General features: G+C 44.8%; 1 protein-coding gene across 1 annotated transcript; it reads left to right on the top strand.

Moving 5' to 3' along the window:
• Nucleotides 1-22770: 22770 nt before the first annotated feature.
• LOC143925724 (vomeronasal type-2 receptor 26-like) lies at nt 22771-34085 on the top strand. The gene is made up of 4 exons (XM_077450179.1): nt 22771-22953; nt 26724-26927; nt 32394-32517; nt 33132-34085. The coding sequence occupies exons 1-4, from the start codon at nt 22771-22773 to the stop codon at nt 34037-34039; spliced, it is 1419 nt and encodes a 472-aa protein (XP_077306305.1). The 3' UTR covers nt 34040-34085.
• Nucleotides 34086-72089: the final 38004 nt, after the last annotated feature.

Here is a 72089-nt window from a genome sequence, read left to right on the forward strand (position 1 = left end):
TTTACTTTCTGCTATAGAACATATCCAATAAAAATATGTTAAAAATTGAATTTCTTCATCAGTTTAAGCTGAAATGTATTCTGCTATATGTTTTTAGTAAAAACAAAAACAATAAGCGTATATTGATTGGTTTGCACAAAGTTATCGCATCTACAAACTATGGGATATATAAAATGTAGAGGTTCCCTCGTGGGGTTTTTTTAGCAGCCAAAAAATTGTTCAAAGATTTGTAATTAAAATATTTTATTGTATCAAAAAGCTATTTGACAGTTACATAAGAGTTGTAAAAAATTGTGTTGACAAAAAAACTGCCGATCAAGATGAAAAACAGAAAATTGTACCATACTTACCGTAATTTTCTTTTCCTGGTGCCTATCCATGGCAGCATACCTGTGACAAGCTCCGCCTTGGCTCCTCCCTCAGGACTAGTGAATATTATAAAAGAAAAGGTTAGTACAACCCCCGCATTCTCGTTAATATAGAATACCGAGGGTGGGAATGTATGCTGCCATGGATAGGCACCAGGAAAAGAAAATTACGGTAAGTATGGTACAATTTTCTGTTTTCCTGGTGCCTCCATGGCAGCATACCTGTGACAAATAACTAGCTGAGACGGGTGGGATAATGCTTAGAGGTTTATTTAAAGAATTTATTATTTAGAAGAGGCGAAGGCCGAAGTGACTGCCTGTCTGCCAAACTCCACTGAGGAGAGAGCTCCTGGGTCCACCCTGTAATGTTTCAGGAATGTGTGTTGGGACGACCAGGTCGCTGCCCGACAAATAGTTTCGATCGACACATTCGCTCTTGCCGCTCAAGAGGCAGAAACCGCTCTTGTGGAGTGCGCCCTGACCGCTGAAGGGGTCTCTAGTCCCTTTGTCCTGTACACCTTGTGGATGAGTTTGACGATCCATGAGGCGATCGTTCTAGCTGATGCCTCCTTTCCTTTGTATTTTCCCCAGGGAATTATGAACAGTCTGATGGAGGCCCGGAATGAAGCTGTGGCTTGCAGATAGCATTTCAGAGTGGAGGCGATGTCTAATTCATGAAGAGCGACAGAGTCCTGTTCAGAAAATGTTGGGAGTGCCCAAGGTTCTGACATGCTCAAGGATGAAGCGACCTTGGGAATGAACCCTCGTACTGTTCTGAGTTCCACTCTATCTGGGTAAAATATAATGTGATCCTAATCTGCTCCCAAAGCTTGGAGCTCTGACACCCGTCTGCCAGAGGTTATGGCTATCAGAAAGGCTAATTTTAAGGTTAGATTCCAGAGCGATGCTGAGTTCGAAGGGGCAAAGGGTGGATTGGCTAAGGACTCCAGGATGACCGTAAGGTCCCAAGTGGGAAAAGATTGTTTGGTTGGTGGTCTGATCTTCCTGACGGCCTTAAAGAATTGGATTAACAATGGATCCTCCGCCCATCTTTTACTGGTTGTTGCTGAGATCGCTGATACCTGTACCTTCAATGTACCTAACGCAAGACCTAGGTCCAGGCCTGCCTGCAAGAACTCAAGAATTTGAGATGACGAAGGGGAACCTGGGTCACAGTTTCTGTCAAGCATGAAGGCCCTGAACTTGTTCCATACTTTATCGTATATGTTGTTCGTGGATGGTTTTCTCGCTTTGAGCAGGGTTGCGATCACTTTGTCGGAGCACCCCAGGGATTGGAACCTTTTCCTTTCAGTTGCCAGATGTGAAGATCCAGCCTGCGGGGATCTGGGTGGGTGTGAGATCCTTGCGACAGGAGGAGGGGTACTATTGGAACCTTGACTGGAGGACTGGTGCTCAGATCCATTGCCGTAGGGAACCAAGGCCTTCTTGGCCAGTATGGTAGAATCGCTATCACCGTCGATGTCTCCCTCACAAGTCTTGACAGGAACCTCGGTATGAGGGGCCGCGGAGGAAAAGCGTAGGCCCGATCGCATGCCCAAGGGGCTAAGAGGGCATCTGTTGCCTCCGCCTGGGGGTGCGGAAACCTCGAGATAAACATTCGAAGTTTGGTGTTGGATGCTGTCGTAAAGAGGTCTAGCTCGAGGGGCCCCCACTGGATCACTATCCAGTTGAAGATTTCCGGGTGTAAGGACCACTCGTTGGTATCTGCGAACCTGCGGGAAAGGCCGCCTGCCCTTGAGTTGAGATGGCCGGGCAGATAGACTGCCCTCAGGTCCTTCAGATTCCTTTCGGCCCAGAGGAATATGGGCTCCACCTCGTTCAGGAGAGATCTGCTGCGTGTTCCCCCTTGTCGGTGCACATAGGATACCGCGGCCCTGTTGTCCATCCTGAGGAGAACTGGTTTGCCCGAAATCTCGAACTCCAGGGCTAGCAGTGCAAGATAGGCCACTCTGAGCTCCAGGACATTGGACACCATGCCGGCTGCATTGAAGGACCATCTTCCTTGTACTGAGGTCTGGTTGGAATGTGCTCCCCAACCAGCTGCGCTGGCATCGGTAGTAATTATGATCCAGTCGACATGCCCTAGCGGGCGAGACTTCAGAAGCGTCTGTCTCTTCATCCACCAATGTAGACTCCTGAGCATCCGGGTCGTCAGGTGTATGGGTTGGGATAGATATCGTCTGTTCCACAGTCTTAAGAACTCCAGCTGAAAATGTCTCAAATGCCAGTGGGCCCAGGGGACCATAGGGATGCATGATGACATCCGACCTATCAGGCTCAAACAATTTGAGGCTGTCAGGTAGGATCTCGAGCTCACCTTCTTCATTTGTTGGACAATGGAAGATACCTTCTGAGGTGGGAGAGACACCGTTCCGTTCATTGTATTGAACAGGGCTCCCAGATAGACCATCTCTTGAGTCGGAGAGAGGAGACTTTTCTCGTGGTTTATCTTCCATCCAAAATCCACTAGTGTTGTCAACAGGATATTCCTGTGTTCCAATAACTGGGTTGGGTCCTTCGCCAGGAGTAGAAGGTCGTCCAGATAGTGATACACCCGGAGCCCCAATTCTCTCAGAGGTGCTATGATGGCAATCAGGGTCTTTGTAAAGACTCTTGGTGACGTGCAGAGGCCAAATGGAAGGCTCTGAAATTGGAGATGTACTTGCCCCACCGCGAATCTCAGGTATTTCTGGAACGTAGGGAGTATGGGTATGTGTAAGTAAGCGTCTTGCAGGTCTATTGACAACATCCAATCCCCTGGTTGGACTACACGAATAATTGTCTGTAGAGACTCCATCTTGAATTTTTCCAGAAAGATATAGCAATTTAGCCTCTTTAGGTCTATCACGGGTCTCCACCCTCCGTTTCTCTTGGGGACTAGAAACAGGGTGGAATAGAAACCTAAAAATCTCTCGGATGGAGGCACTGGAACTACTGCTCGTTGCTCCTGTAGGGAAAGAAGAAATTGCTTTAGAGCTTCCGCTTTTTGAGGAGATCTTGATACCCTTGTCGGGGAAAAAAAGTCCTTGGGAGGTTTGTCTAGAAAAGACCAGAAATGACCGTGTTTGACTGTTGCGACTACCCAAGGATCCCTGCATTTTTGAGAAACGTAGACTGTGTGCTTTTCCAGTTGTGCCTGAAGCCTTTCCCTTGTCTGGATTGTCGGTAGTCCCTATTTTTGGAGTATTGGAACCTTGGTGCGGATGATCTGAAACGTCTGGATCGCCTGTCTTGGGGAAGTAGGCCTGACTTTCCGCCAGTGACCCGAGAGATGGCCTTGTCAAGTTTTTCCCCGAACAAGGCTTTACCGTCAAAAGGTATCTTGCACCAATTTTGCTTCGAGGCAACGTCCGCTGCCCATGGTTTTAGCCACAGTGCCCTTTTGGCCATTACTGTGTGAAGCATTGCCCTTGCGGAGCAACGAATCGAGTCGATGGCGGCCTCCCCAATGAAGTCTGCTGAGAGCTTCAGCTCATCCAATGCCTTGATTATATCTTCTTTAGGGATATCCTGTTGGATTGCCGACTCTATATTATCTGTCCAGATGCGTAATGCGTTGGACACTGATGTCAGGGCTATTGCAGGTTTACAGGCATTTCCTGCCATCTGATAGGCCTTCTTAAGGTCGAGGTCCATCCTCCTGTCCAGAGGGTCCTTGAAGGAAGTTGAATCTTCTAGGGGCAAAGTGACATTCTTGGCCAGCCTTACCACTGCGGCATCTACCACCGGAGGGCCCTCCAGCATTTTGGAATCTGCCTCAGAGAGAGGGTATAATTTTCCCAATCGATTGGTGGAAAGTCTTTTGTCTGTCCTCCCCCATTCTTCCTCGATCACTTCCCTGATTTCCTCCATAAGAGGGAAGAAGGAGATCTGGCGCTTAAGGAAGGGGAAGTATGATTTGGACTTCCTGACCTCCATGTTGGAATCCTCCCAACCGATTGCTTGTTTGACAGCCTGCACATAAGGCTGGACCATGGCGAAGGCAAAGCCAGAGGCATCTGCATCATCTGAAGAATCCTCTGAAATGGCCATTTCGTCCTGATGCTTAGAGGAGGAGGGAGGGAATGGACGACCACTTCCACTCGTGGATGGTCCGGGAATGGAGGCCTCAGCCATCTGTTCCTGAGGAGGGGATGCCGGTTGTTGCATCGGCATTGTGGCGACCAATTCCGCAAGGGAGTCTTTTACTGCCTTTTTAAGGAGATCTGCCACTTGTAGGCCCTCAGACTCTCTGTCCGCTGCATAGTCTCTAAGGCAATCTCGACAAATCAGTTTATCCGGAAGCGGAGTGCCTCCGCAGGCCTGACATCTAGTAGGTCTAGGTCTCGGGGAGCGCAAATGACGGCGCCTCTTGGCTGAAGCTTTCCTGCCACTTCTGTAATGCCCATGTCTGGGCGACCTGTCCCTGCTGTGACAGGAATCATCATCATCATCTTCATATCGCCTTGAGGTCTTCTTAGACGTCTTCTGGCGTACAGGACTGAAATACAAAAAGTACCGTCCTCAGTGCACTCTTTTTTTTTTTTTTTTTAAACTTACCTGGGCGTAGGTCCTTACCTTGGGAGTAGAGTAGGATCTTGAGCGGGCGGCGAAAGGCTCATGTTAGGCGGCTTAGCAGAGGTAACGGCTAGGAAAGAGTCAGAGGAAAAGGCGTCAACCGGTCGTGCGCTGATTCACGAAGAAAAAAAGGGAATTTGCCTGCATAAGTAATGACTTCCCCCCCTTGTTACTGTGTGCTGTGGGTTTTTTTTTTTTTTTTTACACATACATTTTTTTTTTTTGGAGGCTCCGATGAATTTTTTTTAAAAATAATTTAATAAATTTATAAATCAATAAATTAATAAATTAATAAATTAATACACTTTTAATGAATAAGTTATTCCTTCAGAGCTATATATATATATATATATATTCGCATGCTCACATGTATAAGAAAACAAATGCATTAAGACATGCCTTACCTTAACAGGGGTGGGTATAGCCTGGAACTCTAGAGTGTAATTCTCTTGTTGACCACAGGCATTTCACTTGTGCTGCTGGGGAAATAAATAGGAGGAGGGAGAGTGATGGCACGCTTGAGCTCCTCCCCTGATGCTCTGATGGCAAAAAGAACCATTCGCCCTCAGTAAAAATGGCCGCCGAATCCTCCGACGCTACCGCGAATGCGCCGAACGTCGAGACTGGCCGTCGAAACATACGACCCGCCGGCGCATGCGCAGACGACGGCAGGAACGCTGATCTATAATAAAATAACACAGACTCGCCGCGCGCGGCCCCTAGTGAGTCTGAGGATGACAAACGCAAGTGGGAAGGGAAGGGGGACCTCCGAAAACTATGGGAGCCAGGGGAACCAGAGCGCAAGAGAGAGAGAGAGAAAAGACAGGTGAGACTGGAGAGGAAAAACAAATCTCAGGAACAGAGCAAAGCTGCCACCTCTGCTGCCATAGACTGGAGCCTGAACGCCCATACTGCAGGTAAAGCTCTTACTTAAGAGACAAACTGCTTGTCCCAAAAGATCCTACAGAAGGGACTTCCAACCTTATAAGCGCATTTAGCTGCCCAAGAGAAGGAACTGCGTCCGGGAGAGGCTTGAACCCGGACGGACGCTGCCGAATGCAGAAGGTAAGGACACCGACCAGGATTCACTGCCATGAGGTATGAGGAAAAAAAGGAGAATGCGGGGGTTGTACTAACCTTTTCTTTTATAATATTCACTAGTCCTGAGGGAGGAGCCAAGGCGGAGCTTGTCACAGGTATGCTGCCATGGAGGCACCAGGAAATATATTTATATGAAATTTTAGTAAAATTGCATTTTATTGCCAAAGAATAATCTTCCACATAGAACTCTTACGCGTTTGAACCCTTCTAATTGTGGTCTTCTTCAAGGGGGCATTTTATTCTATGCAGAAAAAAAATAATTATTTTATATTTTGATAATCATTTGATTTATTTTCCCATAGATTAAATTGCACAAAAAAAATGTATTTACCAATCAAGATGATGAAAAAGAGAAAAACATGTACTATATCCCAGAGATCTATTTTAAAAGCAGCTTATTCCAGCAATCCCAAAGACATGGGATATATTTAGGAACTTTTTTTTCACTTTTTGGGGATCAGTGACACCAATACAGTGATCAGTGCTAAAAAAAAGTCCTCGGGTGGACCAGTGCATTGGTTCCCACTGTGATTGGACATCGGCGGCGGGCGTGGGTCGTCGTCGGCACGCATGGATCAGCAGCAGCACGCGTTTCAGACCAGGAAGTGCAAATAACATACAGGTACATTGTTTTGCACAGAAGCAGTATATGTTCTGTGGGCGGTCCGGAAGTATTTAAAGTAGCACAGTGCCATATACCTTTCGGGGCTGAAGTGGTTAATGACAGTTCTGATCCCCAGCCTGCTTATGTTTCTAAACAATGTTTGTTAAAAAAAAAATAAAAAAAAATAAAAAAAACTTGTTCCACTATACTAATTATTATTATTATTATTATTATTCAAGATTTATATAGCACCAACAGTTTGCGCAGCGCTTTACAATATGAGGGCAGACAGTACACTTACAATACAAATCAATACAGGAGGGATCAGAGGGCCCTGCTCGTTAGAGCTTACAATCTAGAAGTCTAATGTCACCCCTGCTATCCAGTGATATAAACCCTTGGCCAATTACAATAAATGGCGACTATGCTCCACAATGACCAGAGTTGCCAACCATAAGTAAATTCACAGACAATTTGTAAAAATCCATGATTTTTACATCTGTCTCTGAATTTCCATTATGGACATGAAGTCCGCATTTCTGTAAAGAGCATTCATGGACAGATGTAAAAATCACGGAATTAACTGATGGTTGGCAACCCTGATGATGACAAACTCTACAATGATCCTCTCCCACCAATTGCAAATGATAGTTCTCTGGCCAGCTGCTGGATTTCAACAACCCAGGAATGCTGGCTGATATCACTGGCCACATATGGCCATCATCATATGTGGCCAATGACGTTACCAGAGATGCCTGCCAGCTTGTTTATAGTTTGAAACCAGCCAGCTGGCAACAGGAAGCTGTCATTATTTACTGGCAGCTGTAATACCACCTCTAAAATAATGAATTCTGGCTGCAGAACCTGGAGGTTGAGGCTGGCCGGCAAACTGGTCAAACCTAGACCCTTAGTTCCCCCATTCAGTAAACTTCAAACAGCTTGGGTTTGGGGTAAACTCATAGCTGACCTGAAGTTCATTCCAACTGGTAATCCAGTTTATGTGTTATTGACAAATACTATAAAGATTTCTAACTTTGCTTGAATTTCAATTTGAAAGTGTGAAATGTGATCTGGTTGGTATGAGATTGCTTCATTTCCATTTTATTAATAAACTGCAAGGTGTTAGAAAGCTAATGGCCTCTTGTATCCAATTTATTAATCTATTATATTAACAGACCCTTGCATCATTACTACAAGAATCTTCAAATGTTCCTTTTTGCCATTGACCAAATTAATAAAAATCCAACAATCCTGCCTAATGTGACCCTAGGATATCATCTTTATGACTCGTGTTCTGATCCCAGAAAAGCCATAAAAAGTGTTTTACAGATTTTATCCGGACCGGGAGAGACTATCCCAAATTATTCCTGCCGAGACCACCAGGAATTAGCTGGTTTTATTGGAGACCAGAGTTCAACCACAACCCTCCCTATAGCCCAGATATTATCTGTGTATAACCACGTGCAAGTAAGTATAATAACATGAATTATGTCTCAGGTCTGTCGTGTGTGAGGCTGTTCTGTCAGTCTGTCTTTATTTGAGTCTCATCTGTTCTGTGTCATCTGTTTTCTTTTTTGTTTCAATATTTCTTTATTGAGATTAGAATGTTGCCAGATCACCTCCTGCTCTCACTGTGGGGGGCCATGCCTGGTGATCCTGGGCTCCCTGGAAGAGCGCAAGAACCTATCAACCACCACATGTGCCCAAGGCTGCTGATAAAATGAAGGAAGATGTAGTGATACATTGTTATGCCCCCATACACACGGTCGGAAATTCAGACGGAAAAAGTCAGATTGGGTTATGTTGTTGGAAAATCCGATCGTGTGTGGGCTCTATCTGACTTTTTCTGTCGTAATTTTTGACGGAAAAAATTTGAGAGCTGGATCTAAAATTTTCCGACAACAAAATCTGATCTGACTTTTTCTGATCATGTGTAGAGAATTCCGACGCACAAAGTGCCACGCATGCTCAGAAAATTTTTGGAGACGAAAGCTATTGGCTACTGACCTCTAGGTAGTCCCTTCGTACATTTTGTACGTCACCTCGTTCCGAAAGATTGGATTTTCCAACAATTTTGTGTGACCGTGTGTATGCAAGACAAGTTTTGGTCAAAATCTGTCAGAAAAAATCAGACGAATTTTGTGGTCGGAATATCCGACCGTGTGTATGGGACATTAGACATATCAATTCCAGTAACAGGTAGTAAAAAACCATAACATATAATTGAGTATGAAGGGAAATATATTGATTGTAAGTGGCCTAGAGAAGGCCTTGGGGGGAGGAAAGAGAAGGAACAGAGGAGAGGGGAGGGGGAGTAGGGGATGAGAGGTTGGTATGATTTCTCTTAAAGCAGAGTTCCACCCATTTTCCAAACTTTGGCTGTGCTGCATGCCCTCAGCATATACTTTTCACAATGGCCGTTTTTTTTTTATGCTTGTAAATACCTTATTATTAGTTTATTCTCCACGACTTCCGCCTCTAATTGCCTAGGCAATTACTTCACTAGGCGATTCACAAGGGTTCCTGGGATAGCGTTGTCATGTATCCCAGGAGTCCTTGTGAATCGCCTATTGCCAAAATCTCGGGTTGTTTCCAGGCCGTTGCTACGGCAACGTGTCAGGAGGATGGAGTGCCGTGTGGGGACATTACTGGCATGCTGGGAATCCAGCACCTCCCAAAAATAGAAACCAGGGGGCTTCAGATGCCCACAGTGGACATGGCCCCTGCCAGCTTCCGAGATCAAGGTAGTCTCTTTATTTTAAGCTGAAATTAACCGGAATACACAATAGGCACTAGCTAAATGTGGCAGGTAAAGTTTAACAAATGACAGCTGCACTTAAAAAAAAATTATTAATTGGGGGACTGGAACTCCGCTTTAAGTGGGGTACAGAAACTACTTTGCCTACATAGTATGTTGCATATAGAGTAAGTATTATAGTATGTCAGATCATGTTAACGGGTTGGGGACATAATGAAATTGACTTTTTAAGTGCCATTTCTCAGTAGGAACCTCTAGGCTTAGGCATGATTAGCTCCAGGTGTGGTTCTGGGCCGATCATCATAGTAAGGTTTATCCAATTAGGTTTGGATGGAGCAGTTAGGATCTCCAAGCCATGGAGTCCAGTAGCGTTTCAATTTGGATATTAGTAGGTGAGCTCTAGAGAAGGATTTCTCATAGAAAGCATCTACGTTGAGAGTTAGAATAAGGGAAGTATAGTCGGGATTGGGTATCAAATTTTTCCAGCTGCAGGCGATAGTTAATCAGGCTGCTATGAAGATGTGTGTGATTATGGGTGGGGAGCTGGTTGGCCAGGAGTTCATGTCTAAGCCCAGTAAAACAGATTTAGGGTTAGATGAGCTCTGGTTCCCTGTAATAACAGTAATTAGCGAGAATACTCTGGACCAAAATTCTTGAATGATAGGGCAGTGCCCCCAGATATGGGTTCATGTACCTGGCTCCAGCATAGAGGAGAATGTTCTGGGTATATCTTTGCTAGTTTGGAGGGTGTGAAATACCAGTCATGCAGGAGTTTCTGAGAAGATTCCCAATGTGAAATGCAATGGGAGTATTTTAAAATTAATAGAGATGCTAGGAATGAGGAAGATGTAAAGGAGAGAGCACATTCCCAAGTACATAATGTGGTGTTTTTGGGTTTTGAAGAACCCGACGGTCAACGGCCAGTGCTGCATCTCTTTTATCTGTATTCGGCATTACATCTTCTATGTGAGACTTTGTTTGGAACCTTCTGCATCGTGTGTCCTCCTAATCTTACCTGTATTGGCTTTGCTTCTATTGTATTGGCTGTGCCTGTTTATGCATGGATTGCAGAAAGCCATGATATGGTATGAATGGGTCTTAAAGGAAGACAAACATGTAAATACATTTTTTACTTTTTTTAAAATATCTGATTGATGGATCACCTGAAGGTAGCAGCAATTATCTTCAGGCTGAAGGCTTTATTTTAGGAATAAATCCTTCAGCCTGCATATGATCACCCGTGTCCCAGTTGGTTACCAATTGTCCATTGGGACCCGTGCTGTCAGCGACATTGAAAGCTAGCAGCCCCACTAATGGTCCACTAGTGGCCCAGAAAGGTGGGGGGGTATTAATGCATACCCAGAATTATGTTTAAAATAATGGAGAGAGACCAGGGGACATCCCCTCCAGTAAATGAAGACAGACGTGACATTTATTACGTCCCCTCAGGGTTCAGCTGTCAATTTCCCTCGCCTCTGTGGCCAGGAAGGAAGCTGATGGACCACAATCTGTGCTCCATTCAACTCAGTGGAAGGAAGGGAAGAATTAATCAGGGGTCTAACAGATAGACATGTGCACTGCCAAAAAAGTAGTTCATTTTCATTTTCGTCTTATTGGTTTTTGTTTCTCTTTTGTTTTTTTGGGTCACTCGTTATGATCGAAATTTATTTTTCGAATAAATTTGTAAATTTGAAAATGCAAAAATTTGTGAATTTGAAAGCCAAAAATTCAGAAATTGGGATATTCTGAAAATGTTAACATTTGGAAATTTGAAATCTGAAAATTCGGAAATTTGAAAATTCAGAAATTTGAAAATTCAGAAATTTGAAAATTCAGAAATTTGAAAAATTGGAAATTCGTAAATAAGAAATAAAATCTGAAAATTTTAAACAATGAATATCCGAATATAAGAATGAAAATCTAAAAATCTGGCAATCTGGACATTCGTTATGATCGAAATTCATTCTTTTGAAAACATTCGTAAATTCGAAAATGCAAAAATTCGGGAATACGAAAATTCTGAAATTCAAAAATGTGGAATCCTGTGTTGTGGGGGCACTCGGTAGGAGGGAGGGGCCAGGAGAGCCAAAGAGGGACACAAGAAGAGGAGGATCGTGGTTGCTCTGTGCAAAACCATTACACGGAGCAGGTAAGTATTACATGTTTATTATTTTTAGACAAAAAAAAATGAGACTTTAGTATCTCTTTAAGTAATACCGTTTGGGATTCAGTGATGAATATGCAGTGAATGTTTGGTGTATATGTAGTACATGTGGCGTTTACCACTTAATACACAGGCCCTTAGAATCTCATGAAATTTCTTGGCTCAATGTTGAAACACCTCTCCCTGTGTTTTAGGTCAGTTACGGGGCAACAGATAATTCTTTGAATGACAGAGCTGCTTTTCCCAATTTTTACCGCACAGTCCAAGATGACTTTATGATTTATTGTTATGTATCAGAACTTATGAGACATTTTGGATGGACTTGGGTCGGAATAATATCATCTGGCGATGAGAGTGGGGAGAAAGAGTCAACTTGGTTATTACGATTTCTGTCACGTCTACAAATTTGTGTGGCCTTTCTAATAAGAACTGGTATCAATGTATTTACTGAAAGTCGTGATTTGGAAAGTGTGTATAGCACCGTTGAGAAATCATCGGTAAAGGTGATCATACTCTGTGGAACATATCATGATGCCATGTTTCAATCCTCAATGAGAAGATTATTCAGGGAAGTAACATTCATCCTTCCACCCAATTGGGCCTCACATATTGCTCTTATAGAAAAGTATCCAGAAATTTTAAATTGTAGCTTATCCTTGAATTTTTGGTCTGAAGCTGATAGGAATTTTAAGAATTTTGTTGATGGTGGTTTCCATCCAATGATCCGCCCAAAAGACAAGTTACTTGAAAATCTGTGGCTGACAACTCTTTTCTGCTTGTCAGGGAACAAAAAAAAAGATACTTTATATAAAAATATTTATCATATTTCTCTTCACAATTGTACCGGTCTGGAATATTTACCAGACTCTGGAGATTATTCATCGGACAGAAACTCAGACCCCGTATACCGTGCGGTGGAACTCATAGTCTATGCTCAGCATGCTCTGCACTCATCTCAAAATAATTTTTGTCTTACAGGTGATGATGACACATGCAAACACAAGGTGAGTCAAATGCATTGGAAGAGGGTTATTCATTTACATGGGGGAGGGGCAGTATCTGGGGGCCCCTTATTTTTAAAGGGGGCTTCCAAATTCCAATATGCTCCCTGCCCTCAGACCCCCATTACCTCAATGCCAGGGTTGTGAGGAAGGGGCCATTGTCCCTATAAACATGAGGACACGGTGCTTTGCCAGGGAGTACCCCCATATTGAAAGCACATGGTCTGGAATGGTTGAGGGAGGGGGGCTCCACACTCCCCCACCTTTTCCTGGCCACAAACGTGGCCAAATATATAGTATAGACCTTTATTAGAATCTGTAAGGGACATTTAACAATGAGTCTTCCAGATTCCAAGGTGCTTTGCCACACGGTACCCCTATGTTGAGGGCACATGCTGTGGAATGGTTCAGGGAGGGCAACACTCCTCCTCCCCCTTTTCCAAATATATAGATTAGACTTTTATTAGAATCTGTGACATGTAACAATGAGTCTTCCAGATTCCAATAACACCCCTGCCCTCAGACCCTCACTGCCATCAAGCCAGGGGTGTAAGGAAGAAGCCCTTATCCTTATCAACATGAGGACAAGGTTCTTTGCCAGGGGGTACCCCTATGTTAAGGGTGCATGGTGTGGAATGGTTCAGGGAGGGGGGCGCCACACTCCTCCCCCCTTTTCCAAATATATAGATTAGTCTTTTATTAGAATTAGTAAGTAACATGTAACAATGAGTCTTCCAGATTCCAATAACGCCCCCACCCTCAGACCCCCACTATCACCAAGCCAGGGTTATGGAGAAGAGGCTCGTGCCCTCATCAACATGTGGACAAGGTGCTTTGCTAGGAGGAATCCCCATTTTCAACTCTCTTTTCCTGGCCACAGATGTGGGCAAAAATATATATTAGAATCTTGGAATACCCCTAGAGGTGGACTTTTAAGGCACTTTGAATCAATATCAGATTTTTGAAAATACAAAAGTTTTTTTATTGAAAAGATTAAAAAATTATTACATAAAACAAAGAGTACATAAATAGATCTCCTTCTTCAGGGAGTATATGCATTGATAATGAATAATCTATTGAAATGGAAAGTTACATATATGTTAGAGAGAAATTCCCATATTTAAGAGTGCATATATGTAGTGTATTTACTGATACTTTACTTACATGTTTATAACAGTGTGTTAGGTACACATTCCATCAGAATATATGATTAAAAACACGGCAGGAGGCCAGGAAAACTATTATTTCTGATGGATGTCTTGCCCCCCTGAAGCCTTTAGATGTGATCACTCCGACAATAGAGGCCAAAATAGCCAGCAAGATGTTATAATAGGACCAGGTACCCTGTATGTAGGCCGGTAAGAGCTAAAAAAGCTCCCAACCCGAGAGATACACTGGGGCAAAGCAACGAGTCCTAAATAAGAAAAAAATAATAAAAAAAATAAAAAGTAAAAAATAGATAATAGCCAAAGTATTTTTTTTTTAATTTTTCCCATCATGTGGGGAAAAAAAAAAGGATTATATATAAATAAATTAAACAATTAATATTTTAATCAAAAGTCCTCATACCTGGGAGCCAATGAATACTTTCGAAGGTGATATTACCGCATAAAGAGAGCACCTAAAAGGGTTTGCAATATCCAAGTTAAAAAGTATATATTTCTTTTTTTCAGTAAATATCATGTAAGAGTATATGACTGATTCCATAATAAGGCATCAGCAATACATTCAAACTGATATATTTTTGGTGTGTGGATATTCTATTGTGTCTCGAACCAAACGGTACTACTGAAGGGGCCCGCTATAATCTAATAAAATACATTAGAGCAACGGGAACAAATAGAGATTGTATTAATAAAGTTTCAAAGTCCCCAATAATTATAAGTATATTATGTTTTATTCCTAAATATCATTAATGTTTAAATTTAATTTTATATATGGAATTTAAATGAAATTCTGAGTACCCCCAGTTAAATAAATGTATTTTGTTTATTTTTAAATTTAAATAGGTTGAGATTGACCAAATATTTAACATAATCAGAGCAAGTACTTCTTATAATATTGGGAAAAAAAACAAAAAAAAAAAAACACCAAAGTCTAAAACTTACTTTAATGCAATGCAAGTATACGTCCGTCCGCCACAGAATCCAGCAACAAACTGTGAAGGATGCCGAGCGAACGGAGGTTCTAGTGCTCTTGTAGTACTCCCTGCCCTATCAGCTGGTGCATGCGCAGGCACGTCGGAATGAGGGCCACGCCCACTTCACCCACCAACACGAGAGGCTTCTCCCGCCAGACTACGCATGTCCAGCGGGAGTACCTAAGGGGAAACAGTCACTGATGATGTATGTGATTGTGTTTCCCTACATTGCCACCACAGGCTAGATAGCCTGGGTGCCTTAGTGTGCCGGGCGCTGCCTCGAGAGACCCAACCCACTAGAACACAAGGGTCATAATCAGCGGGCAAAGGCACAGATGGAATATTGTATCAAAATATATATTAGGCTTTTATTAGAATCCTTAAGCTACATGTAATAATGAGTCTCCACACTATAGAAGTCATCTGGGCTTTTTTCTCAAACAATAGGTGCTGGAACTCAACCACGACCCCTCAAAACCCCTCCACCCACTCACACCCTCCAAATGACATGAAATAGTGGGTGTGGTCAGTCAAATTTCACGAACAGTAGGAGGGTCTTAAAGGGGCATTAAATACCAGGATTGCATTACATGCAGAATGCAAAGTTCAGGGGGTTACACACAGAGAGCAGAGCTGTCGCTTGTAAACACAGAAACTGGACTTCTGTGTTAACAAGTGCTTGTGTGAGCAGCCCCCCTAAGTCAGCCCTGGAATGTTCTACTGGCAGGTAATCTAGGTAAGGAGCTTTGTAACTTTGCAATAGATTCACAAAAATAAAAATGCGTTGAGCCTGGCTCTTTGTATACTTTAGCAGCAGGACCCAAAGATTTCATTAAGATGATCCTCATCCTCTGTTTTACTATAGGGCAATCAAGTAAACAACGCTAAAGTAAACGATAAAGTATGGACACTTTTGAATAAGTATTGTTCTTTGCGCTACTGTGATTGTGTAGAATGACACTATATTGATTTTCAACTCTTGTTTAATTGATGAATTGTACATACCACACAAAACCACAAGTAATTAACGAGTGACCCTAGATGTAAAAAACCTTCAGGGCCAGCGAGACCCATCAAAAAAAAAAAAAAAACAATTACATACTAATAAGAAAAGTGCAACAGCATGCTGAAAGATTCAGGAAAAAGTGCATCATGAAAAATGGACAAAAATGGCAAAATGGACATAGATAGTTACCCTGGACACATGCAGACCAAAGGCAATCTAGAGTGATACAGCCGGATCTAACCACATAGGAAGGTGACTGGATATGGGGTGCACCTGGCTATATAGCCCAAGTGAGGGTCAAATCCCGGCCCCTCCAATGTCACAATGATGGGACACTGCCAAGGGGCTCACGCTGAAAAAATGGCGGTGGACAAACGAAGGCCTGAATAATAGCATGGCTGAGGGAACAAGAAGCACATGGGCTGGGGCACCCATGATGAGTCACAATGCTGCACCTGCCCGCGGAGGGCAGAAAAAAAATCTAACATTGTCTCTGAATAATATAAATACCACGTCTTGTACTCATATCATGTGATATGATGAGCAATACTAACAGACAAAATAGCAAACCACAATCAAAAAATATATACATTATACAGGTAAAAAGAGCTTAAATGAGGTGGCTTCATTCAAACTCGGGGCAGCTGTTGCCCTGAGCTAATGTATTCACCTCAATTCTCTTTGCAGGATACATCGATCCCACTCCCTCCCCTCATGGGTTATGTGGAATGTGTTCCAGGGTCAAAAATTGTACCTTAAAGGGACAATAAGAATGGGCAACATTCCTCCCTATGGGGGAATAAAGATCACCAACTTCCGGGTCAAGCTCTCAGTGTCTCCGGCTGGCTTAGCCAGGACAAGATGTTTTGAAATGCGATGTGCATTGCAAAACATTGCAAGGAGCTATTGTGGGTCTTTTAGACCCTGCATGTCTCATTAAAGCAAAGCTGTCACCTAAAAAACAGATGCAAGCAGCCTCTTTGGGGCAGTGCGGGAGCGGTGTATACACCACTCCCAAAACTCCCTACCCATTGAAATGAATGGGCAGCCCTGCCAAAGTGCCACAACATGGATGCTTTTAACCCTTTCTTTGGCCACTGTCGGGGGTTAAAAGCGCCCAACTAGTGGCCAAAAAGTGGCGCTATAACAGCAGTAAAGCGCCACTAAAACTAGCGGCGCTTTACCGCTAACACACCCCCGTCCCAGTGTGAAAGGGGTCTTAGTGCAGTCACCCAATGAATAGCTATGAAAAGTGTATGAATCAGTGTATGAATCAATCTCTGACACGGAATGGGAACATCTGGAATAGAGGTAAAAAAGAGACACATCTACACTATGCTATGGAAGATGATGTGGCTTCATGTTGCCAAATAGGCTTAAGATATTTCCAAATCCAGAAAATATGGAAAAAGGAGCCTGAGTCTGGAAAGTCATTAAAGCACTGGGGAGATACTATAGGGTAGATGATGTGGAGCTTAGCAGGTGTCAAGTACCATCTGGTGTGAAGCCTTATTGCGGTTTCACAAATGGACAGTGATCTTGTGTTTTTGTGCATATTCTCCAACATTCTCTCCCATTTGACCATTGGTTTAGTTTTCTGAGCAAGAGAAAGTTCATTGAGTTGCCTATAAATATGTGAAATTATACACTTATCTCTAGACATACATTCTCATATATGTTCAAACTGAGTGCTATGTAAACAGGACATTAGTGTACCTCTGCTGTGGAAGAAATGTCGGATTTGAAGATATCTGAAGTGCTCAGAGGAGGGTAAATTATGCTCTACTTGAGGCTGGGAGAAGGTTTTAAAATGTGAAACGGATTTAAGAGTTGTATAGAGACCAAAGATAGAGAGTTTAACAATTTATACTATTACGGGGGAGCTATGTGACTTGGTCGCATGGATCTGGGAGAGCGATAATTATAACACAAGGCTTTTCAAGCATCGCCTATAGAAAATATAGGGAGCTGAAGTATTTCACTGAAAGGAAGGTATTCTGGATGACCACCCTTCTTATAGGTACACCAACAGGGCCCTCAAATATCTAGAGACACCAAATGAAACGAGAGGCATTCATAAATGTTTACCTTTATTGGGTGTGTATACAGCTTATATATGGTTCAAATTGTCAATAGAAAGAGGGAAGGGGGGAGTGGTTAGTAAATGATGTATTGGAATAAAATATATGGTTATAGAAGTCAGCAACCCCTAAAATATATCTATATGGATACACAAAACTCAATTCGCCTACTTAGTGTATCATCACCGCGCTGTAATTCCCCACCCTAAATCTTAGCTGCTACTTAAATGAACAATTACAAAACAAATTATAGGTGCATCAGAATTTGTTACTAGTGATAATCAAATAAATAATACCCCGTAGCGCTAATACTGTGTGAATATTAATTCACCCAATCTATCTCTAATAAAAGAAAAATGTTGTGCTTTGTACATAAACCAGTATCCTAAATAAACTCCACAAAAATCGCATCAATTTAAGGTATCAACTCCTCAAAGTGAATATAAGCATAATATATATAATTATTTATACATAAAATATAGTGAACAAAATAATACAAATGCAATCATCCACGAAAAATATATATACATATATAAATATAGTCCGTCACCAAGGGGTGATTAAAAATCCTCCAACAATAGTCCCTCTATCAGTGTGAAAGGCTATTCAGTGTCCAAAATACTTTCTTAAATCCTTCACCACACCATCCGTGATTGTGACCCCCCTCGTAGGAGCACTCACCAGCTGATGAGCCTCGCACTCTCGTGCTAGGCTAATAAGGCACTAAATCTCTCAAGAGATGATATCAGATATTCAATCACCAATCTCTGGATATTCTCCCCTTGAAAGGCTCTTGTAAGTGTGCCTCAAAAGAAATCACATAAAAGACCTCCAATAGTGTAATACTGTAAACACACTTTAATTTAAAATAATCCACTGTTTATGCACTCACATGAACAACTTGAAAGAAAGCACTCCAAAAAAACATCAAATCACTCCACTCTTCAGTTCCAACAAAAGTTACTCCAGGGCATTGGTGGTCACAGCGGACCCTTTTTTTGGCCGGTAGTGTAATTGCTTTCTCTCACCCTTCCTTGCGTGTCCCGCCTGATCCCACACAGCAGGTGTGCAGTTTGAATAGGGCGCCTCAGCTTGCTAATATCGTCCCTTACGTCCAGCACCTCCTTCCGCCTCTGTATGTAAGCTTAATGTCTCAATGTTAGTTGCCAGATAGCCACGCCCTTGACATGTTTCGTCATACCAGACTTAATCATGGGAACCCCTAAAATACATTTATCATGAGGTTATAAGAGTCAACAGACCATCTGGTTATTAGTCATAAGTCATGCATCCTGTCCCATGGCCTACAGAACAGGGAACAAGAAAGGACAAACCAAACCACAATAATATGGGGGACGTGTCCGGACGTGATCCTGAGCGGACGTTTTGAGACAGAGCTCCTCACCGCCACACAAAATCAACCGCCATCCGCAACTCAGGGCTCCTAAATACACCCTCTTATCGGGCCAGGATGGGTGCAGACCACCACGGGAGGCGATTGGGGTGGAAATTGTGTTTTTTCCCCGCGCACTCTGCAACCGCTCGGCTTGGGCCTGCAACGTGGCCTCCCGGCGCCATCTTGCAGCCTACCTGCCCCAGACGCTTCTCTGCACAGTTCCGCGGCGATCCGGAGGACAGATCGGAGCCGGGGCAAGCCTGGAGGCCCCCCGCGGGGAGCCACTCTTTACGCCTGGTCCTGCCTTGTCCCCCCCCCAGCAGGCCACGGAAGACGATGACCATCTTGAGCAGGCCTTGGAGGCCCAACATCCTGGTGAGAGCTGGGGGAGACTGGCGGTCTTGCACAGACGCCCCTTAGGAGACTATCATAGTGGTGGCTGTCAATGAGGCCACCACTACTGCTACTGAGGAGGTCAGCTGGGAATCTGTGGCCCACTCTGCCTGAGGCCTGGTCGGCTGGCCAGGGCCTGTTAGCGGAGCTGGGCAGTCCCCGTGTTGCTCCTGACACCCCCTGCTCCCCAATGTCAACGCCTCTGGAGTCACCCCCTGGCTGACGGACCCAGGTCCCCCGGGACCAGCTATATGTTAATCACAAGCACCATTTAGGAACACCAGGGATCTGTGCGTTCTTTGTTTATAACATAGTGCAGGGAGAGACTTCCTCAGAATTATCACATATACTGACTCCTCAGAGCTCCCCACGTCAGCTGCTTGTGACTACTGCAACCCACACATGGTACTAATTAAATGTAAGTGATCCTGAGCCCCGTCCAGCGTTCAGCTTTACAGCCACAATTATGCCAACAAAGACACCTAGATCCCGCTCCACAACTGACAAGAGATCTGGGAAGGCAACAGCGCTAACCCAATCCGGCTCCGGTCCAATACAGCACTATCTTGCCGCTGGAAGATCGGTACCGGGCGTGCGAGGCAGCCAGGCCAGAACCCCCAAATGCAGCACCTCTCTCTCCTCTCTAGCCGCCTCCATTAGGGAAAGCTCTCCCGCTTCATCTGACCTTATGGATGATCCCGGCTCCCCGGTGGGCTCCGACATGTCAACCCTGGTGAGCGGTCTTAAAATAGAGTTAGCTGGGATGTTTCATGGACTCCATAAAAAAGGAGATTACCGTAGTTAGAGCGGATATGGAGCACATTCTGGATAGAGTGGAGGAAACAGAGCTCAGACAGGAATCGCAGGCTACCGCCATAAGAGAATTACAAGGGACGGTTACACAATTAGCGTTTGCTCAGCGGGCCTCATCATATAAACTCGAAGATCTCGAGAACAGAAACCGCAGAAACGACCTGCGTGTGCAGGGACTCCAAGAGACCACTGGTGACAACGACCTCGAACCATCGGTCCGTGGCATTTTCAACACAATTTTAGGAAACCCGGTTACTGAGCCGCTACGGTTCGATCGGGGGCATCGGGCCCTCCGCCCCCGATATTTCTCCTCCGATCAGCAGAGGGACGTTATATATGCTGACTGCATTACTTTACAGATAAAAACGCTATAATGATCAAAATGCAGAGCACGCCCACCATGGACTTTGATGGGGCCACCATCAGCATTTTCCCAGACCTGTCTAAGGACACGCTGTACCGTCGAAGAGCTCTTAAACCTCTTTTGGATCTTCTCCGCACAGACGGGATCACGTACAGATGGGGATGGGGCCACCAAAAACGGACGTTCCCACACCTTACGGTTCCCAGAGGATTTGCCTTCATTTCTGAAGGCGCTCAACCTGCCACAAGTAGACCTCCCGGGTTGGCAGAACCAGATCCCCCAGTTCTCCTCTGCTTCAGATCCTCAATGGCGGAGAACCCCGTTGAAAAAGAGGCGCACATCCAACCCAGGTTCCGGACAAAAGAATGGATGAACAGTGCTTTCTGGTGTTCTCACTCTTTTTTCTTTTTTCTACTTGCTCCAAATTACTTTTTCATCACTTCTGGACGCTTAAGGCCCATGTTTAGAGTGGGTGCATCCAATTTCTAAAAACAGGATTGCAACTCTTGGCAGTGAAATTGCCTTACGCTACATAAGTGGACTCGGGGTGCCACCCCTATCATGGGGCTTTCTTCAGACCGATGGAGCAGTCTTGTAAGTATTAATGTCTGATCACTTGGAAATTGTTTGTTCAGTTCAATTGTTCTCAAGAGTTGCTCGGTTTCTCAGTTACTGATATCCAGTATGTTTCATCCTTATATCTGTGTGTTATTTTTCATTCTAGCGCTTAGCTGAATGCTGGTGGGGCACATTGCTCCCATGTGCCTCTCGCTCAGTATACCCCCTACCCCCCCTCCTTTTGGGGTTGGTGGGAGTGGATGGCATCCGTGCTGTGACTCCCGATCTCTTGTTGGAGGTTGAGCCTGCCACCCGCTCTCCCCCTCCCCACAGGGATCACGGCATATTTCTGCGTGATATGTCAATGGTTCCTAATGGTAACTTTTCAGATGTGATTGATAGATACTTATGCTTGTCTCTTCTATCTCAACTTCTCTTCCTTCCCTCTACTTTTCTCCCCCCTTTTTCTCCTCCCCTTAGTTGGCTTGCGTGGAAATTTGAGCTAAAGGGTTACACTCTGTTGAAGATATGGCCACACTAACAATTATGTCATATAACGTAAGGGGTCTGAATGTTTCCACAAAACGACACCAAGTTTCCTGTGAATTGAAAAAAGCTGCATGTTCCATTGGCTTTCTTCAAGAAACGCACTTGACCCATTCAATGCCGGCCAAATTGACCTCCCCCAATTCCTGCAATGGTACTATAGCCTGTCTGATACTAACAAAGCGAAGGGTGTGGCCATCGGTTTCAACAGTAGTGTACCCTTCCATCTTGTTGATATGTTGGCGGATGATCATGGTCGGTATCTTTTTTTGAAGGGCTTTCTGGGTAACACACGCTGCACCCTGGCAAACATCTATTGCCCCAATTGACACCAGCCAGCCTTCTTCTCCCTGATCCCCTCTAAATTGGCACAATTCACCGAAGGAATAACTATCCTCACGGGTGACATTAATATGCCTTTAGACCCTGTCTTAGACACCTCACAGGGCCGTTCAAATATCCCATTTAAAAGACTATCCTCAGTCAAACGCAGACTCCTTGATCTAAAACTGATCGATGTCTGGTGGATGCTTCACCCCAGAGACAGGGATTTTTCTCATTTTTCTAAAACGCACCAGTCATACTCGCGCATCGACAATATCTTACTAGATCATCATCATCTCCAGCTTTTATGGTCAATCCATATAGGAACAGCCACCATATCTGACCATGCACCGGTGTCGATGTGTATGACGATCCCCTCCTTGGCGCACCGCTCTAATAACTGGAAACTCAATGACTCTCTCCTTTCTAACCAAGTAGAGGTCTCTGCATTGTCCTCACATATGAAGCAATATTTAATTGAAAATACTTCTCCCGAGTCCTCCCCTCCATTGTATGGGAAGCTCACAAGGCTACCATGAGAGGCCATCGAACTAGGAGAGAGGAAAAAAAGAAGCATGGACCTTGACAAACAACTTAAACTCACTTTGCATACAGCTCACCTTAAAGCTCTCACGCTGAAGCGAGAAGAACTAAAAACCCTCCTGGATCTAGAAACTAAAAGGAAATTCCAACGCTTTGCTCAGACAATGTATGAGTGGGAGAATAAACCCGGTAGACAGATGACGAGATCCCTTAAGGCAAAACAAACCAAATCTTTTATCCCCAAAATAAAACTCCCCAATGGAGATTTAGTGCATGCAACTCCACACATTGCGGCAGCATTTAGGGACTACTACGCTGACTTATATAACGTGCGGAGCGAAACGCCCTCTTTAACCCCGGGGGAGAAGTGCAACCACATACAGTCATATTTAAAAGAGGCCAACTTGCCCACATTGCCCACCTCCGCACTTCAGGCACTAGAGGCGGAATTCACTGTTGAGTAATTCCAGGATGCCCTAAAGTCTTCTCCTACTGGAAAAGCTCCCGGCCCTGACGGATACTCCATCTGTTACTATAAAACATTTAGTGACATCCTACTACCCCACCTCACGGCATACGCCAGCTCAATCTCACAAAAATCCAGTTTGCGCCCGGAACCTCTCACAGCCAACATCACAGTCATCCCTAAACCAGGTAAAGACCCCACCTTATGCAGTAGTTACAGGCCGATCTCCCTGCTTAACGTTGATGTTAAACTCTATTCCAAGGTTATGGCCAATCGGTTACTCCCTCTTATCCCCAGCTGGATTTCGATGGATCAGACTGGCTTCATACACAGTAGGGAAGCCAAGGATAACTCCCTTCGGACTATATCCCTAATTCAATAAGTACGGAGGTGCTCCCAGCCCACCCTACTAGTCTCTACTGATGCCGAAAAAGCGTTCGATAGGGTGGACTGGGACTACCTCAAAGTGACTCTGCATCACCTGGGGCTTGGTCCCAAAATGTTCTATCACATAACCTCCCTATACTCCAATCCCACAGCACATGTTCGCATAAACGGCACTCTAAGTGATTCATTCTCACTGTATAACGGGGCCAGACAGGGCTGCCCCCTATCCCCTCTTCTATTTGCTCTCACCCTTGAACCCTTCCTGTCCACCATTAGACATAATATCAATATACACAGTGTCCAGGTAGGCTACACAATCCACAAATATTCAGCGTACGCTGATGACATCTTGTTTTTTTGTCCAGCACCCCCACATCTCCCTACCTAACCTAATGTCGGCCCTCTCTATCTATTAAACACTTTCCAACTTCAAATTAACCTTTCTAAGTCAGAAATTCTGAACATTAACCTTTCCAGACGAGAGGAAGATTCTTTACGGCCCCTCTTCCCTTTCAGATGGGTTCAATGAACCATGAAATACTTAGGAATCTATCTTACACCTAATATTCACTCCCTTTTTCGGTATAACTACCTTCCCCTACTGAACAACATTAGAGATGACCTGAGAAATTGGAAGAGCCTCTCGCATTCCTGGTTGGGGAGGGTTAATGTTATTAAACTGATCGTATTCCCTAGAGTATTATTCCTCTTCCAAATGATTCCCATGGGGGTACCCATAGGGTTCTTTACCATGATGCAGACCATGATCTCTGACTATATTTGGAGGAACAGTCACCCCAGAGTGTCTAGAGACATTTTATACCACTCCAAGGACGCTGGGGGTCTGGCCCTACCAAATCTCAGGGCATATTATCATGCTACCATACTTTCTAGGATAGCTGATTGGAATTATGCTGCCAACTTCAAGCTGTGGGTTAACTTGGAATACTCCATATGTGGTGCAGACCTCTCGGTTGTACCCTGGATTCCCCGCACCCACAGACATCTCAGCCACAAAACCTCTTCGCTTACAACCTCTACCTTGGCTGTATGGGCCAATCTACATAAGAAATTCTCCTGTTCTTACAGCTCCCCTTTAATGCCACTTCTTAACCATCAGTATTTTTTACCAGGACTACTAGACCCAGGATTTCTGGCTTGGTCCCCAGACAGACCCTTGTTACTATACCAGGTCCTTCGGGTCAATGCCATTAAGCCTTTATCGGATATCCTTGGCACCAAACCAATTACGTTCCTGGACAGGTGGAGGTATGCTCAGTTACAGTGCTTCCTGCGAGCCCTTCCTCAACCACTAAGAAGACCTGAGAACCTAAATGATCCAAAAGATCCTCCATTGCACTGCATATCAATTTTTTAAAGGCCCTTATCAAACTCCTTCACAATTTACACCCGCCTTACCTGGCCAAGTGGGAAGAGGACTTAAACACACATCTTACGGGCAAACAAAAGGGAAAGATCCTGCAATTAACTCACGTCTCATCCCTCGCTTCAAAAATGGCTGAAGTTAATTACAAGCTGCTCACCAGATGGCACTGCACCCCATCAAAACTGCACCAGATGTTCCCCGAAAGCTCCCCACTATGCTGGAGGAACTGTGGGTCCAGGGCTATTTACGCACACATCTGGTGGTCATGCCCAACCATCCAGCCGTTCTGGTCCAGCATTATTCAAATCATACAACGAATCTCTGGCATCAACCTCCCAAATGATCCCTGGACTATTCTCTTCCACGCCACTACAGATCCCATTGGCTTGTACAAGCGCTCAATAATCCCTCACTTGTTGAATATGGCCAAGGCACTAATACCTGCCCTTTGGGGCCAACCCAAAATCCCATCAATGAAAAGCTGGATGCATAAAATTGCGGAAGTTCACCTCATGGAGGATATTACTCACACCAATAAGAATACCTCACAAAGACACTCTTTAACTTGGACCTGCTGGAGGGAATTCACTACCACTTCATTCTAGAAGGATCTTATAACACAATCCCATTGAGCTGAGCATACCCTCCCAAATCTTCCTGGACATCTTCACTTACCATAAGAATCGTTCTTTTCTTCTCTTTTTGAAGCCTAGTCTTACCTTACCCCTGGTTTAATTGTAAAGGTTCAGTTACACTGATTCTCTATGTGTTGCCACGCAAGCTACCACTCCTCTCCCTCCCCTCTTCATCCCCCCCTTCTTTTCCCTCCCTCTTACACTCTTGTTTCTCCTTGTTCTGCTATCTGTATTCTTCTGCTTTTCCATGACAGACAACTTGCAGTCTAGTCTTTGTGTTTTGAAGCACATCCATACCTATTGAAATGTTCCGCATACTGTTACAGATGTTTTTCTGTGTGGAGTGCCCATATGTTCTGATTTCTGATGACGGAAGGTAATCAGTAACCTTGTTATCCAGCTACATGACACGGGTACTGTCTGTTGACTTTATTGTAAATGTTTGTTGTTTGTCTTTAATAAACAATTATTAAGCAAACCACAATGATATATATACAGTATATATATATATATATATATATATATATATATATATAGTATAGTGCTGTACAAGCATTTGTCTGAGCATTTCTTCATAATTGTAGGTTTCAAAGCTAAAATGACAAGTAAGCTAAAATGAAAAGCTTGACAGGGTCTTGTAAACAATAATGGCAAAGCATAGCAAAATGGAGTCACAATGGTTTGGGCATGTTATTACAGTCACCATTCCATTTCACGGGTGCACACAAATTTAAGGTTGAAAGTGTTGGGAATCTATGGTTGGTGCAACCTCGTCTTTTATATTTTACCAAAAATTTAGGAAGTTTATTGCATTTTTTTGCCCTAAAATTCACTTTAGTGTGTTTTTACGGAAATGTTTTTGCGTTCATAAACCTTTGGGGTAATAACGTGTGGAATAAAAAATTAGAACGACCACAGTTGTATTCTCTAGGGTGACTGCTCTCAGAAAATATATAATGTTTGGGAGTTTTGAGTAATCTTCAGACCGAAAATGATTTTTTAAACACGTGTGCAAAAAACTCAAAAAACGACTCTGCCAGTGAAAAGGGTTAAATGTTGTAATTCAGTAACAGTGATATGTAATATAATATGCAATGTTTTATTTTGCAGATGGGCTGGTACTTCAAAATTATATTACATAAGGAAATCAGTAAATATAAAGAATTGGTGATACAGTTTACTATTCAGAACCATGTTGTTGTTAATAGGACTTTGTTTACAAGAACTGTTGGAAATTTCCTAACTGATAGGTTTGAGGTTTGGCAAATTGCAATTAATTCTACGCGAATCACATGGAAAAATAAGAACAACCAGGTGAGGCTATATAAGAACATGGGGTGCTGTGAGGACCTACAGACTTATGCCGCGTACACACGATCGGACATTCCGACAATAAAATCCATGGGATTTTTTCAGACAGATGTTGGCTCAAACTTGTCTTGCATACACACAGTCACACAATGTTGTCGGAAATTCCAAACATCAAGAACATGTTGACGTAAGATGAGCTGAGAAAATGTAAGTTCCATAGCCAGTGCGACTCTTCTACTTAATTCCAAGCATGCACGGAACTTTTGAAAAAGGAAGAAGTAGACCGGGCGCTATACCTTTAAATATAGTGATGTGACCAAATATTAGTAGTGTTGCTTATGAGGATAAAAACCAAAAATATTTCAGCAATAAACAGTGAACAAAATATATTAATAATAAATAGTGAAAAAAATATAAAGTGAATATTGAAGTGAGGGGTGTGTCCCCAATCTAAAATAAAGACTAATCCCCTATATTGGGGTAAAAAAATATATATATATGATATAATATTAGTGTACGTATATTATTTTTACAACCATACTATGAAAGAGTCTTAACTTAAGTGCTAATAAAAACCAGATGGTAAAAAGAAAGGTAAAGTCAGTCCATAAATCGCCAAAAAACATGCGATAATAATATTGCAGAAAGACGCTGATAGAAAAAAGTTCCAAAGAATGTAGAAGCAGACTGTGCAGGAGGTATGTGTTCACTAGTACAGCAACTTCCGGGTGCATGTGACGAGTATTGATATTGCCCTCACCAGATTTCTTACATCTGCTGGGGTGGGATAGTCTCCACAGTGTTAGGCCCTGTGTCGCTGTTTGTAGATTCTCTGGGGGTTCGTTTGTCACACGTGGCCATAGGACGTACACTCTCCGCAATCAGCTGTAACAGCCGGCAGATGGTTCTTTATACTGGCGTTGTCATTTTTACATAAATGTGAGTAAAAATGTTTTAATATAATAAAAGCCTTGTTAAAAAACGGGTCACACTATGGACATTCCTCTTTTCCATTGAGAGCCTAGTGACATTTCCCCAGCGGATCACAAACAAACCCCCCCAGAGAATCTACAAACAGCGACACAGGGGCTCACACTGTGGAGGCTATCCCACCCCAGCAGGGGTAAGAAATCTGGTGAGGGCAATATCAATACTTGTCACACGCCCCGGGAAGTTGCTGTACTAGTGAACACATACCTCCTGCACAGTCTGCTTCTACATTCTTTGGAACTTTTTTCTATCAGCGTCTTTCTGCAATATTATTATCGCATGTTTTTTGGCGATTTATGGACTGACTTTACCTTTCTTTTTACCATCTGGATTTTATTAGCACTTAAGTTTAAGATTCTTTCATAGTATGGTTGTAAAAATAATATACGTACACTAATATTATATCATATATATATTTTTTTTTTACCCCAATATAGGGGATTAGTCTTTATTTTAGCTTGGGGACACACCCCTCACTTCAATAGTCACTTTATATTTTTTTCACCATTTATTATTAATATATTTTGTTCACTGTTTATTGCTGAAATATTTTGGGTTTTTATCCTCATAAGCAACACTACTAATATTTGGTCACATCACTATATTTAAAGGTATAGCGCCCAGTCTACCTCTTCCTTTTTCATTAGTTTATTTTCACCCATTGGGTGGTAATATTAGGTAGAGGCAGCTCATACCATTAATACACTTGTTACACCATAGCGCAATCTCTTCCTTTTATTTTCATGCGTGGAACTTTGTGCGTCGGAATTGTGTCCAGATCTCAAATTTTGCATGTCAAAAATTCCGATGGAAAATGTCCAATGGAGCCAGAATTTCCAACAAAAAGCTCCCATCGAACATTTTCTGTCGGAAAATCCAACTGCATGTACGCGGCATAAGGCTGGATTCACATCTGGGCGTATTGAATCACATTTCGCAATTTCAAAACGCTTTGGTAAAATGACAAATCTCACAGAATTTCAGATTCCATTCATTTTAATGACACTTAAAAATCCGGTGTGGTTCTGCTGTGATTGTCGAGCGATAAATTGCACTGCAAATCAATGCAAACTGCAATGAGTGAAGCTCGTGATCTTTATTTTTGGACGACAAGCTTCGCACTATGCTTTTTGCCACAATTGCAGAGCGCTTTTCATTGTGCGAATATCACAGCAGAACCGCACCGCGTTTTTAGGTGCCATTAAAATAAAGAGCATCTGAAATGCACACTGTGTCATTTTAGCAGAGCATTTTGAAATTGTGGGCAAAATGCCCACGATTCAAAACTCCCAGGTGTGAAAGCAACCTGAAGGCTTGGTGAAAACAGGGGTCCTTCATATACCGTAAACATAACTATTAACAATCATAGTTACATATACTGTATAGTTACATCCCTGGTAAGGTTGGTGTAAAACACCTTTACCATAACTATTGACCTCACAACAAGGGCTCTTTTTTCCATTCCTCTCTCAATAGTACACATAACATTTTCACATCTCCCAGCGCCCTTCTGTCTATGGTGTGGTGATAGATAGGAATGAGGTTGGATTTTTGTGAAGGCCACTTGAGTTCCTTCACAATAGGGATGTGGCAATGGTTTGTTCCAGTGTAAGTTCAGAACTTTTGAAATAAATGCAATCAGCTACTCAGATCCTTTACAGAATCAATTTATTTAGTGTAGACAGAGGTAAAAATCTAGAAAACAAGCAGGCTACATGTTTCAGCCCTCAGTGGGACTTTGTCATCAACCACTTTACACCCACGGTATAGTCAAAAAACAGCTACAGCATGGGCTTAGATTGCCATGAGGGCATCCCTGTATGTCCTCCCATGCTCGTTTTGCTCACGGGCCCCCTGTGGGATGTGGGTAGCGTCCTCTGTGATCACCGAGACCTTGGGACGCAGCTGATCACAGATCGGAGTAAAGGGCTGATCCTACATGACAGCTGATCATATGATGCAAACAGAAGCCAGTAATCAGCTTATTTTTCCCCGGATGCTGACAGTGTGAGGAGAAAAAATAAAGCCAATTGCCAGCTTCTGTAAGAGGCACATTGGTCCCACTGAGTAACCACAAGCACTGCTAACCAGTGCCTACCAGTGCCACCTACCAGTGCCCACCCATGCCACCTCTCAGTGCCCATCAGTGCCGCCTTATCAGCACACATCAGTGAAGGAGAAAAATTACCTATTTGCAATTACAACTATGAAAAGTTTTTTTTCATAATTTTCGGTCTTTTTGTGTGAAAAAATGATAAAAATGTCATATGGGTACAGTGTTACATGACCGTGCAATTGTCATTCAAAGTGTGACAGTGCTGAAAGCTGAAAACTGGCCTGGGCAGGAAGGGGTTGTATCTAAAACAGTAGAATGGAGATGATCCCACATTTGTAAAGTGCCTGTGATAGGAATCACTTTGGACTCTGGAAACTCCTTGTCCAGCTCCCCCGCCCCCTCCTATGTGTAAGTAATGTGACGGACCCCCATGATCAAGAGGAGTATGTCCGTTGTATATGCTTCCTTTGTCTGGTACCAGCCCGATCCAAGATCTCTTTGCCCACCCAGTCACTTGTCAAGACATTGGTGTAGGGTGAAGATAAGCATAAAACCGTTTATTCAAACACAGGCACAAAGAGATATACACTCTGGGTTAAATCCTTCTTCTTTGCATAATGACACAGGGAGGGGTAAACTTTACCTCCTCCAGTAACATGACACACAAGTGTATTAAAATTTCTAACAGGAGACCGTTTCTTAGTGGCGGCTGGCGCTCCAAATTTTTTGAGGTTGGTGTAAAACTGAAAAATTCTGAAAAATGCTGTAAAAGCATCAATTGCAGCCTCACTGTGCCCATCAAATGCAGCCTCTGTGCCCATCAAATGCAACAACTGTGCCCATCAATTGCAGCCACTGTGTCATCAATTTCAGCCACGGTGTCATCAATTGCAGCCACTGTGCCCATCAAATTCAGTCACTGTCACCATCAAATTCAGCCACTGTGCCATTCAAATTCAGCCACGGTCCCCAACATATGTCCATCAAATGCAGCCACTGTGCCCCATAAAATGCAGCCACTGTGCCCCATCAAATGCAGCCACTGTGCCCCATCAAATGCAGCCACTGTGCCCCATCAAATACAGCCACTGTGTCCATTAAATGCAGCCACTGTGCCCCATTAAATGCAGCCACTGTGCTCATCAAATGCAGCCACTGTGCTCATCATGCAGCCACTGTGCCCCATCAAATGAAGCCACTGTGCCCCATCAAATACAGCAACTGTGTCCATCAAATGCAGCCACTGAGTCCCATCAAATGCAGCCAATGGGCCCATCATATGCAGCCACTGTGTTCATCATATGCAGCCACTGTGCCCCATCAAATGCAGCCTCACTGTGACCCCCCCTGCACCCACCCACTCGCTGTCTGACTGTCTGACCAGCACTTACCCCATCTTGGTGGCGAGTCAAGCAGTGGGTGATGGTGGCGAGTTGTGGGACAGGCAGCGGGTCAGGTGATGGCTCCTGTGTCCTCCATGCTTCCCGTGTGTCTCTTCTTTGGATGGAGAGGTGGTTCAGAGTTTGAAAAGCAAATAAAAATTTGCTTTTCTAACACACCTGAGTGGACTCCGAGCGCAATGCTCTGTGCCACGAGTCCACCTTTTTTGAAGTCTATTAGAGCCTATGGCTCTAATCAGGTTCTTCAAAAACACACCTCCACCAATGTAATTCAGGCACCCGGGCTTCTGAAAAGGGGCCAGGGGCCTGAATAGGGGGTGGCCACGGTGACCAAGGATAGATTCATGCAATGCATGGATCTATCCATTCTACATATAGGAGGTGGTATGATAGAGGGGTCAGCACCCGTGTGCCATTAATGGATGGGCCGCCCCTGCCATCTCTAGTAGCGGCTGCTGAAGAAACCCCCCCCTCCACCTCTAGCATCTAATAGCTGACAGCCAATCCACATAAGCATATACATCCCATAATACTTTGCTCCCAAGGCAGACAGAAACAATAGAACAATGGGATGCAGCCACACCTCAAGCAATCTAGTAAAAAGCCTACAACAGTTTATGAGACCAAGCTCATACAATAGTCCACCATTTGTAAAGATGTAATTCATTTATCTTCATATATTTCTTGAGGGATATTGTTCAGAAATATTACTGTCCCAAGTGAAAGAGCCCCTTCATTCTTTCAACACAAACCACACATATAAAACCCTGGATAACAGGGGGTAACACGAAATGTCGAGTCCGGAGTGGATGTACGGTGAGTCTTATTAGTACAGATCAGACTGGGGTTTGTGGTCACCTTGTGCCGCTAATAGGCACAGGTTAACTTACACATAGGAGGGGGCTGGGAAGCTGGACAATGAGTTTTCAGAGCTCTCTAAGCTGGTGATTGCCGTCACAGTGTCCACCATATATTCAGTAAACTGTTGACCTTTCAAATATAATACATGTTGCTTTCTGTTAGGTTCCAAAATCTCAGTGCTCAGAAAGTTGTCTCCCAGGATACCGTAAAGTTCCCGGCTTCTCCATACAATATTGTTGTCATAGCTGTGTCCTGTGTGCATATGGAGAAATTTCAAATATTACAGGTAAAGCTTCTCAAATATTGGTGGGGGTATAATGTTTATCAAGGTGTTGCCTTTTAAGAGAAATAACTAGACAGAATTGTATATGGGAATGAGAGATTATCCTGATTCAGTGCAACTTCACAAGCTATTTTTTTGTTATTGATAGGGATGTGTGTCCAGTTTCTGTGAACTTGATTTCACATGGAAACTGCAAATTGCACATTCACCAAAATTGCAGTGATCTTTAATTCAATTTTTTTTTTTAAGTTTTCTTCCTAAAGACTATCAGTGCAGGTCAAGCAAGAAGAGAGCTCTGGAAGAGAAAAAATTACGGAAGGAGCTTCCAGTAGTGTAGTATGCCCACAACTTCACTAAAAACATAAAAACATAGTTAAAACATTTTTAATATTACCAAATTAATACATCAAACACATTTCACCTAATCAGGTCCCTCAAGGGGTGAAGTAGTGATGAACATCATTATAATATACCCACCCTTCAAACATTAACTCTATTGGTAATGGCCCCTTAGTTTTTAAATAATTCATAAATATTAATATCTGATTACCCCCATACAAGTAAACAAAGACAAGGTAAGTGATCACAATTTTCATTGATTTTATTTTGTTTTCCAGATAGTGAAAACTGCATGAAATGCCCCGATCATGAATGGCCATATGAGAACAAAACTCGCTGTATTCCCAAACAATCAGAATTTCTTTCCTTCAATGATGACACACTTTCATTCGTTTTTATAGTCCTCTCACTGTTGTGTTTTGGGAAGACTCTTCTAGTACTCGTCATTTTTATTTTACACCAGGACACACCAGTTGTGAAAGCCAATAACAAGAGCCTCAGCTTTGTCCTCCTGGTCTCCATCATGTTGGGTTTCCTCTGTGTGTTCCTCTTCCTGGGTCGCCCTGTGGATGTAACCTGCTTGCTACGCCAAATTTCTTTTGGAATTCTCTTTACATTAGCCGTATCTTCTGTATTGGCCAAGACTATTATGGTTTGCATTGCCTTTAAAGCCACCAAACCCAACAGCATGTGGAGAAAATGGATTGGAGTAAAACTGCCCATCTGTATAGTCTTAGCTTGTTCTTCTGTTCAGGTTGTAATCTGTGTTAGTTGGTTGACCATCTCTCCTCCCTTCCCGGAATTGAACAGACACTCCTACCAGGAGAAGATCATCATTCAGTGTAATGAAGGGTCAGTTATCGGGTTCTACTCTGTCCTGGGTTATATGGGGATCCTGGCTGCTGTTAGTTTTATTATAGCTTTTTTTGTCAGGACATTACCGGACAATTTTAATGAAGCCAAATACATCACCTTCAGCATGCTGGTGTTCTGCAGTGTCTGGATTGCCATGATCCCGGCCTACATGAGCACCAAAGGGAAATACACAGTGGCTGTGGAGATATTTGCCATACTGATTTCAAATAGTGGTCTCTTGTATTGTATATTCCTTGCAAAATGTTTTACAATTTTCTGTAGGCCAGAACTGAATACAAAAGCCTATCTGCACAGTAAAAGAAATCTATAAACTATCTTTTATCTAAAGACATCAAAAAATGTGATATTTATGTAAATCTATGGGTCTATAGAACTTTTTTTATGTGCAACTAGTAAAAAAAATTGAAGAAAATAAAATAAAGCACCATGTTTAAAAAAATCCTGTGTAAATTAATAGGCAATGGTGAATTGTGTTATAATAAAATAAATCTACCAATACAGTATACTGTGACATTGGGGTGATTAACTCAATTGGTAGATGCATTTTTTTAGTCCACATCAGTCAGGCGTGTATGGTTAAGGGCCTGGTAGCCCACGTTTATTAGAAGAAAACAAAATATTAGTCCATCCAGTAATCCCACGCAGGGATCCAAGCTTAAATTAAATACAGCAAAATCAGAACGAAAATGCTAGCCCACCTGGCTACTCTTCAGCAATACTGCTCCGTCCAACAAACTGCTTGGACGCACACAGCTTCCAACCCTTCGACACACAGCACACGGCTCCTTGGACGCACACAGCTTCAAGTCCTGCACACAGCTTTGGACATGCACAGCTTCAAGCAGCAAGCTGCTCACACACCCCACCATCCTACACAAATCCCCTCGTTATATGGGCTGTGTGCAGCTGGGCACACACCCTGCTCGCTAGCCTCAAGACCCGGACACAGGGTTGGAGATCCCGTCCCACCCACAGAGGCGGCTCTTTAATTAGGCAAATTAGGCGATTGCCTTAGGCCTCGCCCTCAGAAGGGCCTCGCGGGCCGCGGCCGCCTAATTTGCCTGACAGGAAACAGTATGCGGACTCGGGAGTGGAACGGTCAGTGTGTGTTGCCGGGTGAGCGAGCGGGTGGGTGCTGCACATAGACGCCGCGCCGGCTGTCTAAGCTGATGAGCCTCCACCGCCGCCACTGCGGACGAGTTAGATGCCATCAATCATCTCGGCTAAGTCAGGCTGCATCCAAAACACAGCTCCACCGCTGCGGCGCTGTCCTAGCCTTTTCCCAGTCGGCGGCCCCAGTGCATGGCGGGAGTTGTAGTTCTTCACAGCACAAACAACAGACTTGGGCCTCTGGCGCCTGTGCTGTGCAGAGACTACAACTCCCAGATTGCACTGCATGAGGCGAGGGAGCGCAAAGACAACATCACCTGTCGCCGACTTCGTTTCTTATGCTGCCTTTAGTAGTATAGAAGACTGAGGAGCAGGTATAGTACATGCATCATCATGCTGTCAGCTGTCTGTACATAATACATTACCCGGTCTTGCTATGGTCTCATGGCCAGTACCCTGACTGTCACAGTCTCATGGTCTGTCTCTGTCTCACAGTCTACCCCTAGTACCCTGTCTGTCTCACTGTCTACCCCCAGTACCCTGTCTGTCTCACTGTCTGCCCCTAGTACCCTGTCTGTCTCACTGTCTGCCCCTAGTACCCTGTCTGTCTCACTGTCTGCCCCTAGTACCCTGTCTGTCTCACTGTCTGCCCCCAGTACCCTGTCTGTCTCACTGTCTGCCCCTAGTACCCTGTCTGTCTCACTGTCTGCCCCTAGTACCCTGTCTGTCTCACTGTCTGCCCCTAGTACCCTGTCTGTCTCACTGTCTACCCCCAGTACCCTGTCTGTCTCACTGTCTGCCCCTAGTACCCTGTCTGTCTCACTGTCTGCCCCTAGTACCCTGTCTGTCTCACTGTCTGCCCCTAGTACCCTGTCTGTCTCACTGTCTGCCCCTAGTACCCTGTCTGTCTCACTGTCTGCCCCTAGTACCCTGTCTGTCTCACTGTCTGCCCCTAGTACCCTGTCTGTCTCACTGTCTGCCCCCAGTACCCTGTCTGTCTCACTGTCTGCCCCTAGTACCCTGTCTGTCTCACTGTCTGCCCCTAGTACCCTGTCTGTCTCACTGTCTGCCCCTAGTACCCTGTCTGTCTCACTGTCTACCCCCAGTACCCTGTCTGTCTCACTGTCTACCCCCAATACCCTGTCTGTCTCACTGTCTGCCCCTAGTACCCTGTCTGTCTCACTGTCTACCCCTAGTACCCTGTCTGTCTCACTGTCTGACCCTAGTACCCTGTCTGTCTCACTGTCTACCCCCAGTACCCTGTCTGTCTCACTGTCTACCCCCAGTACCCTGTCTGTCTCACTGTCTACCCCCAGTACCCTGTCTGTCTCACTGTCTACCCCCAGTACCCTGTCTGTCTCACGGTCTGTCCCCAGTACACTGTCTGTCTCTCACGGTCTGTCCCCAGTACCCTGTCTGTCTCTCACGGTCTGTCCCCAGTACCCTGTCTGTCTCTCACGGTCTGTCCCCAGTACCCTGTCTGTCTCTCACTGTCTGTCCCCAGTACCCTGTCTGTCTCTCACTGTCTGTCCCCAGTACCCTGTCTGTCTCACTGTCTGTCCCCAGTACCCTGTCTGTCTCACTGTCTGCCCCTAGTATCCTGTCTGTCTCACTGTCTGCCCCTAGTACCCTGTCTGTCCCCAGTACCCTGTCTGTCTCACGGTCTGTCCCCAGTACCCTGTCTGTCTCTCAGGGTCTGTCCCCAGTACCCTGTCTGTCTCTCAGGGTCTGTCCCCAGTACCCTGTCTGTCTCTCACGGTCTTTCCCCAGTACCCTGTCTGTCTCTCACGGTCTGTCCCCAGTACCCTGTCTGTCTCTCACGGTCTGTCCCCAGTACCCTGTCTGTCTCTCACGGTCTGTCCCCAGTACCCTGTCTGTCTCACGGTCTGTCCCCAGTACCCTGTCTGTCCCCAGTACCCTGTCTGTCTCATGGTCTGCCCCCAGTACCCTGTCTGTCTCTCACGGTCTGTCCCCAGTACCCTGTCTGTCTCTCACGGTCTGCCCCCAGTACCCTGTCTGTCTCTCACTGTCTGCCCCCAGTACCCTGTCTGTCTCTCACTGTCTGCCCCCAGTACCCTGTCTGTCTCTCACGGTCTGTCCCCAGTACCCTGTCTGTCTCTCACGGTCTGTCCCCAGTACCCTGTCTGTCTCTCACGGTCTCATGTACCTTGTCTCAGTGCTGTGTCTTGGCCTAGGCCGACAAGGCCCAGGCCTAGGGCAGCACTTTGCAGGCGCACCAAAATAGCCGCCCCGCACAGTGGCAACATTTAATGGGGCACAGTGTCGGCTGCGTTTGATGGGGCACAGTGTCGGCTGTGTTTGATGGGGCACAATGTCGGCTGCGTTTGATGGGGCACAGTGGCGGCTGCGTTTGATGGCCACAGTAGCTGCATTTGATGGGGCACAGTGGTGGCTGCATTTGATGGGCACAGTGGCTGCATTTGATGGGGCACAGTGGCGGCTGCATTTGATGGGCACAGTGGCTGCATTTGATGGTACAGTGAGGCTGCAATTTGTTTTTTTTTTTCTTTGTTTTTTTTTTAAATTTGAGCACCAGCCGCTACTGGGTGGGATCATCATTGTGCCGCTTCTCCTTACTCACACAGTCTCTGACCGTCTCCTGTATCATTGTCTGCACAGTCTCTGACCATCTCCTGTGCACAGTCTCTGTAGATCAAACAGAAGCATCTTCCTTGGCTGTAAAGGATAGGAGAGTTTAATTCCACTTTAAGGCTGTCAGCAGATTGGCCTCTACAAACTGTAGAGTGAATGGGGCCTCATGCATAAGTTTTGCCTAAGGCCTCACAAAGTCTAGAGCCGCCTCTGCCCACCCATAACTCTCAGGGATCTCCAAACTACAGAATCCCATCTGGAGCTAGCAAAACCTGGAGAAAACTGACAGAGCAGTTTTCTCCATTTAAACTCTACACTCTGTAGTCCTGCAGTCCGCAGATATGCAAACTCTGTGTCTCCTTTACCTCTAATTTCATAGGGACAGAGCCTCGCTCTGTCACATATCCCCCCCCCCTTTGTTTCGATCCGGAGGGAGGAACACCAGCACCCATCATGATGGTTGGGACACCTCTGTGCTGGCTGTCAGCCACGTAGGCCCAACCCTTTTTCCGGGTGCGCTTCCAGGAACATTCCCCCCTGGATCTTAACAGGTTCCTATATTGTCCTATACTCAGCCTTCCTCTTCTTTTGGGGTCCCTGGGCTTATTCCCTTTTCTTGGGGGAACTCTGCCTTCCTTGAGCCCTCCTTTCAACTTACAAATACCCATTTTACCCTTCACCATCGGTATTTCAGGTTCAAAACAGTTTTTCTTGGTACCCACTGCAACCAAATCATTGTTTACAGAACGAACTCTTAACAGATCACAGCTTTCCATATCATCAGTGCTTTCCAATTCAGTGTTTGTTAGAAGAAGACCTGAGGAGGGACTACGTCCGACGGGACCATAGCACAGCTCCACCTCACCCGTTGTCAAACACTCCATGGGTACCTGTTCTAACAAACTACCCTGACCCAAGCATAAACCATTTTTTCCAGGTGTACACATTACATTGTTACGGCAACCAACATTAACACTTTCTCCCATAGTGTCTCCGGGCACCTTAACTTGTACCCCTGGGCCAGTGACAGAAAGCATCTCTGCTACTGCTGAGTCCATTCTGGGCCCTTCCTTCTCATGAGGCCTAGCGGGTAAGGCAGTATCTGCGCCCTCTACTGACCACTGCTCCGCCGCACCTCGGACCACACCAGCAGAGATTTTTCTAGTCACCGCCCCAGGCGGAGAGACCTCTGATATCTCAAGCAGTTCTCTCGCGTGCCTTCCATACCAATCATTAACTAGAAGTATGCTCACAGAGAATCTGGAGATCCTGTGCCAAATGGTTAACCATTGGTCCCACCCATTCCACTGTTGGTCATGGTTTCCCAGCACTGCCTGTACCACCTGGCTCCACCCATTGGTGCTACGCAGCACCACCTGGTCCAACTGCGGTGGAGATACCCAAGTATACAGCAAGTTCATTTTTACCAACCGCATTTCCAGTAAGGTTTCGGTCATCTCTAAACATCCCATGTCTAAACACCAGAACTTTCTAGGGTCTTTTACCCTGTCCAAGACATGGAGGGGCTCAGCGACTGCAGGTTGAGACATTTGAAGAGACCTCATCCTCCTTGGAGGTACTCATCATCACGGCCTGTTGCTCCCCTGGAGAGCTGTCAGACACATGTCTCACACTTATCCCTTCTGCACCAGTGTTGGTGAGCCTCTGCAGGTCATTACAAGTCACACTATCACTTTGATACTCAATATCATTTAGCTGTGGAGCTGTGGACAACACATCTGCGATGCCAGTGCCCTGAACTGTTTCTTCAGAGTGGAGGGCAGCAACCTTTGCAGGGACCAAGACGCCCTCAACCACCGGCGGCTCTGTGATCCCCCTGTCTGGCATAGCAGTTGTGTCCACACCCTTGTTACTTAAGCTAGCCTTACCCAGCATGGCTAGCAATTGTTTGGCCCAGCTGTCCCAGTCCATTGTGGTTCCACCATGGGTGTTCCACAGCGTTGCATCACCTGCTGTAGAAAGCCGCACAGAAACTTGGGATTCATTAGCTTTAACTGCACATTCCTCACTTCTATATACATCATTTTGTAACACCACACTTTTATCAACGTTGCATTGGGGTGATGCTTCACCTAAAGCTTGGTGAAGCACACCATTTTAAGCACCTTTTTCTGGTGGCACTACAGACACATTCAGCTTTGTACCCTCAACTTTTGCAGGCTGAATTAACCCCTTGCCCACTGGGCTACACGTAGGGTTGTGGGGCTGCGCCCACACTCTCTCACTGTGTGGCTCAGTCATAACATTACAGGAAACACATTTTTCAGCATCATAATCACCAATCACATCACATTGGCCAACACTATTGTCAGCAAGACCATCAACATTCTCATTATGTGTAGACATAACTACTGCTTTTGTGGGTTGTCTATGAGTCACCATAACCTCTGAGCAACTCTTCACAGCACCCGCTCTCTGTAAAGGGGCACTTTTGCCTATTTGGGCAGCTCCATAGCTGACCTGGGAAACTCTCTGCTCCAACACTGCAAGCTCCTTGGAAGTTTCCCTGGGCAACCCTGCAGCAGCTGTCACTAGGGAACATGGTACCAGCACTGTTTTGGTCACCCCTAGCTCAATTTTCCCAGCCATCTGCTGGATCATAGCAGGCATATGCAGAGTTCCCATGTCCTTTTCAGTCTTTAGCCCTGCGTCTAGTTGGGCTTTACGCTGCGCCTCCCCACTGCTCTGGGTAGCACAATGCAGAAAGTCTATGTCCATTTGTACTGCGGATCTCCCCACTGGACATACTCCCACTTCACTGGGTTCAGCATCATAAACTGAAACAGTCTTACCAGTTCCTGCAGCTGATGTCATAGCCTTCACTTGAGTGCGTTGTCTCACTGGTGTGGTGTCTCTATAGGCTGACTCCCCCATGTGGCCATGGAGCAAAACTGCAGCCTTTCTGAACCCACTGACGCCCCCTGTAGGTAACACAAGATCCTTGTTGATAGGGGTAACTGCAGACTTGCGCTCCAAAGCTGGTTGGCTATAACTCATGCAGGATTCAGGCTGATGTACTCTCCTTTCGGGACTGACCCCTTTGCCTAAGCGGCCATGACAGAAAACTTTACGTTTCTCTGGATTTCCAAATCCTAGGTCTTCCGGCGACACTTCTCCCGTCCTGGAGCATTGCTGGCGGCCCGTGATACGATGGAACTCTCCTCTAAGAAGGATTTCCTCTTTAAACTTGCTGTAGTCATCCTGGTCCCCATCCATCAAATGGTAAACCGACCGGAACTCTATCCGCAATAAGGTTTGCAGCAGTTTTGGCCACCGGTCCCTAGGCCATTTTCTCTTTACAGCAACTTTTTCAAATCTTACAAGGAAGTCTCCCACCTCCTCTGTAGGCAGCATGGGTTGCACATAGTCAGAGGCCAAGATCTCAGCCCCTTGCAGTGCACCCGACTCTTTGCGATTCCGCTTGAACCATTCATTCGCTGTCTCACATGTCACTGGCCCCTTTTTACTGGTCCTACAAGGTGGAGACATCTTCTCAGGCCATGCTGAGCTCACGTCTTGGCATCTCCTCCATGACTGGCTCTCACTCGTTGCCATTGGATACCACTTCTGAGGACACAGCTGATCACAATCATTAGTAGATGAGCTCCAGAATTCATCAACCTCCCATCCAGCTTGGTTATTCCACAAACATTCCTGTGACAAGGGGCAATGGGCAACAGCATGTCCCCACTCACTACAACTAATGCAACGCAGAGGCCTCCTTGCGTCATGCTGTGGCACCTTTGGGCTCAGGCTGCCAGGAACAACATCCTCTTTCACTTCTCCTTTAACTCGGGGTGACATGATCAATTTACCCCAGATCACAGCGATGTCAGACTCAGACAAATTCTCTGGTGTGGCTGGGGCATGTGGTGAAATACCCTCTAGCCACAATAGCCGCTCCCTGGCTTTAGCAAGGATTGCTTCCTTTTTTTGCTTTGACCGTCCCATCCTTGCAATCACATGCACACAGCAGCTTGTAAGGCCGCGTACACACGCGCGGACTGTTCGCCCAACTTTGTCCGTCAAACAGTTTCAGCAAACAGTCCGCTCAAAATTAGCATGGACGGACATGGCCACACACGACGAACTAACAGTTTGCTGAAACCGTGCGCAATGACGTGAACGGCACGTACGACGGGACGAAAAATACGACGTCCTATACACTGCATTATAACTTTCGGCGTGAAAATCCTTTCTGAGCATGCGCGCAACTTTGTTTGACGAACAAGCCTACACACGAGCGGACTGTTCGCTGAAACAAGGTTTCAGCGGACAGTTTTACGGAATTTCCGAAAAACCTTGTCCGTCAAACTGTCCGCTGAAACTGTCCGCTGAAAGCCCACACACACGAGCGGACTGTCCGCCCAAACACTGTTCAGCGGACAAAGTTGGGCGAACAGTCCGCCCGTGTGTACGCGGCCTAACAGTTCTCAGCAGAGAAAGAAAAAAAAAAATCTGATGTTTGATTCTTCCTTCACAGGTACACAACCCGCATGCAACACAGTCCATCAAATAAACGTATACGCAATGCTGTTCGCCTGGCTGCCACACACAGCTAGCAGTAGTTCCTGATGTGACTCACCATGGAGCAAGGACCCGGATTCCACCGTCTACATGCCCGCATTCGAGCACCACTTGTGACATTGGGGTGATTAACTCAATTGGTAGATGCATTTTTTTAGTCCACATCAGACAGGCGTGTATGGTTAAGGGCCTGGTAGCCCACGTTTATTAGAAGAAAACAAAATATTAGTCCATCCAGTAATCCCACGCAGGGATCCAAGCTTAAATTAAATACAGCAAAATCAGAACGAAAATGCTAGCCCACCTGGCTACTCTTCAGCAATACTGCTCCGTCCAACAAACTGCTTGGACGCACACAGCTTCCAACCCTTCGACACACGGCTCCTTGGACGCACACAGCTTCAAGTCCTTCACACAGCTTTGGACATGCACAGCTTCAAGCAGCAAGCTGCTCACACACCCCACCATCCTACACAAATCCCCTCGTTATATGGGCTGTGTGCAGCTGGGCACACACCCTGCTCGCTAGCCTCAAGACCCGGACACAGGGTTGGAGATCCCGTCCCACCCATAACTCTCAGGGATCTCCAAACTACAGAATCCCATCTGGAGCTAGCAAAACCTGGAGAAAACTGACAGAGCAGTTTTCTCCATTTAAACTCTACACTCTGTAGTCCTGCAGTCCACAGATATGCAAACTCTGTGTCTCCTTTACCTCTAATTTCATAGGGACAGAGCCTCGCTCTGTCACAATACATTCAAAAATAAATTAAAATATAAAAAAGTTGATAACTTTTAACGTGCAATGATAATTTGAGGTAAAAATCTCTGATAAAGTGCTGATATCTGAAAGTATCACTATATTAAAAAATATAACATACATCAATGACAATGCAAGCAAAATAATTGTGCAATATCCAAAGTCCAAAATACAATATAAGCAATAGGTTCCCAGTGTAGCGAACTTATTTATGAATTAATGACAGGAAACAGATATATATATAGCAAGAACTGGCATAATCTCATTTTGTATAAAGGATATATAGATTATATTTTTGTTATATAGGGGGACACATCTGGGACATTGGAGGATTTTATGGAACATATTAATATTTTTGATATTAATAGTAATAATAATGTTTCAGTTTGGTCATTTACAAGCAAGGGGGTCCCGCGGACTCGATCACTGCGGGCATACCCGCAATCGTCTCACGGGGCGGCTGAACTGGGAGATGCCGTTGTAAACAGCATCTCCCCGTTCTGCCTAGCAACAAGTGATGCTGATCTCTGCTCCATGCGATTGGAGCAGAGATCAGTGTTAACTAAAAGAAAGCCCAGCCTCCAACAGTTAGTAACACACCCCTACTTAACCCCTACACTGCCACCCACTGGTTAACCCCTTCACTGTCAGTGTCATTTACACAGGAATCACTGCATTTGCATAGCAGTGATTGCTGTATAAATGACAATGGTCCCAAAAATGTGTCAAAAATGTCCGCTGTGTCTGCCATAATGTTGCAGTCACAATAAAAATCACTGATCGCCGCCATTACTAGTAAAAAACAATTATTAATAAAAAATGCCATAAAACTATCCCCTATTTTGTAAACGCTATAACTTTTGCGCAAACCATCAATCAATAATCGCAATAAGCAATTTACCAAAAATATGTAGAAGAATATGTATCGGCCTAAATTGAGGGAATTTTTTTTTTATATATATATATTTTTGGGGGATATTTATTATAACAAAAAGTAAAAAATAATGTGTTTTTTTTTCAAAATTATCGCTCTATTTTTGTTTATAGCGCAAAAAATAAAAACCACAGGGGCGATCAAATAAATTTGTGAGAAAAAAATGACGTCACTTTTGTTTGGGAGCCACGTCGCATGAGCGCGCAATTGTCAGTTAAAACGACGCAATGCCGAATCGCAAAAAGTGGTCTGGTCTTTGGCAATACCCTGCCAATACTCTGCCATAAATTGCCATACCCAGCCATACTCGGGGATACTCTGCAATACCCAGCCATACTCTGCAATGCCCAGCCATACACTGCAATACCCAGCCATACTTGGTGATACTCTGCAATACCCAGCCATACTCAGTGATAGTCTGCAATACCCAGCCATACCTGGTTATACTCTGCAATACCCAGCCATACCCGTGATACCCTGCAATACCCAGCCATACTCGGCCATGCTCAGTCATACTCGGTGTTACCCTGCAATACCCAGCCATACTCGGCCATGCTCAGCCATACTCGGTGATACCCTGCAATACTCGGTGATACCCAGCCATGCTCGGCCATACTCGGCCATGCTTGGCTGTACTCGGCCTCTGTATGTGGCCAGGCTGTGGAAGTCTCACACATGTGGTATCGCCATACTCAGGAGGAGTAGGAGAATCTATTTTGGGGTGTCATTTTTGTTATGTACATGCTATGCGTTAGAAATATTGTATAAATAGCCATCATATAATGTCCTTGACTTTGTGAGGGGATATATGAAAGATGGGTGTAGCTACAGGTATCATTCAGATACCCGCTTTTTCAGCCGGCGATTCCCTACACCATAAGAATAATCATATTCTTACCGCTGCTTGATCGTTCTTACAGGAGGCGAGAGGAGACATCCCCCCTCCCGCCACCCTCTGGTGCTTCTACCGACTCGCCAATACGATCAAAGCCAGAATAGTTTTTTTTTTATTATTTCAGGCTTCCCAGCTTAGAGGTGAGATGTGGGGTCTTATTGACCCCATATCTCACTGTAAAGAGGACCTGTCATGCCATATTCATATTACAAGGGATGTTTACATTCCTTGTAATAGGAATAAAAGTGATCAAAAAAATTTTGGGGGGGGGGGGAAATTTCTAACTAAAATAAATAAAGTAAAATGAACAATAAAAAAAAAAAAATTTTAAGTGCCCCTGTCCCCATGTGCTCACATGCAAAAGCGAACACATACATAAGTCCTGCCCACATATGAAAACAGTGTTCAAACCACACATGTGAGGTATCGCTGCGAACGTTAGAGCGAGAGCAATAATTCTAACTCTAGACCTCCTCTGTAACTCAAAACATGTAACCAGTAAAAAAATGTAAACCGTCGCCTATGGGGATTTTTAAGTAGCGACGTTTGGCGCCATTCCACAAGCGTGTGCAATTTTGAAGAGTGACATGTTAAGTATCTATTTACTCAGCGTACTTCATCTTTCACATTATGCAAAAACATTGGGCTAACTTTACTGTTTTGTTTTTCCCCAAAAAAAAGCTTTCGAAAAATTGCTGCACAAATACCGTGCAAGATAAAAAGTTGCAATGACCACTGTTGTATTCTCTAGGGTCTTTGCTAAAAAAACATATATATTGTTTTGGGGTTCTATGTAATTTTCTAGCAAATAAATGATGATTTTTACATGTAGGAGAGAAATGTCAAAATTGGCCTGGGTGCTCCAGAACGCCTGATGGTGCTCCTTATGCCGCGTACACACAAGCGGACTTTTCAACATCCAAAGTCCGACGGACTGATTCCGTCAGACTATTCGATCGTGTGTGGGCTGCAACGGACTTTTGATTCGCCAAAGTCTGACGGACTTTAGAATATGGAACATGCTTCAAATTTTTCCGACGGAACTCCGCCGGACCCGGTCCCTTCGAAAAATTTGCTCGTGTGTATGCTATTCCGACGGACTAAAACCGACGCTAGGGCAGCTATTGGCTACTGGCTATGAACTTCCTTATTCGAGTCCAGTCGTACGTCATCACGTTCGAATCCGTCGGAGTTTGGTGTGATTGTGTGTGGCCAAGTCCGCTCATTCGAAAAGTCCGTCAGAACTCTGTCGGAACTCCGGCAGAACTCCGGCAGAACTCCTTCAGAAGTCTGTCGGACATAAGTCCTCTCGTGTGTACGGGGCTTTACATGTTGGACCTCTGTATGTGGCCAGGCTGTGTAAAAGTCTCACACATGTGGTATCGCCATACTTGGGAGTAATAGCAGAATGTGTTTTGGGGTGTAATTTGTGGTATGCATATGCTGTGTGTGAGAAATAACCTGATAATATGACAATTTTGTAAAAAAAAAGGAAAAAAAATCTTGATTTTGCAAAGAATTGTGAGAAAAAATTACAACTTCAAAAAACTCATCATGTCTCTTACTAAATACCTTGGAATGTCTTCTTTCCAAAAAGGGGTAATTTGGGGGGTATTTTTACTTTTATGGCATGTTAGGGTCTCAAGAAATGAGATAGGCCATCAGTCCTTCAGGTGTGATCAGTTTTCAGATATTGGCACCATAGCTTGTGGACTCTATAACTTTCACAAAGACCAAATAATATCCACCAATTTGTACTTATTTTTACCAAAGATATGTAGTAGTATAAATTTTGGACAAAATTTATGAAGAAAAATGACTAATCTGCTAAATTTTATAACAGAAACGAAGAAAAAATCATTTATTTTTCCAGAATTTTCGGTCTTTTTTCTTTTATAGCACAAAAAAATAAAAAACCCAGCGGTGATTAAATACCACCAAAAGAAAGCTCTATTTGTGTGAAAAAAGGACAAAAATTTCATATGGGTACAGTGCTGCATGACTGAGTAATTGTCATTCAAAATGTGAGCTGAAAGCTGAAAATTGGTCTGGTTATTAAGGGTGATTAACCACTTGCCGACCGCCTCACGCCGATGTACGTCATCAGAATGGCACGGGCAGGCATAAGCACATATATGTACGTCCTTTGCCTCCCGCGGGTCGGGGGCCCGATCGGGCCCCCGCCCGGTGCCTGCGGCGGTCGGTTTTCGTTCGGGAGCGATCCCGGACGAGGGGACGGCCATTCATTCATGGCCACCCCCTCGCGATCGCTCCCGACGAATGGAAATCCCCGGTGACATCACTTCCTCTCCTGTAATGTAAACACAGGAGAGGAAGTGATGTATTCTCTCCTCCGTGTCGGTATTTTTCGTTCCGACACGGAGGAGAGCGGATCAGTGAGTTGCACCAACACATCCCACACACAGTAGAACATGCCAGGCACACTCACACCCCCCCTTTACCCCCCGATCACCCCCCCAATTACCCCTGCCCCCCAGTCACAGTGACACCAATGTCATTTTTTTTTTTTTTTTTTTTTTTTTTGCATTGGTGTCATTTGTGACTGTAATAACTGTTAGGGCAGTTAGGGTTAGCCCCCTTTAGTTCTAATGTACCCCCCTAACCCCCCCAATAAAGGTTTAACCCCGTGATCACCCCCCGTCGCCAGTGTCACTAAGGCTGGGTTCACATTGCAGCGGTTTATGAGAACGAATGTGATTCGCACCGCACTGCAGTGCAAATCACATCCGATCTCTGTGCGATTCGAGTTCAGCCATTCGCCGCACCCGCCGCACCCGCCACACCCGCCGCACCCGCCGCAAATTCGCACGGGACCCTTTTTTTGGCCCGCAGCAGAATCGGATCGCATGGGTGTTCACACCATGCGATCCGAGTTTGCAGATCGCACTGCGATATGCGAACTGATCTGGGGGTGTCAGTAACATTTCACTGACACTCCCAGCAGTTCGCATAGGGCAGTGTGAACTGCCGCCGGGAGGCATGCGATGCGGGAACCCGCCGCGGATTCGCGGCGTTTCCGCATCGCTCCAGTGTGAACCCAGCCTAATAAGCGATCATTTTTCTGATCGCCGTATTAGTGTCACAGGTGACGCTAGTTAGGCAGGTAGGTATTTAGGTTCGCCGCAGCTTTTTATAGCGCTAGGGACCCCCATATACTACCGCATAAAGCCCCCTGATTGCCCCCTAGTTAACCCTTTCACCAGTGATCACCATATAACTGTTACAGGTGACGCTGGTTGGTTAGTTATTTTTTTATAGTTTCAGGGCACCCGCCATTTATTACCTAATAAAGGTTTAACCCCCTGATCACCCGGCAGGTGTCATTTGTGACTAATAACTGTTAGGGCAGTTAGGGTTAGCCCCCTTTAGTTCTAAGGTACCCCCCTAACCCCCCCAATAAAGGTTTAACCCCGTGATCACCCCCCGTCGCCAGTGTCACTAAGGCTGGGTTCACATTGCAGCGGTTTATGAGAACGGATGTGATTCGCACCGCACTGCAGTGCAAATCACATCCGATCTCTGTGCGATTCGAGTTCAGCTATACAGATAGTATGGCTGAATTCGTGTCGCACCCGCCGCAAACTCGCACGGGACCCTTTTTTTGGTCCGCAGCAGAATCGGATCGCATGGGTGTTCACACCATGCGATCCAAGTTTGCAGATCGCACTGCGATATGCGAACTGATCTGGGGGTGTCATTAACATTTCACTGACACTCCCAGCAGTTCGCATAGGGCAGTGTGAACTGCCGCCGGGAGGCATGCGATGCGGGAACCCGCCGCGCATTCGTGGCGTTCCCGCATCGCTCCAGTGTGAACCCAGCCTAATAAGCGATCGTTTTTCTGATCGCTGTATTAGTGTCACAGGTGACGCTAGTTAGGCAGGTAGGTATTTAGGTTCGCCGCAGCTTTTTATAGCGCCAGGGACCCCCATATACTACCGCATAAAGCCCCCTGATTGCCCCCTAGTTAACCCTTTCACCAGTGATCACCATATAACTGTTACAGGTGACGCTGGTTGGTTAGTTATTTTTTTATAGTTTCAGGGCACCCGCCATTTATTACCTAGTCTCACTAGTGTACCCCTAAATTTAGGGGTGTCTACTTTCTAAAATGGGGTCATTTGGGGGGGGGGGGTTTGTGCCATCTTGGCATTTTATGGCCTTCAAAACTGTAACGCCCTTAGAAAGCCTGAAGGCGGTGCTTGGTTTTTGGGGCCCCGTACGCGGCTAGGCTCCCAAAAAGTCCCACATATGTGGTATCCCCGTACTCAGGAGAAGCAGCAGAATTTATTTTGGGGTGTCATTTCACATATGCCCATGGCATGCGTGAGCAATATATCATTTAGTGACAACTTTGTGAAAAAAAAAAAAAGTTTGTAATTTTCCCGCAACTTGTGGCAAAATATAAAATATTCCATGGACTCAACATGCCTCTCAGCAAATAGCTTGGGGTGTCTACTTTCTAAAATGGGGTCATTTGTGGGGGTTTTGTGCCATCTTGGCATTTTATGGCCTTCAAAACTGTAATAGGTAGTGAGAAGTGAACTCAAAAAATTACGCCCTTAGAAAGCCTGAAGGCGGTGCTTGGTTTTCGGGGCCCCGTACGCGGCTAGGCTCCCAAAAAGTCCCACATATGTGGTATCCCCGTACTCAGGAGAAGCAGCAGAATTTATTTTGGGGTGTCATTTCACATATGCCCATGGCATGCATGAGCAATATATCATTTAGTGACAACTTTGTGAAAAAAAAAAAAAAAAAAAAAAAGTTTGTAATTTTCCCGCAACTTGTGGCAAAATATAAAATATTCCATGGACTCAACATGCCTCTCAGCAAATAGCTTGGGGTGTCTACTTTCTAAAATGGGGTCATTTGTGGGGGTTTTGTGCCATCTTGGCATTTTATGGCCTTCAAAACTGTAATAGGTAGTGAGGCGTGAAATCAAAAATTGACGCCCTTAGAAAGCCTGAAGGCGGTGCTTGGTTTTCGGGGCCCTGTACGCGGCTAGGCTCCCAAAAAGTCCCACATATGTGGTATCCCCGTACTCAGGAGAAGCAGCAGAATTTATTTTGGGGTGTCATTTCACATACGCCCATAGCATGTGTGAGCAATATATCATTTAGTGACAACTTTGTGTAAAAAAAAAAAAAAAATTTTTTTTTTGTCATTATTCAATCGCTTGAGGCAAAAAAATAAAATATTCAATGGGCTCAACATGCCTCTTATCAATTTCCTTAGGGGGTCTACTTTCCAAAATGGGGTCATTTGGGGGGGTTTTGTACTGCCCTGTCATTTTAGCACCTCAAGAAATGAGATAGGCAGTCGTAAACTAAAAGCTGCGTAAATTCCAGAAAACGTACCTTAGTTTGTAGATGTGACAACTTTTGCGCAAACCAATAAATATACAATTATTGACTTTTTTTTTACCAAAGACATGTGGCTGAATACATTTTGTCCTAAATGTATGACTAAAATTGAGTTTATTGGATTTTTCTAATAACAAAAAGTAGAAAATATCATTTTTTTTCAAAATTTGCGGTCTTTTTACGTTTATATCGCAAAAAATAAAAATCGCAGAGGCAATCAAATACCATCAAAAGAAAGCTCTATTTGTGGGAAGAAAAGGACGCAAATTTTGTTTGGGTACAACATTGCATGACCGCGCAATTACCAGTTAAAGCAGCGCAGTGCCAAAGTGTAAAAAGACCTCTGGTCATTTACCAGCAAAATGGTCCGGTCTGAAAGTGGTTAAGTGCCCAGTGGTCAAGTGGTTAAGAGATTCTGATAGATCTACCGCCATCCAAACCAAACAGAGTGTATTAGTAATGAACATATTAAAACAAATCTTACAAAATAGCTCCCGAAAAACACATTGATTCAGAACAACAAATATAAATAACAAATCCAAATATAAAAAACGAATTTGAATATATGAAACAAATTCCGAAAATGAACCGAAACGTGGCAAAACACGGCAAAACGGCAGTACTGCGTTTTGCCGCGTTTTAGTTTATAAGCGTTTTTAAAGGTGACCTATTTTTTTACATTAAAAATCAAAAAATTATGGCAAATAATGAAAAACCATTAAAAAAATATTTTAAACAATTGCAATTGCAAGTGGACAATCCACAACTTGTGGCAAGTGACATGGCAGGCGGCAAGTGGACAATCCACAACTTGTGGCAGGTGACGTGGCAAATAACGTGGCAAGTAAACAATCCACAACTTGTGGCAGGTGACATGGCAGGTGACGTGTCAGGTGACGTGACAAGTGATGTGGCAAGTGGACAATCCACAACTTGTGGCAGGTGACGTGCCAAGTGACGTGGCAGGTGACTTGGCAAGTGGCGTGGCAATTGGCAATCCACAACTTGTGGCAGGTGACGTGGCAGGTGAAATGGCAAGTGGACAATCCACAACTTGTGGCAAGTGATGTGGCAGGTGACATGGCAAGTGATGTGGTAAGTGGACAATCCACAACTTATGGCAGGTTACATGGCAGGTGACGTGGCAAGTGGACAATCCACAACTTGTGGCAGGTGACATGGCAGGCGATGTGGCAAGTGACTTGGCAAGTGGACAATCCACAACTTGTGGCAGGTGACGTAACAGGTGACGTGGCAAGTGACGTGGCAAGTGGACAATCCACAACTTGTGGCAGGTGACGTAACAGGTGACGTGGCAAGTGACATGGCAAGTGACCTGGCAGGTGACCTGGCAGGTGACGTGGCAAGTGACGTGGCAAGTGGAGAATCCACAACTTGTGGCAGGTGATGTGGCAAGTGACGTGGCAAGTGACATGGCAAGTGGACAATCCACAACTTGTGGCAGGTGACGTGGCAGGTGACATGGCAAGTGGACAATCCACAACTTGTGGCAGGTGACGTGGCAAGTGGACAATCCACAACTTGTGGTGGTTGACGTGGCAGGTGACATGGCAAGTGACATGGCAGGTGATGTGGCAGGTGACATGGCAAGTGACCTGGCAGGTGACGTGGCAAGTGCCGTGGCAAGTGGAGAATCCACAACTTGTGGCAGGTGACGTGGCAAGTGACGTGGCAAGTGGCATGGCAAGTGGACAATCCACAACTTGTGGCAGGTGACGTTGCAGGTGACATGGCAAGTGGACAATCCACAACTTGTGGCAAGTGATGTGGCAAGTGGACAATCCACAACTTGTGGCAGGTGACATGGCAGGTAACGTGGCAGGTGATGTGGCAAGTGACATGGAAAGTGGACAATCCACAACTTGTGGCAGGTGACGTGGCAAGTGGACAATCCACAACTTGTGGCAGGTGACATGGCAAGTGATGTGGCAGGTGACCTGGCAGGTGATGTGGCAAGTGACGTGGCAAGAGGACAATCCACAACTTGTGGCAGGTGATGCGGCAGGTGACGTGGCAAGTGGGCAATCCACAACTTGTGGCAGGTGATGTGGCAGGTGATGTGGCAGGTGATGTGGCAAGTGGACAATCCACAACTTGTGGCAGGTGACGTGGCAAGTGACATGGCAAGTGGACAATCCACAACTTGTGGCAGGTGGCATAGTAAGTGATGTGGCAAGTGGACAATCCACAACTTGTGGCAAGTGACGTGGCATGTGACGTGGCAAGTGACGTGGCAGGTGACGTGGCAAGTGGACAATCCACAGCTTGTGGCAGGTGACCTGGCAGGTGACGTGGCAAGTGGACAATCCACAGCTTGTGGCAGGTGACGTGGCAAGTGGACAATCCACAACTTGTGGCAGGTGACCTGGCAGGTGACGTGGCAAGTGGACAATCCACAGCTTGTGGCAGGTGATGTGGCAAGTAGTCAATCCACAACTTGTGGCAAGTGATGTGGCAGGTGACGTGGCAAGTGACGTGGCAAGTGGACAATCCACAACTTGTGGCAGGTGATTGGCAGGTGACATGGCAGGTGACGTGGCAAGTGGACAATCCACAACTTGTGGCAGGTGATGCGGCAGGTGACGGGGCAAGTGGACAATCCGCAACTTGTGGCAGGTGACGTGGCAAGGGATGTGGCAGGTGACCTGGCAGGTGATGTGGCAAGTGACGTGGCATGTGGACAATCCACAACTTGTGGCAGGTGATGTGGCAGGTGAAGTGGCAAGTGATGTGGCAAGTGGACAATCCACAACTTGTGGCAGGTGACCTGGCAGGTGACGTGGCAAGTGGACAATCCACAGCTTGTGGCAGGTGATGTGGCAGGTGACGTGGCAAGTGGACAATCCACAACTTGTGGCAGGTGACGTGGCAAGTGGTCAATCCACAACTTGTGGCAAGTGATGTGGCAGGTGACATGGCAAGTGACGTGGCAAGTGACGTGGCAAGTGGACAATCCACAACTTGTGGCAGGTGACGTGGCAGGTGACGTGGCAGGTGACGTGGCAAGTGGACAATCCACAACTTGTGGCAAGTAATGCGGCAGGTGACGTGGCAAGTGGACAATCCACAACTTGTGGCAGGTGACGTGGCAGGTGATGTGGCAGGTGATGTGGCAAGTAGACAATCCACAACTTGTGGCAGGTGATGTGACAGGTGATGTGGCAAGTGACGTGGCAAGTGGACAATCCACAACTTGTGGCAGGTGACATAGCAAGTGATGTGGCAAGTGGACAATCCACAACTTGTGGCAAGTGACGTGGCATGTGATGTGGCAAGTGACGTGGCAGGTGACGTGGCAAGTGGACAATCCACAACTTGTGGCAAGTGACGTGGCAGGTGACGTGGCAAGTGGACAATCCACAACTTGTGGCAGGTGACATAGCAAGTGATGTGGCAAGTGGACAATCCACAACTTGTGGCAAATGACATGGCAGGTGATGTGGCAAGTGGACAATCCACAACTTGTGGCAAGTGATGTGGCAGGTGATGTGGTAAGTGACACGGCAAGTGGACAATCCACAACTTGTGGCAGGTGATGTGGCAAGTGACGTGGCAGGTGACGTGGCAAGTGATGTGGTAGGTGATGTGGCAAGTGATGTGGCAAGTGGACAATCCACAACTTGTGGCAGGTGATGTGGCAAGTCACGTGGCAAGTGGACAATCCACAACTTGTGGCAGGTGACGTGGCAAATGACACGCTAAATACAAGTACACTGCTGCTCTCACAGCTGCTGCTACTCACTCTGGTCTCACAAAATGGCTGTAATAGTTAATAATACAGTTTTTTTGAGCTTGGGGAGGGTCTATGATGTTAGCTTAACTAAATGCTTCTAGACGCAAACGCGGTAAAACGCCACTAAATCGCAGTAAAAATTGCAGCAAAATGGGCGTTTCTAAATGCCGGTTTCAGCTTTTAAAAATATGTGTCCAGCAGAGTTTGCACCGGTGAAACACATGTATTTTCCTTCTAGTTAAGAGGGCTGGGCTGGAAGGGAGCATTTGTCTCTTAGACACGTCCCCTTCTATGACACTGCAGTGAGAGGCCAGCCTCCACTGAAGAATTTTTTAATGGACAGCTTTGGCCAATGATACTTTACCATTGGTCCAAGACTCCAAGCTCTCCATTGAGCTCAGTGCCAAGAAGTGAGAGGCACTGTGAGCTCAACCTCTCAGTCTGCTGCAGAGTGTGCCAGCTTGTATATAAACTGACTCCTCTGTGATTATCTTCTGACAGGCTGCACAAGAAGCCCCGTATCTCTGGAAGCATAGGTCATAGGAGCCCCACAGTTTGACCAGTGGTGGGGTAGGACTTCAGCTACCTACCCCCCAAATGGTGGCTGAGCTACGACCCTCAAAGTTTTTTTTTATGCTCATGGCTCTGCCTCACCTGCCTCCCCTGACTGCATGTCACTGGTCAAACTGCAAGTCGCATCCATTTGTCAGTAATGGCACTGTTCAGATCGGTGCGACCTCAACTTGAAAAAGTAGTTCCTGCCCTACTTCTGGTGATTTTGGGTACAACTTGCATAGACATCTGTGTATGAAGCTGCAACAGATGTCTTCCAAGTCGCATCTGAAGTCACACTGATGTGTGCCTTTGAAATTGTGCAATTTCAGAGCCACATTCAATGTGAACGAGGGCTGAAAGTTCTGATTATAGGCATTTATCCACTTGAATGAATTAGGAACATGTAGTAATTTTAAAATTTTCATCTCACTCCTGTATTTAACTTTACAATGTTTAATCACATACAATCGCCAAAGCACATCTGTTCAGACACAGCTGCAGGTCATATCAAATTAGGAACTGTGACTGTGTCCGTAACAGCTGCTGCACCTCCTAATGCCCTGTACACATGATAGGATTTTCTGACAACAAATGTTGGAGGTGAGCTTGTTGTCGGAAAGTCCGACCGCGTGTATGCTTCATAGAACATTTGCTGTCAGAATTTCCACCAACAAATGTTTGAAAATTTCCAGCAACAAAACTTGCTGTCTGAAATTCTAAGCGTGTGTACATAAGCCCGACGTACAAAAGTCCACGCATGCTCGAAATCAAGCAGAAGAGCCGCACTGGCTATTGAACTTAATTTTTCTCGGCTTGTCATATGCGTTGAAAGGCACCGCATTCTTGACATTCGGAATTTCCGACAACAGTTGGAGCCAACATCCTTAGGAATAAAATCCACATTTTGTTTTCGGAAAATCCTATTGTGTGTACAGGGCATAGGAGTAACATAAGCTGCCCACACACAGGTCCAGCCACAAACTCAAAAGGCTTTTTCATGCAATAGGGGCCATCATTCTTGTGTGAATTAAACCTAATATAGAACATATCTTCTGGTGACAATTGTATAGGAGGAGAATTCCCATCACTTTCTCAGTATGTATTCCTATTCTATATGTATGGCCTCTGCACAGTACCACTTCTCTTGTCCTATGTGCTGGGTGTAATTCTCAGTATCTGTTCTTCTGTATGTATGGCCTCTGCACAGTACCTCTTCTCTTGTCCTGTATGCTGGGTGTAATTCTCAGTATCTGTTATTCTGTGTATATGGCCACTGCACAGTACCACTTCTCTTGTCCTGTGTGCTGGGTATAATTCTCAGTATCTGTTCTTCTGTATGTATGGAATCTGCACAGTACCACTTATTTTGTCCTGTATGCCGGGTGTAATTCTCAGTATCTGTTATTCTGTATGTATGGCCTCTGCACAGTACCACTTTTCTTGTCCTGTATGTTGAGTGTAATTCTCAGTATCTGTTCTTCTGTATGTATGGAATCTGCACAGTACCACTTCTCTTGTCCTGTATGCTGGGTGTAATTCTCAGTATCTGTTATGCCACGTACACACGATCAGACTATCCAGCGGATTTAGTTTGGCGGACAAACCGCCGGACTTTCCGAACGAGCGGACCTGCCCACAAACAGGATTTTTTCGGCGGACTAGGTCCGCAGTACTTTTGAAATGAATGGACTTGCCCACACGCGGAGGAAAATCTTTTCATTTTGAACGCGGTTCCAGGTAGCCGGGACTAGAGAAGGAAGTCAATGTTTGAAACGTTGCTGGCCCCGTCACCTGGTATGGAGTTAATGGGGAAGCCCTACGCCGAAAAAACAGTGTGGGGGTCCCCCCAGGTCCGTATCAGACCCTTATCCGAGCATGTTACCCAGCCGGTCAGGAAAGAGGGTGGGGACGAGCGAGCGGCCCCCCTCCTGAGCCATACCAGGCCACGTGCCCTCAACATGGGGGTGCTTTGGGGAAGGGGGCCATGCGGCAAAGTGGCAAAGAGGATGTTGGGGGCAAGCACGGGACTTTCGAGGGGTCAGGTAAGTAAAATGTCAAATGTTTTTTCACCTTAATGCATAGAATGCATTAAGGTGAAAGTCAACACCTCAAGGAAGAAGTAGAAGAGAAGAAAAGAAGAACAGAAGGTGGCGACATTTTACTTACCTGACCCCTCGAAAGTCCCGTGCTTGCCCCCAACATCCTCTTTGCCACTCAGCCTGGCCGTTGATTGGTTACAGTGGATGGATTGAAAGCAGCGCAGCCATTGGCTCACACTGCTTTCAATCACATCCAATGACGTGGCGTGCCGGGGGGCGGGGCCGAGTGATACAATGAGCAGCTACAGCCGCCGGCTGTATCACGGAAGCACGCCCACAAGAACTCCTCACCATGCGAGGGAGCTCGCATGAATGTGAGAAGTACTTGTGGGAGGAAGCCGAGACAGCCGCCGAGGGACCCCAGAAGACCAGATTTAGGGCCACTCTGTGCAAAACGAGCTGCACAGTGGAGGTAAGTATAACATGTTTGTTATTTTAAAAAAACAAATACCTTTACAACCCCTTTATCTTCTCCTTTCCCTCCTCCCTTCTCTCCTCCCCCCCCCCCCTCCTCATCTCCTTCCTTCCCTCCTACCACACTCCTGCTTTCATCCCCTACCTTCCTTCCCTCACCTAATTAAGAATACGGGTAGTATATATCTTCCCTAGGTTCATGATGTTACTTATAGTTTTAGCCATACAGTTCTAAACCTGTAACAACCTATCCTGTTCCAGATATGTATGTGTTACCACAAGTTGTGCCTTGCAATTTATTTCTGATAAGTACTACCACTTATGTATAACTTTTCATGTTTGTATCATCAAAATTTCAATAAACATTATTAACCACTTAAAGACTGGACCATTTTGCTGGTCAAAGACCAGACCGCTTTTTGCGATTCGGCACTGTGTCACTTTAACTGACAATTGCGCGGTCATACGACGTGGCTCCCAAACAAAATTGACGTCCTTTTTTTCCCCACAAATAGAGCTTTCTTTTGGTGGTATTTGATCACCCCTGTGGTTTTTATTTTTTGCGCTATAAACAAAAATAGAGCGACAATTTTGAAAAAAAATCATTATTTTTTACTTTTTGTTATAATAAATATCCCCAAAAAACCTAAAAAAAAATGTTTCCCTCAGTTTAGGCCAATACGTATTCTTCTACATATTTTTGGTAAAAAAATCGCAATAAGCGATTATTGATTGGTTTGCGCAAAAGTTATAGTGTTTACAAAAGAGGGATAGTTTTATGGCATTTTTATTAATAATTTTTTATTGTTTTTTTTTTTACTAGTAATGGCAGCGATCAGCGATTTTTATTGTGACTGCGACATTGTGGCTGACACATTGGACATTTTTGACACATTTTTGGGACCATTGTCATTTATAAATGCAGTGATTCCTGTGTAAATGACACTGGTAGTGAAGGGGTTAACCAGTGGGTGGCAGTGTAGGGGTTAAGTGTTCCTAGGGGTGTGTTACTAACTGTGGGGGGGTTTCATTTAGTGAACACTGATCTCTGCTCCAATCACATGGAGCAGAGATCAGCGTCACTAGTTGCTAGGCAGAATGGAGAAATGCTGTTTACACGGCATTTCCTCCATTCAGCCGTCCGTGAGACGATCGCGGGTATGCCCGCGGCGATCAAGTACGCGGGACCCGTGACCGGACTCACAGGGGTCCCGACCGGCACGATGGCAGGGCGGCATTGAAGATTGGACGTACCTGTACGCCAATATGCCTGCCTGTGCCATTCTGCCGACGTACATCAGCGTGCGCTGGTCGGGAACCAGTTAAAAAAAAACACAACACAAAAAAAGAAACACAACACAAAGGTCTGCTTGTCTTCAGCACAAACAAAATATAAGACATAGAAGTTCATATAAGAGATTTACCCCAAAGTTAGAAAAGTCCAACTTCAGTTGTTTCTCAGCTTTTAGCCCACAGACCTCAGACAGGTATCCTCTCCTAAACTCCTTCTGCTTCACCCCCAATGCTGGAAGTTTCCTGTCCTAAGTGCTGCTTCCTGGAGGCTGCTTAACCCTGTTGGGGCCAGAGTCCCTGTAATCATGGTTGGAGGTTCTTTCCCACCCGAATATCTCTCTGAACCTCAAAAATGTCAGGTCCCAAATAGGCAATTACTAATGCAGAGAGAACTGCAAGTTAGTCCTCTCCTTTATGCGCAACTGTCCTGGAACCTTCTCACCCTGCATGGGCAAGAATCCCTGAGTACCCCAACCATTTCTTTTAAAGGGACCATAACCCAAATATGGGCGACACATAGCACCCTCCCAGAACCCACCCCCGGCGTTGTCTACAATATATTAGCAAATATTCTTGGAAGCTGTCTAGATGTGTCAGCAGGACCACTGAGCAGTACAACCAGTCCTGTTGTACCGGGCCCAGCCAGTAGGGGGGGCCCGAGCAGATACCTACTTGATTGGCAAGGTATATAGAGTCTTCCTGGGCCCCCTAGGTTAATAGAGGGGCCCAGGAGGTGAGGGAAGAAGAGGGACTTTTTCTAAATTTTCAGGTGGAGGCATGCAATCCTTGCTCTGCATCTGTGTACCTTGTGCTCACTGTATGCTTTCCTAGGTGGATGCATTCAATTGTAATGCGGCTCCCTTCCCTCAGTGAGTGCAGTGCTGCTGCAGTCTGAAAGAGTGGCTGAAAGAGAGAGTAATCCCGACGCTGGTCCCACAGGCAAGCAATTCCCCTACACACTCACACTGCTGAGGCTCAGTCTCCACACTCCCTATTGTGTGGTCATAGTCATTATGTAGCACCCTGCTTCTAATGGGCTGACGCTATTGTTTTTCAAATTTAGTTGTCTGAAGCTGCAGTTGGATCAGGCTAATTTTTCCTAAAAGTTCTGGTTTCTGTGCTAGTCTAGCTGGGTTGCACTGATTCCCACTTGACCGTAGGTGTCATTGTCACCGCCGGTAGGTGTGGAAATGCAGCAGGCTGGATGTATTGAATACTACCTCTTGCTCAGAGATAGCTCAGTGGGAGTGGTTTCTCTGCTGTGCATTCTGGGAGAGGGTATTTAAGGTACCAACTCCATTTTTGGTGGTTCTTGTCCGCGGTCCGCTATCCCGACCTCATGGCCCTCCTGGCCTGGGGTCTGTGTCGCAGGGTCCTGGGACCGGATGGCCTGAGGCTTCGCAACTGAGAAAGTAGGCCCAGAAAAGTCTTGGGGCCTACTGATTCAGGGGTGGTCCTGTGCTGTCTCGTCTGCGGGGAGAAGCCAAGAAAACTGGAGGATCCAGGGGAGGAGTTTTCTAGTAGAGGACCGAGCGCAAGGCTGGTGTCTCTGGAGGAGCCTGGAAACTAAGTTAGAGGACGCAACCCGGATCAACACCCATACAGTATCGCTGGGTCGGCTGAAAGAAACTGGTACTGTATGGTAGTTCTTCTAAACTCTCAAGATTCCTTAGTTTAATTGAAAAGTCTGTGCCAGAGACTTTGTTGAGCATCTCATAGGCTGCTAGGTCAAGTGAGAGGGGCCTATCCGATGGTTGCTGGATCCAGTCTGTGGAGCTGTTTGGAAAAAAAAAAAAAATTGTGACAGAGTCTTTAGACATATCAGCCATAGAAAACAATAATAATCCCACTTAATCTGAATATTAAACATGACCAATGATATTTAAAATTAAGTTTGCAAAAAGTAATTGCAAAAAAATGTATTTGATATGTCTAAAGATTTTGTCACTAATTGATATTTTTTCCATTATTCTTTATTGGCATTCCATCTCCCTGTTAAAGTCTATGGGCATTCCTTTCTGTCATTCCTTTTAGTATGTTCCCTGTCAGTGTACCATGCTGCTGGGTGCTGACTTTGTTAATATATGGCTGTACTGTGTGTTACAGAATTTTACAAAAAAGTCAGCACCCAACAGCATGTTACACTGACAGAGCCATACGACACCTGCTGTGCTCTGATCATCATAATGACTATGAGCACATAGTGAGATGCTACTTTACACATGTAATGGGGGGGAAGGGACAGTAAAAACACACAGCCAAGCTGCATTTTTACCACCCCCCCATTTTTCACCCAAGTTTTGCAATTAGGTCCGCCTGTCAGTGTTTCCTGTGGACCATAGCTGCGTATGATGGCACATTGGCAGCAATTGATGGGCACATTATATACCTCCATCCCTAATATCTTGAACAAGAGGGAGATTGTATAAAATAGTTCATAATATAAAACAATTGTCTCAACATAGTAATTATGTTGAGACAATTGTTTTATATTATGAACTATTTTAATACATTAAGCCTTAATATTATGTCGAGATATTTTGTATACATTATGAATTGTTCAGACCTTATCTCAACAATGTATTGTATCACTTTGACATTTCCTTTTTATGTGTATGTATACCACTTGCAATAAATAACCGTTTATTTATTGATTGGTCCATTCTGATTCAGTAATGTGCTTCATATAAAGTCCCACAAATTTCTCCCTCTTGTTCATAGTACAGGAGATGTCAGAGGCTGTTGGCATGGTACAGGAGATGGTCAGATGCTGTGGGCATGGAACAGGAGATGGTCAGAGGCTGTGGGCATGGTACAGGAGATGGTCAGATGCTGTGGGCATGGTACAGGAGATGTCAGAGGCTGTGGGCATGGTACAGGAGATGTCAGAGGCTGTGGGCATGGTAAAGGAGATGTCAGAGGCTGTGAGCATGGTACAGGAGATGTCAGAGGCTGTGGACAAGGTACAGGAGATGTCAGAGGCTGCAGACATAGTACAGGAGATGTCAGAGGCTGTGGGCATAGTACAGGAGAAGTCAGAGGCTGTGGGCATGGTACAGGAGATGGTCATTGCTTGTGTGCATGGTACAGGAGATGGTCAGAGGCTGTGGGCATGGTACAGGAGATGGTCAGAGGCTGTGGGCATGGTACAGGAGATGTCAGAGGCCGTGGGCATGTTACAGGAGATGTCAGAGGCTGTGGGCATGGTACAGGAGATGTCAGAGGCTGTGGGCATGGTACAGGAGATGTCAGAGGCTGTGGACAAGGTACAGATGTCAGAGGCTGCAGACATAGTACATGAGTTGTCAGACGCTGTGGGCATAGTACAGGAGATGTCAGAGGCTGTGGGCATAGTACAGAAGAAGTCAGAGGCTATGGTCATGGTACAGGAGATGGTCAGAGGCTGAGGGCATGGTACATGAGATGGTCAGAGGCTGTGGGCATGGTAGGAGATGGTCAGAGGCTGTAGGCATGGTAGGAGATGGTCAGAGGCTGTGGGCATGGTACAGGAGATGTCAGAGGCCATGGGCATAGTACAGGAGATGTCAGAGGCTGCGGGCATGGTACAGGAGATGGTCAGAGGCTGTGGGCATGGTACAGGAGATGGTCAGAGGCTGTGGGCATGGTACAGGAGATGGTCAGAGGTTGCAGACATGATACAGGAGATGTCAGAGGCTGCAGACATGGTACAGGAGATGGTTGGAGACTGAGGACATGGTAGAAGAGATCAATGCTGCCTCACCAGTGCCCATCATTTCAGCCTCTGTGCCAGTCCATGCAGCCTCACTATGCCCATCATTTCAGCCTTGCCGTGCCCATAATTGTAGCCTGACTGTGCCCATCATTGCAGCCTTATAATGCCCATAATCGCAGCCTCAGCGTGCCCATAACTGCAGCTTTACCATGCCCATAATCACAGCCTCTGGATAAATAGAAAAATCAGCGCAAACAAATAACTGAAATAAAAACTATTGCAAGCTGAACACTAAGGGCTAATTTCACATAGCCCCAAATGCAAATTTGTAAAAACAGAGCAATCAATATAATGAAATTATAAAAAGTCCAATATGGCATTAATCATTAAGAGCAGTCCAGAGCCCAATAAAAGATAGCCCAAAAACATCCATAAAAGACAGAAGAATCCACAAGTTTTATCAGATCCACTTGTACCACCAACCAACAGGCAAAATGCTCCCTCGCTTCATAGGGAATGACCCCTGAACCAAAAGGAAGATCAGTAAACACTTGTTCCCACTTCAGAGGGAAACACTTTGAAGTGCAAGAGATCCAAATCCCACATGTATCCCAGTCATGAATAAATAAAATAAAACAAATCTAAGTGCTCTCCATTATTGTGAAAGCACAGATTTTAATGTAGGTAGAAAACTTACAGACAATATTCTTGATGGCAAGCTTAAACAGCATACACAATGCCAATCCCATATTGTCTCATCAGGGTAGCAGCAGGTGACGTCACAGTCAATGGCTGAGCTCAGTGTGAAACTTTCGGCCCTGCTGTGTGAAAAGTCCCGCCCTCCTCCTAGACCAGCTTGTGTGATAGACACATTGTTCTGTCTATCACACAAGCTGGGCTAGGAGGAGGGCGGGACTTTTCACACTCAGCTCAGCGCCTAGACACACAGTGTGAGATGCCTGCTGTGTGTGACATGTAGAGGGGGGCGGGGGAGGAGGAGGAGGGAGAAGAGCGCTTCAGCCAGCCACAGCTTAGCCCAAAGCAGCCCCAGGGCAGGCAGCGTACCAGAAAATGTCCCGATATCCCGGTAGGCCAGTCCGCCCAGTTGGCTCCTAATGCTGCCTCTTCCTCTCTCAGACTAAGAACTGCTGTATAAGAGAAAACATTAAGCTTATATTATGGTACATTGGTTTCTTAGACTAGTTGCAGCTAAAATACACTTTCATAATTAACACTTTATAAAATGACTTCTAATTTACAAATAACTGTAATAATTGCTGTTGTCTGGAGTTCAGCTATAACATTGGACAGGTGTGTTCCTTAAATGCTGGTTTGGGAATTTTGGGGTTGATTTATTAAAGGAAACTGTGAATTCTGCACGTGCAGTTTCTCCAGAGCGTAGTAAATGAGCAGAAGCTCTGCTGACTTCCATCATCCAATCATGTCCAATCAAACATGCTATTTTTTAAAATTTCATTGCATGTGATTCTTTGCAAAGTGAAAGTGGTTGTAAACCCTCCCCCACAACTTTGTCCCATGTAAATCAGCATAAAAAACCCTAATGAACACTGCTTGTAGATATCTTCTTACTTGCTTAGTATTATTGTAATCCTTTTTGTTCTGTAGAATGAAGTCACTGAGCATGCCCAGATCTCCCCTGATTTACGGCACACTCTCTATGTGCTTATCTATCTGTTATCAGGACTTCCTACGGCACAACACTGAACTCCCAGGAGGCTGCTAATCACTCAGAGCTTCCTCCTACACCCCATGTGACCATGTGACATCACATACAGTCTGAACATGGCCATTACTGCAGTCTTATCAGCTGAAGCTGATAAGTCTGACAAAGGCAAACATTAGACATCGGCACAAGTAAATACTATGAAATAAACAAGTAAGCTATGAACAGGAAAGCAGGGTTGCCATAGAAATTTTGGATTGAGAAGGAGGCTTGGTTAACAGTACAGGAAGTGCTCAATGTAAGGGCGGAAATACTCTCTACTGTGGATTCAGAAAACAATACTTAAGATGGTGCTGCCTTACCCCTGGAAACAATTTTTTTAACCACTTCAGCCCCGGACCAATTGTCAGCCTATGGACCAGAGGTCTTTTTACAATTTCACACTGCACTGCTTTAACTGGTAATTGCGCGGTCATGCAGTGTTGTACCCAAACTAAATTTACGTCCTTTTCTTCCCACAAATAGAGCTTTCTTTTGATGGTATTTGATTGCCTCTGCGATTTTTATTTTTTGCGATATAAATGGAAAAAGACAGAAAATTTAGAGAAAAAAAGATATTTTCTACTTTTTGTTATAAGAAAAATAGAATAAACTAATTTTTAGTCATACTTTTAGGGCAAAATTTATTCAGCCACATGTCTTTAGTAAAAAAAAGTCAATAAGCGTATATTTATTGGTTTGCGCAAAAGTTATAGCGTCTACAAACTAGAGTAAATTTTCTGGAATTTACACAGCTTTTAATTTATGACTGCCTATCTCATTTCTTGAGGTGCTAAAATGGCAGGGCAGTACAACCCCCCCCCAAATGACCCCATTTTGGAAAGTAGACACCCCAAGGAAATTGCTGAGGGGCATGTTGAGCCCATTGAATATTTTTTTTTGTCCCAAGTGATTGAATAATGACACAAAAAAAAAAGTTTATAAAAAGTTGTCACTAAATTATGTATTGCTCACACATGCCATAGTTATATGTGGAATTGTACCCCATAATATATTCTGCTACTTCTCCTGAGTATGGGGATACCACATATGTGGGACTTTTTGGGAGTCTAGACACGTACGGAACCCCGAAAAACCAATCACTGCCTTCAGGATTTCTAAGGGTGCAAATTTTTGATTTCACTCCTCACTACCTATCACAGTTTCGAAGGCCATAAAATGCCAAAATAGCACAAAACCCCCCCCAAATGACCCCATTTTGGAAAGTAGATACCCCAAGCTGTTTACTGAGAGGCATGTTGAGTCCATGAAATATTTTATATTTTGCCACAAGTTGCAGGAATTAACAATTTATTTTTTCTTTTTTGCACAAAGTTATCACTAAATGATATATTGCTCACACATGCTATGGGTATAAGTGAAATTACACCCCAAAATAAATTCTGCTGCTTCTCCCGAGTACGGGGATACCACATGTGGGGGACTTTTTGGGAGCCTAGCCACGTACGGGACCCCGAAAACCAAGCACTGCCTTCAGGATTTAAATATAAAACGCTACCAAAAAAAACTGTTAGCGATCGCAGGGATCAGGCCTGACTCTGCGAATGCTGTAGTTATGTGTTTAGTGTTTTGTAAGTGACAGTGATCGATCGATACTGCACTTGGGTGGGCTGGGCGGAGGGGCAAAACGCAGGTGCCAGCAGGTATCTGGGCTGATCCCGCTAACAATGCGTTTTTTTGGAACCCTAAACTGCTGGGGACGCTAGTATAGATCTGATCAGATCAGATCAGATATTGATCTGTTCAGATTCTATACCACTACGGGAGGTTTATGCTTTGTGCATGGGTGTTAGCGGTACTGGCACTAACCTAGCGCTGCCTGGGGCAACGCAGACCCTGACCCTAAAACCTAATTGATATCACCCGCCGGGTGATCAGGGGGTTAAACCTTTATTGGGTAATAAATGGTGGGTGCCCTGATGCTATAAAAAGCAAACTAACTAACCAGAGTCACCCGTAACACTTATAGGGGGATCACTGGTGAAAGGGTTAACTAGGGGCAATCAGGGGGTTAAAATCTTTATTAGGTAGTATATGGGGGTCCCTGGCGCTATATAAAAACCTGACAGGGAACCTAAATAACTAACTGGCTAACCAGCGTCACCAGTGGCACTTATACGGTGATCGCTGGTGAAAGTGTTAACTAGGGGCAATCAGGGGGTTAAAACCATTATTGGGTAGTATATGAGGGTACCTAGCGCTATAAAAACCTGGCGGTGAACCTAAAAAAATAACTAGCTACCTAGCGGCACCAGTGACACTAATGCAGCGATCAGAAAAATGATCGCTTAGTGACACTGACAAAAGGGGGTGAAAGGGTTAACTAGGGGCAATCAGGGGGTTAAAACTGTTATTGGGTAGTATATGGGGGTACCTAGCGCTATAAAAACCTGACGGTGAACCTAAAAAATACCTAGCTACCTAGCGGCACCAGTGACACTAATGCAGCGATCAGAAAAACAATCGCTTAGTGACACTGGCAAAAGGGGGTGAAAGGGTTAACTAGGGGCAATCAGGGGGTTAAAATCATTATTGGGTAGTATATGGGGGTACCTAGCGCTATAAAAACCTGGCGGTGAACCTAAAAAAATAACTAGCTACCTAGCGGCACCAGTGACATTAATGCAGCAATCAGAAAAACGATTGCTTAGTGATACTGGCAAAAGGGGGTGAAAGGGTTAACTAGGGGCAATCAGGGGGTTAAAACCGTTATTAGGTAGTATATCGGGGTACCTAGCGCTATAAAAACCTGGCGGTGAACCTAAAAAAAACTAGCTACCTAGCGGCACCAGTGGCACTAATGCAGCGATTAGAAAAACGATTGCTTAGTGACACTGGCAAAAGGGGGTGAAAGGGTTAACTAGGGGCAGTCGGGGGGTTAAAACCATTATTGGGTAGTATATCGGGGTACCTAGCGCTATAAAAACCTGGCGGCGAACCTAAAAAAATAACTAGCTACCTGGCGGCACTAGTGACACTAATGCAGCGATCAGAAAAACGATTGCTTAGTGACACTGGCAAAAGGGGGTGAAAGGGTTAACTCTAGGGGCAATCAGGGGGTTAAACCTTTATTGGGGGGGTAGGGGGCTACCCTGGACCTAACACTAACTGCCCTGACAGTTTTTACTGTCACAGCTAACACTAAATGCAGTGACCAGTAAATAAATGATCACTGCAATCAGTGACACTGTGACTGGGAGGGGGGGTAGCGATCGGGGGGGATTTGTGTGCCTATGTGTACCTACATGTCAGTGTAGTGTTTGGTGCACTTACTTTCTCTGTTCTCCTCACAGTCCGGTCAAAAAGACCGCCTGAGGAGAATGACATCACTTCCTCCCTGCCTGTGTTTACAATACACAGCGGGGGAAACTTCTAATTCGCCAGGAGCGATCGAGAGGGGATGGCCAGAAACCAACGCCCATCCCCTCATCTCGGATCACTCCTGAAGCTAAACGGACTGCCGCATCCAGCGGGAGGGGGTCCGATCGGACCCCCCACCCGCTGGAAGGCAATCACATACATGTACGTGCTTGTGCCTATCGGTGCCATTGCGCCAACGTACATTGCCATGCGGCGGTCCTTAAGTGGTTAAAGTTTCTTTAAACAGTAAGTAATATGTGATTTGGGCTGGATTACAGTGGCTATAGTCTGATAATTACTTATTATAATGGACTAAATGAAAAGAAGCATCAGAGTGGGAGAGTTTACTTCCTCTTGAAGCTTTACCTCATTCATTAAGCTGTGGAGCTACTGCACCTACAGAGTGCACAGTCTATTTGCCTTTAGTAAATCAACCCATTTGTCTCCTTTCTGTGAGTAACCTAATGCACACAATCAGATTTTCCGCCGGGAAATGTTGGATGTGAGCTTGTTGGCGATAAGTCTGACTGTGTGTACGCTCCATCAGACAATTGTTGTCGGACTTTCCGACCAACAAATGTTGGCTAGCAGGTTCTCACATTTTCTGCCAACAAATGTTTGTTGTCGGACTTTCCAATCGTGTGTACACAAGCCCGTCGGACAAAAGTCAAAAGTACAAACACGCATGCTTGGAATGAAGCACGAGTCGGAAGCGATCGGTCTTGTAAAACTAGCGTTCGTAATGGAGATATCACGTACATCTTGTACGTCATTACGTTCTGGACATGTGCGCCGTCAATAAATTTGTTTTGTTTCATTCCGCTTCATTCCGTACGAAAATGTATTCGTATTCAATTTGGATTTGTACGAAATACAAATTTTCATTTCATTAGCTCCCTGTGCTGTGCTGACTTCCTGGGTTTTTAACCTTTAGGCTCGTTAACTTTTCGGAAGAATAACGAATGTTTGTTATGATGAATTTATCATTATGAGGGGTTCCCACCATCCCTGTGCTGTGATGACTTCCTCTGATTGGTGAACAAAACACCAGTCATGTTTCTGTTGTAACGGAATTTGGATCCGAAATTCTGAAATTCCTTAACGAAATTTCATATTTCGTATAAAATTTGTAAGCATAGAAATTCCCATAGGGTTCCCACCATCCCTGTGCTGAGTTCCCAGGTCTGTACACCTGCTGTGTGTCCATTATGAAGGGTTCCCACCATCCCTGTGCTGAGTTCCCAAGTCTGTACACCTGCTGTGTCCATTATGAGGGGTTCCCACCATCCCTGTGCTGAGTTCCCGGGTCTGAGTGTACACCCGCTGTGCCCATTATGAGGGGTTCCCACCATCCCTGTGCTGTGCTGACTTCCTGGGGTTTTAACTTTTAGGTTTGTTAACGTTTCGTAAAAATTACGAACATTCATTATAAATTTGGATCCAAAATTTGTAAATTAAATTTTGTATTTTGTACAGAATTAGTATGCATAAAAATTCGTATTTCAGATTCATACGAATTTACGAATTTCCAAAAATTCGTACAAATTTTTGATTCGTACGAAACTAATCACACATGTCTACTACGTTCGTAATTGTTGGCCAACATTTGTGTGACTGTGTGTATGCAAGACAAGCTTGAGCCAACACCCTTCGAACAAAATGCCATGGTTTTGATGTCGGAAAGTCCGGTCATGTGTACGGTGCAAAAGACTTGGACACACCACACACAAAAATTTGGGTGTGTGTGGTACACTCAATCAGTAGGTCCATAGCAAAAATGTAAAGGCTGATCTAGTCCATGGCAGCTGTGCAACTGTGAGAGCTGAAGTAGTTAATATACAGTTGCAATGAGAGAATTACATGAGCTGCCCTTGTTTGGCTAAAACAGTTGTGAAGAACAAGGGTTATAGGTTTATGGTTAGGCAGGTTGAAAAAAAGACACAAGACATCTAGTTCTCCCAATAATAAAAATAATAAAAACAAAAATCATACAATCCCATATACCCAATCCTATATCAACAGTTGATCCAGAGGAAGGCGAAAAACCCCAATAAAGCATGATCCAACTTGCTACTGCAGGGGAAAAAATTCCTTCCCGATCCCCTGAGAGGCAATCGGATATTTAACTTTACCTATAAATGTTAGTACCCAGTTATGGATGTAGCACTGACCCCCGAAGGAGTTTCTGATTTGAATTGGGCCTGCGCTCTACTGAGAAACCCCCCTTATTAATGACTCTGTCTCCTTGGCATAGCTGCCATATTAAGGCTTACCTGTCAGTGCTGCAAATATCTCCTAAACCTACAATTCCCTGTACAATGATTTCTTCTGCGCATGCGCCGATGTACTCGACGCATGCGCACCTTAAAACGGGCATGGCGTGCCGTTTACATTAAACAACATGGCATGACTGGCGGCTCCCGCGTGCAAGCGTGTAAGTGACGTCACGTGACTCTGGCCAGTCACAGAGCCGGAGTCCATGACCCCGAAAGGAAGATAGACACTTCGAGCAGGCGAGGAAATCGGTGACATCGCTGGCTCCTGTGTCAGGTAAGTGACACATAATGGGCTACTATGCGATGCATAGCAGCTCATTATGCTTTGCCTTTGCAGGGAAACAAAGAGGAAGTATAAACCATCAGGGTTTACTTCCTCTTTAATGAGCACCTACCCTGTATATTATATGTGATTTTTTTTTATTACTTTAATATAAAAGGATAGACATGTGAAATGTAAATGTAAATGTAAAAATGTTAGGAAATTGACAATAAATTTCAGTTCAGGGATACTTTTTTTGTTCTTTTTGTATGGGGATTTTTCCACAATAGAACTTTTGTAGAAATGATGGAATAGACAGATCTTCAGACTTCTATCCGATGTGTGTGTCCGATGTCTGTGGTTGGATGGTGACAGACGATGTTCTCTTCTCCCAGGAGTTTATAAACAGATCCATCAACCAACAAACAGATGGAAAGTTCTGGATTGGTCTATACATCGATGGAGACGGATGGAGATGGATGGACCGTTCGGCTCTATAATACCGGCCTGTAAGTGACTCTTCATCTACACTGAGAATATGAATGATGTTCATCCAGAAAACAATAAATACTCATAACTCCTCATTGTTATTTATTACACAGATTTCAGATATCAACAAAATATTCAGGAGACTGTGTATGGATGGAAGCAGAGTATTTTTTATAGATATCCACGGTGGGAAGCAGATTCTGGATATAATAATGATGACTGTCAAGCCAAACAAAACTGGATTTGTCAGAAGAGATCCCTGAAGATCTGACAGATTCCTCCCAACATACAGACACTCTGTACAGACCTCAGATCACACCCAATACAGAGTAATACAGGAAGATCACATCCAATATCCTATATCATCACCATTCTAGGTGTAAATTATTTCTGTAATGTGAAATCCAGATCTCTGTCAAGATTGTAATATTTAATGTTCAATGTGTTTATTGTCTATTAAGGGTAAATTACAGTAATGGTAAATATGCACCCGGAGATACATGTGGGTGCATTAGTATTTTACATATCTACTGTATGTGTGTGAAACATCCCAGAATTACAGTACACTCTAACATGAGAATGTATATATAATCACTTAAGGATCTGAAGATTCCCCCCCCCCCTTAATGACCAGGCTATTTTTTGTGATTCGGCACTGCGTCGCTTTAACTGACAATTGCGCGGTCATGAGACGCTGTACCCAAACAAAATTGACATCCTTTTTTACCCCACAAATAGGGCTTTCTTTTGGTGATATTTGATTACCTCTTCGGTTTTTATTTTTTGCGCTATAAACAAACAAAACACTGACAACTAAAAAAATTATAATTTTTACTTTCTGCTATAATACATATCCAATAAAAAAATATATATATAAAAAAAACTAATGTATTCCTCATTTTAGGCCGATATATATTCTTCTGCATATTTTTGGTAAAAAAAAAAATCACAATAGGCGTGCATTGATTGGTTTGAACAAAAGTTATTGCGTCTACAAACTACAGGATAGATTTAGGGACTTTTATTTTTTTATAGTTTATACTGGTAATGACGGTGATCTGTGATTTTTAGCAGGACTGCGACATTACGGCGGACAAATCTGACCCCAAATTACACTTTGGGGACCAGTGACTTTATTACATTGATAATTGCTATAAAAATGCACTGATCATTGTAGAAATTACACTGTCAGGGAAGGGGTTAACACATGGGGGGGATCAAGGGGTTAAGTGTGTTCCCTGGGTGTGTTCTAATCACTGGGAACAGAAGATCTCTGACATGTCATTAGGCAGAATGAGTAATCGCCTTGTTTACATAGGCAGTTCCCCATTTTGGCTCTGTACACATTGATCGTGGTCACGATGGACATCGAGTCCTCGGGAGCCGCGAGCACGCTCACGCATGCGCCCGCTGTCCTCCTTGCACAGACCAACGTAAAGGTACGTCAGTTTGCACTGGAGAGCCGACCTGCCACAGTAAATGTACGTAAGCTGGTCGGCAAATGGTTAATTAACTCTGTCTAGCGGCTGCCTAATTGAGAAATCTCAATATCAAAGAAATAAATAAAAAGAGACAGAGCTTAATCGCTTGCCGACCAGCCACCGTCATTATACCGCGGCAGGTCGGCACGATCCCATGAGCCGTCGTAGCTGTACGTCGGCTCCTTTAAGCAGGATAGCAGAAGCGCATGCGCCAGCTGCACTGTGGTGGTGCCTATGCTCGTGACCAATGGTCGCCGGCCACAAGCGATCGCAGGCACAAGAGGCAGAGCGTGTTCTGTTCTGTGAGGAGTGACAGATCGTGAGTTCCTAATAGCTAAGAACCATGATCTGTCATCTCCTATGGTCAGTCCCCTCCCCCTACAGTTAGAACACAGACTAGGGAACACAGTTAACCCCTTGAACGCCCCCTAGTGTTAACCCCTTCCCTGCCAGTGACATTTATACAGTAATCAGTGCATTTTTATAGCACTGATCGTTGTATAAATGACAATCGTCCCAAAAATGTGTAAAATGTGTCCGATGTGTCTGCCATAATGTCGCAGCCATGATAAAAATCACAGATCACCGCCATTACTAGTAAAAAAAATTATAATAAAAATGCCATAAATCTATCCCCTATTTTGTAGATGCTATAACTTTTGCGCAAACCAATCACTATACGCTTATCGCTATTT

The sequence above is a fragment of the Lithobates pipiens genome, unplaced genomic scaffold (assembly GCF_037356315.1).
Source record: "Lithobates pipiens isolate NorthernLeopardFrog02 unplaced genomic scaffold, aLitPip1_a1.2 Scaffold_22, whole genome shotgun sequence".
NCBI classification, from domain to species: domain Eukaryota; kingdom Metazoa; phylum Chordata; class Amphibia; order Anura; family Ranidae; genus Lithobates; species Lithobates pipiens.

What these genes read in the sequence shown, in the direction of transcription:
- LOC143925724 (XM_077450179.1), top strand. Translation starts at nt 22,771, where the DNA reads ATGGACCTTGACAAACAACTTAAACTCACTTTGCATACAGCTCACCTT. An exon ending in AGATGACGAGATCCCTTAAG is followed by an intron (nt 22,954 to 26,723) that starts GCAAAACAAACC and finishes TTTATTTTGCAG; the next exon opens with ATGGGCTGGTACTTCAAAAT. An exon ending in AGAAATTTCAAATATTACAG is followed by an intron (nt 32,518 to 33,131) that starts GTAAAGCTTCTC and finishes TTTGTTTTCCAG; the next exon opens with ATAGTGAAAACTGCATGAAA.